Genomic DNA, 71,793 nt, shown 5'->3' with positions numbered 1-71,793 from the left:
TTCGTGGCTGAGGGATATTCCATCGTACGTAAGTTCCACAATGTTTGGAACCATTTTTATATTTCCTGGGATATTTCAGGTGTACCCAGGTTGAGGTTCTTGTAAGCAGTGCAGCCCTCAATTTGGGGGTGGCTCTGTCTTATGCGTTTTCAGTTTTCCCAAGGTATATTCCCTAGACTGGAAGTGCCCTTGGCTCTGTAGCTCTGTTGTTTACTTGTTTTAGGGAACACAATGCACTCCTCCAGTGAGGCAGTTGGCAACTTACATCCCGCCCATCAGCATAACAAGGCTCCCTGTTCTCCAGGGCCTGTCTTGCCTTTCTGGTTTTTACACATTTTGTGGATGTCCCTTTTGACCGGTGGGAAGTGATACTTCTTTGTAGTGCAGTTTTGCATTGCCCGCTCGCTTGCTTGCTTGGCCAAAAAGGGCGTATGCGTTTTCTCCTGAATATATTCAGGAGAAAACGCATACGCCCTTTTTGGCCAAGTGCATCATTGTCGAAGTTGTGCCCCTCTTCCTGTGCTTTACAGGCGATTCTAACGTACCTCTTGAAATCTGTTTCCTGCTATTCTGCCTCGCATTCAAGTCCGCCTCGTTGCCTTCCCTCAACAGATTTTTGGACGATAGTTGGCCTTGATTACTCTGCCAGTTTGTGAATTGCTGTGCCCCTGAGCTCCATTTTTCAACTCGTTTTTTGTGAGCTGAACGCAAGTCCAAACATTTGGTTCAGGACCTATACTGGTTCCCGGTGGGTGGCTGAGACTTTGGTTAATTCTTCTTCCTGCCGGGAAATTAGAGTGACATGTGCCCATCCAAATGCCTAACAGCTACTCTCTCATTGGTTCTCCCTCTTCCCTTTCCTCCTCTGCCAAATGGGCAACCTGTGTGAACCAGGAGCTTAAAGGGGCTGTCTCTCCAAGTTGGGAGATTGATAGTAAAGCTGTTGGAAAGTCAAACCGGAGCACCAGGAGAGGGACTCTTCGTTGAGTTTTAGAAACCTTTCGTATTCACAGTGTGTCCATTCTCTAGGTTTCCCGTACATGTTATAGCTGTAGTAATATTCCCTTCAACCTGGAGAGGTGGGACCCATGGAATGGTTGCCATGCATTATTGCTTTAAAGGGTCTGCATTTGCTCACCCAATCTCACCAATCCTCTCAGTCCCAAGTGTCCAGCCTCATGCCACATCCAGCTGTCATCGTAGATAGGGTCATTCCAGGTTGCATCAGAGACCCTGAAGGAATTGTAAAGAATTTCCCTGTTTCTTTGTTCTGTTTTTGAAATTCCTTTTTAGAGTGGGTTTGAGCTGATTCTCGCTGCCATGTTTATGCCAGTCTAGACACACTTGATTCCCTTACGGAGACATATCAATACATAGGTTTTAAGATTCTTACTAGTCAGATCTATTCCTCTGCGGGAAATATGGGGTTTTGAGTCCCTTTCACTGAGGAAGGTGTAGGTCTTGTCTATTCCATAGTTGGTTTTTGGAACAGTACCTGTGCTTATATCAAACTCTGGTTTGATGCATCACCCCACCTCTCCTTCCCCCTTAAGCAGGCATAAGAGTGTTTTCTAAATGTGAGACTCTGTTCTCTTTCCTAACTCAGTTCATGTGTAGCCATGTTTACAGGATCTTCCTAAGTGATATCTTATGATAAGTTTCTTTTCCTGTGTGACTTCTTTCCCTTAGAATCATCGTACCTGAATCCACTCATTTTGCTGCTACTGGTCTTATGACATTGATTTCGTGGCTGAGGGATATTCCATCGTACGTAAGTTCCACAATGTTTGGAACCATTTTTATATTTCCTGGGATATTTCAGGTGTACCCAGGTTGAGGTTCTTGTAAGCAGTGCAGCCCTCAATTTGGGGGTGGCTCTGTCTTATGCGTTTTCAGTTTTCCCAAGGTATATTCCCTAGACTGGAAGTGCCCTTGGCTCTGTAGCTCTGTTGTTTACTTGTTTTAGGGAACACAATGCACTCCTCCAGTGAGGCAGTTGGCAACTTACATCCCGCCCATCAGCATAACAAGGCTCCCTGTTCTCCAGGGCCTGTCTTGCCTTTCTGGTTTTTACACATTTTGTGGATGTCCCTTTTGACCGGTGGGAAGTGATACTTCTTTGTAGTGCAGTTTTGCATTGCCCGCTCGCTTGCTTGCTTGGCCAAAAAGGGCGTATGCGTTTTCTCCTGAATATATTCAGGAGAAAACGCATACGCCCTTTTTGGCCAAGTGCATCATTGTCGAAGTTGTGCCCCTCTTCCTGTGCTTTACAGGCGATTCTAACGTACCTCTTGAAATCTGTTTCCTGCTATTCTGCCTCGCATTCAAGTCCGCCTCGTTGCCTTCCCTCAACAGATTTTTGGACGATAGTTGGCCTTGATTACTCTGCCAGTTTGTGAATTGCTGTGCCCCTGAGCTCCATTTTTCAACTCGTTTTTTGTGAGCTGAACGCAAGTCCAAACATTTGGTTCAGGACCTATACTGGTTCCCGGTGGGTGGCTGAGACTTTGGTGAATTCTTCTTCCTGCCGGGAAATTAGAGTGACATGTGCCCATCCAAATGCCTAACAGCTACTCTCTCATTGGTTCTCCCTCTTCCCTTTCCTCCTCTGCCAAATGGGCAACCTGTGTGAACCAGGAGCTTAAAGGGGCTGTCTCTCCAAGTTGGGAGATTGATAGTAAAGCTGTTGGAAAGTCAAACCGGAGCACCAGGAGAGGGACTCTTCGTTGAGTTTTAGAAACCTTTCGTATTCACAGTGTGTCCATTCTCTAGGTTTCCCGTGCATGTTATAGCTGTAGTAATATTCCCTTCAACCTGGAGAGGTGGGACCCATGGAATGGTCGCCATGCATTATTGCTTTAAAGGGTCTGCATTTGCTCACCCAATCTCACCAATCCTCTCAGTCCCAAGTGTCCAGCCTCATGCCACATCCAGCTGTCATCATAGATAGGGTCATTCCAGGTTGCATCAGAGACCCTGAAGGAATTGTAAAGAATTTCCCTGTTTCTTTGTTCTGTTTTTGAAATTCCTTTTTAGAGTGGGTTTGAGCTGATTCTCGCTGCCATGTTTATGCCAGTCTAGACACACTTGATTCCCTTACGGAGACATATCAATACATAGGTTTTAAGATTCTTACTAGTCAGATCTATTCCTCTGCGGGAAATATGGGGTTTTGAGTCCCTTTCACTGAGGAAGGTGTAGGTCTTGTCTATTCCATAGTTGGTTTTTGGAACAGTACCTGTGCTTATATCAAACTCTGGTTTGATGCATCACCCCACCTCTCCTTCCCCCTTAAGCAGGCATAAGAGTGTTTTCTAAATGTGAGACTCTGTTCTCTTTCCTAACTCAGTTCATGTGTAGCCATGTTTACAGGATCTTCCTAAGTGATATCTTATGATAAGTTTCTTTTCCTGTGTGACTTCTTTCCCTTAGAATCATCGTACCTGAATCCACTCATTTTGCTGCTACTGGTCTTATGACATTGATTTCGTGGCTGAGGGATATTCCATCGTACGTAAGTTCCACAATGTTTGGAACCATTTTTATATTTCCTGGGATATTTCAGGTGTACCCAGTTTGAGGTTCTTGTAAGCAGTGCAGCCCTCAATTTGGGGGTGGCTCTGTCTTATGGATTTTCAGTTTTCCCAAGGTATATTCCCTAGACTGGAAGTGCCCTTGGCTCTGTAGCTCTGTTGTTTACTTGTTTTAGGGAACACAATGCACTCCTCCAGTGAGGCAGTTGGCAACTTACATCCCGCCCATCAGCATAACAAGGCTCCCTGTTCTCCAGGGCCTGTCTTGCCTTTCTGGTTTTTACACATTTTGTGGATGTCCCTTTTGACCGGTGGGAAGTGATACTTCTTTGTAGTGCAGTTTTGCATTGCCCGCTCGCTTGCTTGCTTGGCCAAAAAGGGCGTATGCGTTTTCTCCTGAATATATTCAGGAGAAAACGCATACGCCCTTTTTGGCCAAGTGCATCATTGTCGAAGTTGTGCCCCTCTTCCTGTGCTTTACAGGCGATTCTAACGTACCTCTTGAAATCTGTTTCCTGCTATTCTGCCTCGCATTCAAGTCCGCCTCGTTGCCTTCCCTCAACAGATTTTTGGACGATAGTTGGCCTTGATTACTCTGCCAGTTTGTGAATTGCTGTGCCCCTGAGCTCCATTTTTCAACTCGTTTTTTGTGAGCTGAACGCAAGTCCAAACATTTGGTTCAGGACCTATACTGGTTCCCGGTGGGTGGCTGAGACTTTGGTGAATTCTTCTTCCTGCCGGGAAATTAGAGTGACATGTGCCCATCCAAATGCCTAACAGCTACTCTCTCATTGGTTCTCCCTCTTCCCTTTCCTCCTCTGCCAAATGGGCAACCTGTGTGAACCAGGAGCTTAAAGGGGCTGTCTCTCCAAGTTGGGAGATTGATAGTAAAGCTGTTGGAAAGTCAAACCGGAGCACCAGGAGAGGGACTCTTCGTTGAGTTTTAGAAACCTTTCGTATTCACAGTGTGTCCATTCTCTAGGTTTCCCGTGCATGTTATAGCTGTAGTAATATTCCCTTCAACCTGGAGAGGTGGGACCCATGGAATGGTCGCCATGCATTATTGCTTTAAAGGGTCTGCATTTGCTCACCCAATCTCACCAATCCTCTCAGTCCCAAGTGTCCAGCCTCATGCCACATCCAGCTGTCATCATAGATAGGGTCATTCCAGGTTGCATCAGAGACCCTGAAGGAATTGTAAAGAATTTCCCTGTTTCTTTGTTCTGTTTTTGAAATTCCTTTTTAGAGTGGGTTTGAGCTGATTCTCGCTGCCATGTTTATGCCAGTCTAGACACACTTGATTCCCTTACGGAGACATATCAATACATAGGTTTTAAGATTCTTACTAGTCAGATCTATTCCTCTGCGGGAAATATGGGGTTTTGAGTCCCTTTCACTGAGGAAGGTGTAGGTCTTGTCTATTCCATAGTTGGTTTTTGGAACAGTACCTGTGCTTATATCAAACTCTGGTTTGATGCATCACCCCACCTCTCCTTCCCCCTTAAGCAGGCATAAGAGTGTTTTCTAAATGTGAGACTCTGTTCTCTTTCCTAACTCAGTTCATGTGTAGCCATGTTTACAGGATCTTCCTAAGTGATATCTTATGATAAGTTTCTTTTCCTGTGTGACTTCTTTCCCTTAGAATCATCGTACCTGAATCCACTCATTTTGCTGCTACTGGTCTTATGACATTGATTTCGTGGCTGAGGGATATTCCATCGTACGTAAGTTCCACAATGTTTGGAACCATTTTTATATTTCCTGGGATATTTCAGGTGTACCCAGTTTGAGGTTCTTGTAAGCAGTGCAGCCCTCAATTTGGGGGTGGCTCTGTCTTATGGATTTTCAGTTTTCCCAAGGTATATTCCCTAGACTGGAAGTGCCCTTGGCTCTGTAGCTCTGTTGTTTACTTGTTTTAGGGAACACAATGCACTCCTCCAGTGAGGCAGTTGGCAACTTACATCCCGCCCATCAGCATAACAAGGCTCCCTGTTCTCCAGGGCCTGTCTTGCCTTTCTGGTTTTTACACATTTTGTGGATGTCCCTTTTGACCGGTGGGAAGTGATACTTCTTTGTAGTGCAGTTTTGCATTGCCCGCTCGCTTGCTTGCTTGGCCAAAAAGGGCGTATGCGTTTTCTCCTGAATATATTCAGGAGAAAACGCATACGCCCTTTTTGGCCAAGTGCATCATTGTCGAAGTTGTGCCCCTCTTCCTGTGCTTTACAGGCGATTCCAACGTACCTCTTGAAATCTGTTTCCTGCTATTCTGCCTCGCATTCAAGTCCGCCTCGTTGCCTTCCCTCAACAGATTTTTGGACGATAGTTGGCCTTGATTACTCTGCCAGTTTGTGAATTGCTGTGCCCCTGAGCTCCATTTTTCAACTCGTTTTTTGTGAGCTGAACGCAAGTCCAAACATTTGGTTCAGGACCTATACTGGTTCCCGGTGGGTGGCTGAGACTTTGGTGAATTCTTCTTCCTGCCGGGAAATTAGAGTGACATGTGCCCATCCAAATGCCTAACAGCTACTCTCTCATTGGTTCTCCCTCTTCCCTTTCCTCCTCTGCCAAATGGGCCACCTGTGTGAACCAGGAGCTTAAAGGGGCTGTCTCTCCAAGTTGGGAGATTGATAGTAAAGCTGTTGGAAAGTCAAACCGGAGCACCAGGAGAGGGACTCTTCGTTGAGTTTTAGAAACCTTTCGTATTCACAGTGTGTCCATTCTCTAGGTTTCCCGTGCATATTATAGCTGTAGTAATATTCCCTTCAACCTGGAGAGGTGGGACCCATGGAATGGTTGCCATGCATTATTGCTTTAAAGGGTCTGCATTTGCTCACCCAATCTCACCAATCCTCTCAGTCCCAAGTGTCCAGCCTCATGCCACATCCAGCTGTCATCGTAGATAGGGTCATTCCAGGTTGCATCAGAGACCCTGAAGGAATTGTAAAGAATTTCCCTGTTTCTTTGTTCTGTTTTTGAAATTCCTTTTTAGAGTGGGTTTGAGCTGATTCTCGCTGCCATGTTTATGCCAGTCTAGACACACTTGATTCCCTTACGGAGACACATCAATACATAGGTTTTAAGATTCTTACTAGTCAGATCTATTCCTCTGCGGGAAATATGGGGTTTTGAGTCCCTTTCACTGAGGAAGGTGTAGGTCTTGTCTATTCCATAGTTGGTTTTTGGAACAGTACCTGTGCTTATATCAAACTCTGGTTTGATGCATCACCCCACCTCTCCTTCCCCCTTAAGCAGGCATAAGAGTGTTTTCTAAATGTGAGACTCTGTTCTCTTTCCTAACTCAGTTCATGTGTTGCCATGTTTACAGGATCTTCCTAAGTGATATCTTATGATAAGTTTCTTTTCCTGTGTGACTTCTTTCCCTTAGAATCATCGTACCTGAATCCACTCATTTTGCTGCTACTGGTCTTATGACATTGATTTCGTGGCTGAGGGATATTCCATCGTACGTAAGTTCCACAATGTTTGGAACCATTTTTATATTTCCTGGGATATTTCAGGTGTACCCAGGTTGAGGTTCTTGTAAGCAGTGCAGCCCTCAATTTGGGGGTGGCTCTGTCTTATGGATTTTCAGTTTTCCCAAGGTATATTCCCTAGACTGGAAGTGCCCTTGGCTCTGTAGCTCTGTTGTTTACTTGTTTTAGGGAACACAATGCACTCCTCCAGTGAGGCAGTTGGCAACTTACATCCCGCCCATCAGCATAACAAGGCTCCCTGTTCTCCAGGGCCTGTCTTGCCTTTCTGGTTTTTACACATTTTGTGGATGTCCCTTTTGACCGGTGGGAAGTGATACTTCTTTGTAGTGCAGATTTGCATTGCCCGCTTGCTTGCTTGGCCAAAAAGGGCGTATGCGTTTTCTCCTGAATATATTCAGGAGAAAACGCATACGCCCTTTTTGGCCAAGTGCATCATTGTCGAAGTTGTGCCCCTCTTCCTGTGCTTTACAGGCGATTCCAACGTACCTCTTGAAATCTGTTTCCTGCTATTCTGCCTCGCATTCAAGTCCGCCTCGTTGCCTTCCCTCAACAGATTTTTGGACGATAGTTGGCCTTGATTACTCTGCCAGTTTGTGAATTGCTGTGCCCCTGAGCTCCATTTTTCAACTCGTTTTTTGTGAGCTGAACGCAAGTCCAAACATTTGGTTCAGGACCTATACTGGTTCCCGGTGGGTGGCTGAGACTTTGGTTAATTCTTCTTCCTGCCGGGAAATTAGAGTGACATGTGCCCATCCAAATGCCTAACAGCTACTCTCTCATTGGTTCTCCCTCTTCCCTTTCCTCCTCTGCCAAATGGGCAACCTGTGTGAACCAGGAGCTTAAAGGGGCTGTCTCTCCAAGTTGGGAGATTGATAGTAAAGCAGTTGGAAAGTCAAACCGGAGCACCAGGAGAGGGACTCTTCGTTGAGTTTTAGAAACCTTTCGTATTCACAGTGTGTCCATTCTCTAGGTTTCCCGTACATGTTATAGCTGTAGTAATATTCCCTTCAACCTGGAGAGGTGGGACCCATGGAATGGTTGCCATGCATTATTGCTTTAAAGGGTCTGCATTTGCTCACCCAATCTCACCAATCCTCTCAGTCCCAAGTGTCCAGCCTCATGCCACATCCAGCTGTCATCGTAGATAGGGTCATTCCAGGTTGCATCAGAGACCCTGAAGGAATTGTAAAGAATTTCCCTGTTTCTTTGTTCTGTTTTTGAAATTCCTTTTTAGAGTGGGTTTGAGCTGATTCTCGCTGCCATGTTTATGCCAGTCTAGACACACTTGATTCCCTTACGGAGACACATCAATACATAGGTTTTAAGATTCTTACTAGTCAGATCTATTCCTCTGCGGGAAATATGGGGTTTTGAGTCCCTTTCACTGAGGAAGGTGTAGGTCTTGTCTATTCCATAGTTGGTTTTTGGAACAGTACCTGTGCTTATATCAAACTCTGGTTTGATGCATCACCCCACCTCTCCTTCCCCCTTAAGCAGGCATAAGAGTGTTTTCTAAATGTGAGACTCTGTTCTCTTTCCTAACTCAGTTCATGTGTTGCCATGTTTACAGGATCTTCCTAAGTGATATCTTATGATAAGTTTCTTTTCCTGTGTGACTTCTTTCCCTTAGAATCATCGTACCTGAATCCACTCATTTTGCTGCTACTGGTCTTATGACATTGATTTCGTGGCTGAGGGATATTCCATCGTACGTAAGTTCCACAATGTTTGGAACCATTTTTATATTTCCTGGGATATTTCAGGTGTACCCAGGTTGAGGTTCTTGTAAGCAGTGCAGCCCTCAATTTGGGGGTGGCTCTGTCTTATGGATTTTCAGTTTTCCCAAGGTATATTCCCTAGACTGGAAGTGCCCTTGGCTCTGTAGCTCTGTTGTTTACTTGTTTTAGGGAACACAATGCACTCCTCCAGTGAGGCAGTTGGCAACTTACATCCCGCCCATCAGCATAACAAGGCTCCCTGTTCTCCAGGGCCTGTCTTGCCTTTCTGGTTTTTACACATTTTGTGGATGTCCCTTTTGACCGGTGGGAAGTGATACTTCTTTGTAGTGCAGATTTGCATTGCCCGCTTGCTTGCTTGGCCAAAAAGGGCGTATGCGTTTTCTCCTGAATATATTCAGGAGAAAACGCATACGCCCTTTTTGGCCAAGTGCATCATTGTCGAAGTTGTGCCCCTCTTCCTGTGCTTTACAGGCGATTCTAACGTACCTCTTGAAATCTGTTTCCTGCTATTCTGCCTCGCATTCAAGTCCGCCTCGTTGCCTTCCCTCAACAGATTTTTGGACGATAGTTGGCCTTGATTACTCTGCCAGTTTGTGAATTGCTGTGCCCCTGAGCTCCATTTTTCAACTCGTTTTTTGTGAGCTGAACGCAAGTCCAAACATTTGGTTCAGGACCTATACTGGTTCCCGGTGGGTGGCTGAGACTTTGGTTAATTCTTCTTCCTGCCGGGAAATTAGAGTGACATGTGCCCATCCAAATGCCTAACAGCTACTCTCTCATTGGTTCTCCCTCTTCCCTTTCCTCCTCTGCCAAATGGGCAACCTGTGTGAACCAGGAGCTTAAAGGGGCTGTCTCTCCAAGTTGGGAGATTGATAGTAAAGCTGTTGGAAAGTCAAACCGGAGCACCAGGAGAGGGACTCTTCGTTGAGTTTTAGAAACCTTTCGTATTCACAGTGTGTCCATTCTCTAGGTTTCCCGTACATGTTATAGCTGTAGTAATATTCCCTTCAACCTGGAGAGGTGGGACCCATGGAATGGTTGCCATGCATTATTGCTTTAAAGGGTCTGCATTTGCTCACCCAATCTCACCAATCCTCTCAGTCCCAAGTGTCCAGCCTCATGCCACATCCAGCTGTCATCGTAGATAGGGTCATTCCAGGTTGCATCAGAGACCCTGAAGGAATTGTAAAGAATTTCCCTGTTTCTTTGTTCTGTTTTTGAAATTCCTTTTTAGAGTGGGTTTGAGCTGATTCTCGCTGCCATGTTTATGCCAGTCTAGACACACTTGATTCCCTTACGGAGACATATCAATACATAGGTTTTAAGATTCTTACTAGTCAGATCTATTCCTCTGCGGGAAATATGGGGTTTTGAGTCCCTTTCACTGAGGAAGGTGTAGGTCTTGTCTATTCCATAGTTGGTTTTTGGAACAGTACCTGTGCTTATATCAAACTCTGGTTTGATGCATCACCCCACCTCTCCTTCCCCCTTAAGCAGGCATAAGAGTGTTTTCTAAATGTGAGACTCTGTTCTCTTTCCTAACTCAGTTCATGTGTAGCCATGTTTACAGGATCTTCCTAAGTGATATCTTATGATAAGTTTATTTTCCTGTGTGACTTCTTTCCCTTAGAATCATCGTACCTGAATCCACTCATTTTGCTGCTACTGGTCTTATGACATTGATTTCGTGGCTGAGGGATATTCCATCGTACGTAAGTTCCACAATGTTTGGAACCATTTTTATATTTCCTGGGATATTTCAGGTGTACCCAGGTTGAGGTTCTTGTAAGCAGTGCAGCCCTCAATTTGGGGGTGGCTCTGTCTTATGCGTTTTCAGTTTTCCCAAGGTATATTCCCTAGACTGGAAGTGCCCTTGGCTCTGTAGCTCTGTTGTTTACTTGTTTTAGGGAACACAATGCACTCCTCCAGTGAGGCAGTTGGCAACTTACATCCCGCCCATCAGCATAACAAGGCTCCCTGTTCTCCAGGGCCTGTCTTGCCTTTCTGGTTTTTACACATTTTGTGGATGTCCCTTTTGACCGGTGGGAAGTGATACTTCTTTGTAGTGCAGTTTTGCATTGCCCGCTCGCTTGCTTGCTTGGCCAAAAAGGGCGTATGCGTTTTCTCCTGAATATATTCAGGAGAAAACGCATACGCCCTTTTTGGCCAAGTGCATCATTGTCGAAGTTGTGCCCCTCTTCCTGTGCTTTACAGGCGATTCTAACGTACCTCTTGAAATCTGTTTCCTGCTATTCTGCCTCGCATTCAAGTCCGCCTCGTTGCCTTCCCTCAACAGATTTTTGGACGATAGTTGGCCTTGATTACTCTGCCAGTTTGTGAATTGCTGTGCCCCTGAGCTCCATTTTTCAACTCGTTTTTTGTGAGCTGAATGCAAGTCCAAACATTTGGTTCAGGACCTATACTGGTTCCCGGTGGGTGGCTGAGACTTTGGTTAATTCTTCTTCCTGCCGGGAAATTAGAGTGACATGTGCCCATCCAAATGCCTAACAGCTACTCTCTCATTGGTTCTCCCTCTTCCCTTTCCTCCTCTGCCAAATGGGCAACCTGTGTGAACCAGGAGCTTAAAGGGGCTGTCTCTCCAAGTTGGGAGATTGATAGTAAAGCTGTTGGAAAGTCAAACCGGAGCACCAGGAGAGGGACTCTTCGTTGAGTTTTAGAAACCTTTCGTATTCACAGTGTGTCCATTCTCTAGGTTTCCCGTACATGTTATAGCTGTAGTAATATTCCCTTCAACCTGGAGAGGTGGGACCCATGGAATGGTTGCCATGCATTATTGCTTTAAAGGGTCTGCATTTGCTCACCCAATCTCACCAATCCTCTCAGTCCCAAGTGTCCAGCCTCATGCCACATCCAGCTGTCATCGTAGATAGGGTCATTCCAGGTTGCATCAGAGACCCTGAAGGAATTGTAAAGAATTTCCCTGTTTCTTTGTTCTGTTTTTGAAATTCCTTTTTAGAGTGGGTTTGAGCTGATTCTCGCTGCCATGTTTATGCCAGTCTAGACACACTTGATTCCCTTACGGAGACATATCAATACATAGGTTTTAAGATTCTTACTAGTCAGATCTATTCCTCTGCGGGAAATATGGGGTTTTGAGTCCCTTTCACTGAGGAAGGTGTAGGTCTTGTCTATTCCATAGTTGGTTTTTGGAACAGTACCTGTGCTTATATCAAACTCTGGTTTGATGCATCACCCCACCTCTCCTTCCCCCTTAAGCAGGCATAAGAGTGTTTTCTAAATGTGAGACTCTGTTCTCTTTCCTAACTCAGTTCATGTGTAGCCATGTTTACAGGATCTTCCTAAGTGATATCTTATGATAAGTTTCTTTTCCTGTGTGACTTCTTTCCCTTAGAATCATCGTACCTGAATCCACTCATTTTGCTGCTACTGGTCTTATGACATTGATTTCGTGGCTGAGGGATATTCCATCGTACGTAAGTTCCACAATGTTTGGAACCATTTTTATATTTCCTGGGATATTTCAGGTGTACCCAGGTTGAGGTTCTTGTAAGCAGTGCAGCCCTCAATTTGGGGGTGGCTCTGTCTTATGCGTTTTCAGTTTTCCCAAGGTATATTCCCTAGACTGGAAGTGCCCTTGGCTCTGTAGCTCTGTTGTTTACTTGTTTTAGGGAACACAATGCACTCCTCCAGTGAGGCAGTTGGCAACTTACATCCCGCCCATCAGCATAACAAGGCTCCCTGTTCTCCAGGGCCTGTCTTGCCTTTCTGGTTTTTACACATTTTGTGGATGTCCCTTTTGACCGGTGGGAAGTGATACTTCTTTGTAGTGCAGTTTTGCATTGCCCGCTCGCTTGCTTGCTTGGCCAAAAAGGGCGTATGCGTTTTCTCCTGAATATATTCAGGAGAAAACGCATACGCCCTTTTTGGCCAAGTGCATCATTGTCGAAGTTGTGCCCCTCTTCCTGTGCTTTACAGGCGATTCTAACGTACCTCTTGAAATCTGTTTCCTGCTATTCTGCCTCGCATTCAAGTCCGCCTCGTTGCCTTCCCTCAACAGATTTTTGGACGATAGTTGGCCTTGATTACTCTGCCAGTTTGTGAATTGCTGTGCCCCTGAGCTCCATTTTTCAACTCGTTTTTTGTGAGCTGAACGCAAGTCCAAACATTTGGTTCAGGACCTATACTGGTTCCCGGTGGGTGGCTGAGACTTTGGTTAATTCTTCTTCCTGCCGGGAAATTAGAGTGACATGTGCCCATCCAAATGCCTAACAGCTACTCTCTCATTGGTTCTCCCTCTTCCCTTTCCTCCTCTGCCAAATGGGCAACCTGTGTGAACCAGGAGCTTAAAGGGGCTGTCTCTCCAAGTTGGGAGATTGATAGTAAAGCTGTTGGAAAGTCAAACCGGAGCACCAGGAGAGGGACTCTTCGTTGAGTTTTAGAAACCTTTCGTATTCACAGTGTGTCCATTCTCTAGGTTTCCCGTACATGTTATAGCTGTAGTAATATTCCCTTCAACCTGGAGAGGTGGGACCCATGGAATGGTTGCCATGCATTATTGCTTTAAAGGGTCTGCATTTGCTCACCCAATCTCACCAATCCTCTCAGTCCCAAGTGTCCAGCCTCATGCCACATCCAGCTGTCATCGTAGATAGGGTCATTCCAGGTTGCATCAGAGACCCTGAAGGAATTGTAAAGAATTTCCCTGTTTCTTTGTTCTGTTTTTGAAATTCCTTTTTAGAGTGGGTTTGAGCTGATTCTCGCTGCCATGTTTATGCCAGTCTAGACACACTTGATTCCCTTACGGAGACATATCAATACATAGGTTTTAAGATTCTTACTAGTCAGATCTATTCCTCTGCGGGAAATATGGGGTTTTGAGTCCCTTTCACTGAGGAAGGTGTAGGTCTTGTCTATTCCATAGTTGGTTTTTGGAACAGTACCTGTGCTTATATCAAACTCTGGTTTGATGCATCACCCCACCTCTCCTTCCCCCTTAAGCAGGCATAAGAGTGTTTTCTAAATGTGAGACTCTGTTCTCTTTCCTAACTCAGTTCATGTGTAGCCATGTTTACAGGATCTTCCTAAGTGATATCTTATGATAAGTTTCTTTTCCTGTGTGACTTCTTTCCCTTAGAATCATCGTACCTGAATCCACTCATTTTGCTGCTACTGGTCTTATGACATTGATTTCGTGGCTGAGGGATATTCCATCGTACGTAAGTTCCACAATGTTTGGAACCATTTTTATATTTCCTGGGATATTTCAGGTGTACCCAGGTTGAGGTTCTTGTAAGCAGTGCAGCCCTCAATTTGGGGGTGGCTCTGTCTTATGCGTTTTCAGTTTTCCCAAGGTATATTCCCTAGACTGGAAGTGCCCTTGGCTCTGTAGCTCTGTTGTTTACTTGTTTTAGGGAACACAATGCACTCCTCCAGTGAGGCAGTTGGCAACTTACATCCCGCCCATCAGCATAACAAGGCTCCCTGTTCTCCAGGGCCTGTCTTGCCTTTCTGGTTTTTACACATTTTGTGGATGTCCCTTTTGACCGGTGGGAAGTGATACTTCTTTGTAGTGCAGTTTTGCATTGCCCGCTCGCTTGCTTGCTTGGCCAAAAAGGGCGTATGCGTTTTCTCCTGAATATATTCAGGAGAAAACGCATACGCCCTTTTTGGCCAAGTGCATCATTGTCGAAGTTGTGCCCCTCTTCCTGTGCTTTACAGGCGATTCTAACGTACCTCTTGAAATCTGTTTCCTGCTATTCTGCCTCGCATTCAAGTCCGCCTCGTTGCCTTCCCTCAACAGATTTTTGGACGATAGTTGGCCTTGATTACTCTGCCAGTTTGTGAATTGCTGTGCCCCTGAGCTCCATTTTTCAACTCGTTTTTTGTGAGCTGAACGCAAGTCCAAACATTTGGTTCAGGACCTATACTGGTTCCCGGTGGGTGGCTGAGACTTTGGTGAATTCTTCTTCCTGCCGGGAAATTAGAGTGACATGTGCCCATCCAAATGCCTAACAGCTACTCTCTCATTGGTTCTCCCTCTTCCCTTTCCTCCTCTGCCAAATGGGCAACCTGTGTGAACCAGGAGCTTAAAGGGGCTGTCTCTCCAAGTTGGGAGATTGATAGTAAAGCTGTTGGAAAGTCAAACCGGAGCACCAGGAGAGGGACTCTTCGTTGAGTTTTAGAAACCTTTCGTATTCACAGTGTGTCCATTCTCTAGGTTTCCCGTACATGTTATAGCTGTAGTAATATTCCCTTCAACCTGGAGAGGTGGGACCCATGGAATGGTTGCCATCCATTATTGCTTTAAAGGGTCTGCATTTGCTCACCCAATCTCACCAATCCTCTCAGTCCCAAGTGTCCAGCCTCATGCCACATCCAGCTGTCATCGTAGATAGGGTCATTCCAGGTTGCATCAGAGACCCTGAAGGAATTGTAAAGAATTTCCCTGTTTCTTTGTTCTGTTTTTGAAATTCCTTTTTAGAGTGGGTTTGAGCTGATTCTCGCTGCCATGTTTATGCCAGTCTAGACACACTTGATTCCCTTACGGAGACATATCAATACATAGGTTTTAAGATTCTTACTAGTCAGATCTATTCCTCTGCGGGAAATATGGGGTTTTGAGTCCCTTTCACTGAGGAAGGTGTAGGTCTTGTCTATTCCATAGTTGGTTTTTGGAACAGTACCTGTGCTTATATCAAACTCTGGTTTGATGCATCACCCCACCTCTCCTTCCCCCTTAAGCAGGCATAAGAGTGTTTTCTAAATGTGAGACTCTGTTCTCTTTCCTAACTCAGTTCATGTGTAGCCATGTTTACAGGATCTTCCTAAGTGATATCTTATGATAAGTTTCTTTTCCTGTGTGACTTCTTTCCCTTAGAATCATCGTACCTGAATCCACTCATTTTGCTGCTACTGGTCTTATGACATTGATTTCGTGGCTGAGGGATATTCCATCGTACGTAAGTTCCACAATGTTTGGAACCATTTTTATATTTCCTGGGATATTTCAGGTGTACCCAGGTTGAGGTTCTTGTAAGCAGTGCAGCCCTCAATTTGGGGGTGGCTCTGTCTTATGCGTTTTCAGTTTTCCCAAGGTATATTCCCTAGACTGGAAGTGCCCTTGGCTCTGTAGCTCTGTTGTTTACTTGTTTTAGGGAACACAATGCACTCCTCCAGTGAGGCAGTTGGCAACTTACATCCCGCCCATCAGCATAACAAGGCTCCCTGTTCTCCAGGGCCTGTCTTGCCTTTCTGGTTTTTACACATTTTGTGGATGTCCCTTTTGACCGGTGGGAAGTGATACTTCTTTGTAGTGCAGTTTTGCATTGCCCGCTCGCTTGCTTGCTTGGCCAAAAAGGGCGTATGCGTTTTCTCCTGAATATATTCAGGAGAAAACGCATACGCCCTTTTTGGCCAAGTGCATCATTGTCGAAGTTGTGCCCCTCTTCCTGTGCTTTACAGGCGATTCTAACGTACCTCTTGAAATCTCTTTCCTGCTACTCTGCCTCGCATTCAAGTCCGCCTCGTTGCCTTCCCTCAACAGATTTTTGGACGATAGTTGGCCTTGATTACTCTGCCAGTTTGTGAATTGCTGTGCCCCTGAGCTCCATTTTTCAACTCGTTTTTTGTGAGCTGAACGCAAGTCCAAACATTTGGTTCAGGACCTATACTGGTTCCCGGTGGGTGGCTGAGACTTTGGTGAATTCTTCTTCCTGCCGGGAAATTAGAGTGACATGTGCCCATCCAAATGCCTAACAGCTACTCTCTCATTGGTTCTCCCTCTTCCCTTTCCTCCTCTGCCAAATGGGCAACGTGTGTGAACCAGGAGCTTAAAGGGGCTGTCTCTCCAAGTTGGGAGATTGATAGTAAAGCTGTTGGAAAGTCAAACCGGAGCACCAGGAGAGGGACTCTTCGTTGAGTTTTAGAAACCTTTCGTATTCACAGTGTGTCCATTCTCTAGGTTTCCCGTACATGTTATAGCTGTAGTAATATTCCCTTCAACCTGGAGAGGTGGGACCCATGGAATGGTTGCCATCCATTATTGCTTTAAAGGGTCTGCATTTGCTCACCCAATCTCACCAATCCTCTCAGTCCCAAGTGTCCAGCCTCATGCCACATCCAGCTGTCATCGTAGATAGGGTCATTCCAGGTTGCATCAGAGACCCTGAAGGAATTGTAAAGAATTTCCCTGTTTCTTTGTTCTGTTTTTGAAATTCCTTTTTAGAGTGGGTTTGAGCTGATTCTCGCTGCCATGTTTATGCCAGTCTAGACACACTTGATTCCCTTACGGAGACATATCAATACATAGGTTTTAAGATTCTTACTAGTCAGATCTATTCCTCTGCGGGAAATATGGGGTTTTGAGTCCCTTTCACTGAGGAAGGTGTAGGTCTTGTCTATTCCATAGTTGGTTTTTGGAACAGTACCTGTGCTTATATCAAACTCTGGTTTGATGCATCACCCCACCTCTCCTTCCCCCTTAAGCAGGCATAAGAGTGTTTTCTAAATGTGAGACTCTGTTCTCTTTCCTAACTCAGTTCATGTGTAGCCATGTTTACAGGATCTTCCTAAGTGATATCTTATGATAAGTTTCTTTTCCTGTGTGACTTCTTTCCCTTAGAATCATCGTACCTGAATCCACTCATTTTGCTGCTACTGGTCTTATGACATTGATTTCGTGGCTGAGGGATATTCCATCGTACGTAAGTTCCACAATGTTTGGAACCATTTTTATATTTCCTGGGATATTTCAGGTGTACCCAGGTTGAGGTTCTTGTAAGCAGTGCAGCCCTCAATTTGGGGGTGGCTCTGTCTTATGCGTTTTCAGTTTTCCCAAGGTATATTCCCTAGACTGGAAGTGCCCTTGGCTCTGTAGCTCTGTTGTTTACTTGTTTTAGGGAACACAATGCACTCCTCCAGTGAGGCAGTTGGCAACTTACATCCCGCCCATCAGCATAACAAGGCTCCCTGTTCTCCAGGGCCTGTCTTGCCTTTCTGGTTTTTACACATTTTGTGGATGTCCCTTTTGACCGGTGGGAAGTGATACTTCTTTGTAGTGCAGATTTGCATTGCCCGCTTGCTTGCTTGGCCAAAAAGGGCGTATGCGTTTTCTCCTGAATATATTCAGGAGAAAACGCATATGCCCTTTTTGGCCAAGTGCATCATTGTCGAAGTTGTGCCCCTCTTCCTGTGCTTTACAGGCGATTCTAACGTACCTCTTGAAATCTGTTTCCTGCTATTCTGCCTCGCATTCAAGTCCGCCTCGTTGCCTTCCCTCAACAGATTTTTGGACGATAGTTGGCCTTGATTACTCTGCCAGTTTGTGAATTGCTGTGCCCCTGAGCTCCATTTTTCAACTCGTTTTTTGTGAGCTGAACGCAAGTCCAAACATTTGGTTCAGGACCTATACTGGTTCCCGGTGGGTGGCTGAGACTTTGGTGAATTCTTCTTCCTGCCGGGAAATTAGAGTGACATGTGCCCATCCAAATGCCTAACAGCTACTCTCTCATTGGTTCTCCCTCTTCCCTTTCCTCCTCTGCCAAATGGGCAACCTGTGTGAACCAGGAGCTTAAAGGGGCTGTCTCTCCAAGTTGGGAGATTGATAGTAAAGCTGTTGGAAAGTCAAACCGGAGCACCAGGAGAGGGACTCTTCGTTGAGTTTTAGAAACCTTTCGTATTCACAGTGTGTCCATTCTCTAGGTTTCCCGTACATGTTATAGCTGTAGTAATATTCCCTTCAACCTGGAGAGGTGGGTCCCATGGAATGGTTGCCATCCATTATTGCTTTAAAGGGTCTGCATTTGCTCACCCAATCTCACCAATCCTCTCAGTCCCAAGTGTCCAGCCTCATGCCACATCCAGCTGTCATCGTAGATAGGGTCATTCCAGGTTGCATCAGAGACCCTGAAGGAATTGTAAAGAATTTCCCTGTTTCTTTGTTCTGTTTTTGAAATTCCTTTTTAGAGTGGGTTTGAGCTGATTCTCGCTGCCATGTTTATGCCAGTCTAGACACACTTGATTCCCTTACGGAGACATATCAATACATAGGTTTTAAGATTCTTACTAGTCAGATCTATTCCTCTGCGGGAAATATGGGGTTTTGAGTCCCTTTCACTGAGGAAGGTGTAGGTCTTGTCTATTCCATAGTTGGTTTTTGGAACAGTACCTGTGCTTATATCAAACTCTGGTTTGATGCATCACCCCACCTCTCCTTCCCCCTTAAGCAGGCATAAGAGTGTTTTCTAAATGTGAGACTCTGTTCTCTTTCCTAACTCAGTTCATGTGTAGCCATGTTTACAGGATCTTCCTAAGTGATATCTTATGATAAGTTTCTTTTCCTGTGTGACTTCTTTCCCTTAGAATCATCGTACCTGAATCCACTCATTTTGCTGCTACTGGTCTTATGACATTGATTTCGTGGCTGAGGGATATTCCATCGTACGTAAGTTCCACAATGTTTGGAACCATTTTTATATTTCCTGGGATATTTCAGGTGTACCCAGGTTGAGGTTCTTGTAAGCAGTGCAGCCCTCAATTTGGGGGTGGCTCTGTCTTATGGATTTTCAGTTTTCCCAAGGTATATTCCCTAGACTGGAAGTGCCCTTGGCTCTGTAGCTCTGTTGTTTACTTGTTTTAGGGAACACAATGCACTCCTCCAGTGAGGCAGTTGGCAACTTACATCCCGCCCATCAGCATAACAAGGCTCCCTGTTCTCCAGGGCCTGTCTTGCCTTTCTGGTTTTTACACATTTTGTGGATGTCCCTTTTGACCGGTGGGAAGTGATACTTCTTTGTAGTGCAGATTTGCATTGCCCGCTTGCTTGCTTGGCCAAAAAGGGCGTATGCGTTTTCTCCTGAATATATTCAGGAGAAAACGCATACGCCCTTTTTGGCCAAGTGCATCATTGTCGAAGTTGTGCCCCTCTTCCTGTGCTTTACAGGCGATTCTAACGTACCTCTTGAAATCTGTTTCCTGCTATTCTGCCTCGCATTCAAGTCCGCCTCGTTGCCTTCCCTCAACAGATTTTTGGACGATAGTTGGCCTTGATTACTCTGCCAGTTTGTGAATTGCTGTGCCCCTGAGCTCCATTTTTCAACTCGTTTTTTGTGAGCTGAACGCAAGTCCAAACATTTGGTTCAGGACCTATACTGGTTCCCGGTGGGTGGCTGAGACTTTGGTTAATTCTTCTTCCTGCCGGGAAATTAGAGTGACATGTGCCCATCCAAATGCCTAACAGCTACTCTCTCATTGGTTCTCCCTCTTCCCTTTCCTCCTCTGCCAAATGGGCAACCTGTGTGAACCAGGAGCTTAAAGGGGCTGTCTCTCCAAGTTGGGAGATTGATAGTAAAGCTGTTGGAAAGTCAAACCGGAGCACCAGGAGAGGGACTCTTCGTTGAGTTTTAGAAACCTTTCGTATTCACAGTGTGTCCATTCTCTAGGTTTCCCGTACATGTTATAGCTGTAGTAATATCCCCTTCAACCTGGGGAGGTGGGACCCATGGAATGGTTGCCATGCATTATTGCTTTAAAGGGTCTGCATTTGCTCACCCAATCTCACCAATCCTCTCAGTCCCAAGTGTCCAGCCTCATGCCACATCCAGCTGTCATCGTAGATAGGGTCATTCCAGGTTGCATCAGAGACCCTGAAGGAATTGTAAAGAATTTCCCTGTTTCTTTGTTCTGTTTTTGAAATTCCTTTTTAGAGTGGGTTTGAGCTGATTCTCGCTGCCATGTTTATGCCAGTCTAGACACACTTGATTCCCTTACGGAGACATATCAATACATAGGTTTTAAGATTCTTACTAGTCAGATCTATTCCTCTGCGGGAAATATGGGGTTTTGAGTCCCTTTCACTGAGGAAGGTGTAGGTCTTGTCTATTCCATAGTTGGTTTTTGGAACAGTACCTGTGCTTATATCAAACTCTGGTTTGATGCATCACCCCACCTCTCCTTCCCCCTTAAGCAGGCATAAGAGTGTTTTCTAAATGTGAGACTCTGTTCTCTTTCCTAACTCAGTTCATGTGTAGCCATGTTTACAGGATCTTCCTAAGTGATATCTTATGATAAGTTTCTTTTCCTGTGTGACTTCTTTCCCTTAGAATCATCGTACCTGAATCCACTCATTTTGCTGCTACTGGTCTTATGACATTGATTTCGTGGCTGAGGGATATTCCATCGTACGTAAGTTCCACAATGTTTGGAACCATTTTTATATTTCCTGGGATATTTCAGGTGTACCCAGGTTGAGGTTCTTGTAAGCAGTGCAGCCCTCAATTTGGGGGTGGCTCTGTCTTATGGATTTTCAGTTTTCCCAAGGTATATTCCCTAGACTGGAAGTGCCCTTGGCTCTGTAGCTCTGTTGTTTACTTGTTTTAGGGAACACAATGCACTCCTCCAGTGAGGCAGTTGGCAACTTACATCCCGCCCATCAGCATAACAAGGCTCCCTGTTCTCCAGGGCCTGTCTTGCCTTTCTGGTTTTTACACATTTTGTGGATGTCCCTTTTGACCGGTGGGAAGTGATACTTCTTTGTAGTGCAGATTTGCATTGCCCGCTTGCTTGCTTGGCCAAAAAGGGCGTATGCGTTTTCTCCTGAATATATTCAGGAGAAAACGCATACGCCCTTTTTGGCCAAGTGCATCATTGTCGAAGTTGTGCCCCTCTTCCTGTGCTTTACAGGCGATTCTAACGTACCTCTTGAAATCTGTTTCCTGCTATTCTGCCTCGCATTCAAGTCCGCCTCGTTGCCTTCCCTCAACAGATTTTTGGACGATAGTTGGCCTTGATTACTCTGCCAGTTTGTGAATTGCTGTGCCCCTGAGCTCCATTTTTCAACTCGTTTTTTGTGAGCTGAACGCAAGTCCAAACATTTGGTTCAGGACCTATACTGGTTCCCGGTGGGTGGCTGAGACTTTGGTTAATTCTTCTTCCTGCCGGGAAATTAGAGTGACATGTGCCCATCCAAATGCCTAACAGCTACTCTCTCATTGGTTCTCCCTCTTCCCTTTCCTCCTCTGCCAAATGGGCAACCTGTGTGAACCAGGAGCTTAAAGGGGCTGTCTCTCCAAGTTGGGAGATTGATAGTAAAGCTGTTGGAAAGTCAAACCGGAGCACCAGGAGAGGGACTCTTCGTTGAGTTTTAGAAACCTTTCGTATTCACAGTGTGTCCTTTCTCTAGGTTTCCCGTACATGTTATAGCTGTAGTAATATCCCCTTCAACCTGGAGAGGTGGGACCCATGGAATGGTTGCCATGCATTATTGCTTTAAAGGGTCTGCATTTGCTCACCCAATCTCACCAATCCTCTCAGTCCCAAGTGTCCAGCCTCATGCCACATCCAGCTGTCATCGTAGATAGGGTCATTCCAGGTTGCATCAGAGACCCTGAAGGAATTGTAAAGAATTTCCCTGTTTCTTTGTTCTGTTTTTGAAATTCCTTTTTAGAGTGGGTTTGAGCTGATTCTCGCTGCCATGTTTATGCCAGTCTAGACACACTTGATTCCCTTACGGAGACATATCAATACATAGGTTTTAAGATTCTTACTAGTCAGATCTATTCCTCTGCGGGAAATATGGGGTTTTGAGTCCCTTTCACTGAGGAAGGTGTAGGTCTTGTCTATTCCATAGTTGGTTTTTGGAACAGTACCTGTGCTTATATCAAACTCTGGTTTGATGCATCACCCCACCTCTCCTTCCCCCTTAAGCAGGCATAAGAGTGTTTTCTAAATGTGAGACTCTGTTCTCTTTCCTAACTCAGTTCATGTGTAGCCATGTTTACAGGATCTTCCTAAGTGATATCTTATGATAAGTTTCTTTTCCTGTGTGACTTCTTTCCCTTAGAATCATCGTACCTGAATCCACTCATTTTGCTGCTACTGGTCTTATGACATTGATTTCGTGGCTGAGGGATATTCCATCGTACGTAAGTTCCACAATGTTTGGAACCATTTTTATATTTCCTGGGATATTTCAGGTGTACCCAGGTTGAGGTTCTTGTAAGCAGTGCAGCCCTCAATTTGGGGGTGGCTCTGTCTTATGGATTTTCAGTTTTCCCAAGGTATATTCCCTAGACTGGAAGTGCCCTTGGCTCTGTAGCTCTGTTGTTTACTTGTTTTAGGGAACACAATGCACTCCTCCAGTGAGGCAGTTGGCAACTTACATCCCGCCCATCAGCATAACAAGGCTCCCTGTTCTCCAGGGCCTGTCTTGCCTTTCTGGTTTTTACACATTTTGTGGATGTCCCTTTTGACCGGTGGGAAGTGATACTTCTTTGTAGTGCAGATTTGCATTGCCCGCTTGCTTGCTTGGCCAAAAAGGGCGTATGCGTTTTCTCCTGAATATATTCAGGAGAAAACGCATACGCCCTTTTTGGCCAAGTGCATCATTGTCGAAGTTGTGCCCCTCTTCCTGTGCTTTACAGGCGATTCTAACGTACCTCTTGAAATCTCTTTCCTGCTACTCTGCCTCGCATTCAAGTCCGCCTCGTTGCCTTCCCTCAACAGATTTTTGGACGATAGTTGGCCTTGATTACTCTGCCAGTTTGTGAATTGCTGTGCCCCTGAGCTCCATTTTTCAACTCGTTTTTTGTGAGCTGAACGCAAGTCCAAACATTTGGTTCAGGACCTATACTGGTTCCCGGTGGGTGGCTGAGACTTTGGTTAATTCTTCTTCCTGCCGGGAAATTAGAGTGACATGTGCCCATCCAAATGCCTAACAGCTACTCTCTCATTGGTTCTCCCTCTTCCCTTTCCTCCTCTGCCAAATGGGCAACCTGTGTGAACCAGGAGCTTAAAGGGGCTGTCTCTCCAAGTTGGGAGATTGATAGTAAAGCTGTTGGAAAGTCAAACCGGAGCACCAGGAGAGGGACTCTTCGTTGAGTTTTAGAAACCTTTCGTATTCACAGTGTGTCCTTTCTCTAGGTTTCCCGTACATGTTATAGCTGTAGTAATATCCCCTTCAACCTGGAGAGGTGGGACCCATGGAATGGTTGCCATGCATTATTGCTTTAAAGGGTCTGCATTTGCTCACCCAATCTCACCAATCCTCTCAGTCCCAAGTGTCCAGCCTCATGCCACATCCAGCTGTCATCGTAGATAGGGTCATTCCAGGTTGCATCAGAGACCCTGAAGGAATTGTAAAGAATTTCCCTGTTTCTTTGTTCTGTTTTTGAAATTCCTTTTTAGAGTGGGTTTGAGCTGATTCTCGCTGCCATGTTTATGCCAGTCTAGACACACTTGATTCCCTTACGGAGACATATCAATACATAGGTTTTAAGATTCTTACTAGTCAGATCGATTCCTCTGCGGGAAATATGGGGTTTTGAGTCCCTTTCACTGAGGAAGGTGGAGGTCTTGTCTATTCCATAGTTGGTTTTTGGAACAGTACCTGTGCTTATATCAAACTCTGGTTTGATGCATCACCCCACCTCTCCTTCCCCCTTAAGCAGGCATAAGAGTGTTTTCTAAATGTGAGACTCTGTTCTCTTTCCTAACTCAGTTCATGTGTAGCCATGTTTACAGGATCTTCCTAAGTGATATCTTATGATAAGTTTCTTTTCCTGTGTGACTTCTTTCCCTTAGAATCATCGTACCTGAATCCACTCATTTTGCTGCTACTGGTCTTATGACATTGATTTCGTGGCTGAGGGATATTCCATCGTACGTAAGTTCCACAATGTTTGGAACCATTTTTATATTTCCTGGGATATTTCAGGTGTACCCAGGTTGAGGTTCTTGTAAGCAGTGCAGCCCTCAATTTGGGGGTGGCTCTGTCTTATGGATTTTCAGTTTTCCCAAGGTATATTCCCTAGACTGGAAGTGCCCTTGGCTCTGTAGCTCTGTTGTTTACTTGTTTTAGGGAACACAATGCACTCCTCCAGTGAGGCAGTTGGCAACTTACATCCCGCCCATCAGCATAACAAGGCTCCCTGTTCTCCAGGGCCTGTCTTGCCTTTCTGGTTTTTACACATTTTGTGGATGTCCCTTTTGACCGGTGGGAAGTGATACTTCTTTGTAGTGCAGATTTGCATTGCCCGCTTGCTTGCTTGGCCAAAAAGGGCGTATGCGTTTTCTCCTGAATATATTCAGGAGAAAACGCATACGCCCTTTTTGGCCAAGTGCATCATTGTCGAAGTTGTGCCCCTCTTCCTGTGCTTTACAGGCGATTCTAACGTACCTCTTGAAATCTCTTTCCTGCTACTCTGCCTCGCATTCAAGTCCGCCTCGTTGCCTTCCCTCAACAGATTTTTGGACGATAGTTGGCCTTGATTACTCTGCCAGTTTGTGAATTGCTGTGCCCCTGAGCTCCATTTTTCAACTCGTTTTTTGTGAGCTGAACGCAAGTCCAAACATTTGGTTCAGGACCTATACTGGTTCCCGGTGGGTGGCTGAGACTTTGGTTAATTCTTCTTCCTGCCGGGAAATTAGAGTGACATGTGCCCATCCAAATGCCTAACAGCTACTCTCTCATTGGTTCTCCCTCTTCCCTTTCCTCCTCTGCCAAATGGGCAACCTGTGTGAACCAGGAGCTTAAAGGGGCTGTCTCTCCAAGTTGGGAGATTGATAGTAAAGCTGTTGGAAAGTCAAACCGGAGCACCAGGAGAGGGACTCTTCGTTGAGTTTTAGAAACCTTTCGTATTCACAGTGTGTCCTTTCTCTAGGTTTCCCGTACATGTTATAGCTGTAGTAATATCCCCTTCAACCTGGAGAGGTGGGACCCATGGAATGGTTGCCATGCATTATTGCTTTAAAGGGTCTGCATTTGCTCACCCAATCTCACCAATCCTCTCAGTCCCAAGTGTCCAGCCTCATGCCACATCCAGCTGTCATCGTAGATAGGGTCATTCCAGGTTGCATCAGAGACCCTGAAGGAATTGTAAAGAATTTCCCTGTTTCTTTGTTCTGTTTTTGAAATTCCTTTTTAGAGTGGGTTTGAGCTGATTCTCGCTGCCATGTTTATGCCAGTCTAGACACACTTGATTCCCTTACGGAGACATATCAATACATAGGTTTTAAGATTCTTACTAGTCAGATCTATTCCTCTGCGGGAAATATGGGGTTTTGAGTCCCTTTCACTGAGGAAGGTGTAGGTCTTGTCTATTCCATAGTTGGTTTTTGGAACAGTACCTGTGCTTATATCAAACTCTGGTTTGATGCATCACCCCACCTCTCCTTCCCCCTTAAGCAGGCATAAGAGTGTTTTCTAAATGTGAGACTCTGTTCTCTTTCCTAACTCAGTTCATGTGTAGCCATGTTTACAGGATCTTCCTAAGTGATATCTTATGATAAGTTTCTTTTCCTGTGTGACTTCTTTCCCTTAGAATCATCGTACCTGAATCCACTCATTTTGCTGCTACTGGTCTTATGACATTGATTTCGTGGCTGAGGGATATTCCATCGTACGTAAGTTCCACAATGTTTGGAACCATTTTTATATTTCCTGGGATATTTCAGGTGTACCCAGGTTGAGGTTCTTGTAAGCAGTGCAGCCCTCAATTTGGGGGTGGCTCTGTCTTATGGATTTTCAGTTTTCCCAAGGTATATTCCCTAGACTGGAAGTGCCCTTGGCTCTGTAGCTCTGTTGTTTACTTGTTTTAGGGAACACAATGCACTCCTCCAGTGAGGCAGTTGGCAACTTACATCCCGCCCATCAGCATAACAAGGCTCCCTGTTCTCCAGGGCCTGTCTTGCCTTTCTGGTTTTTACACATTTTGTGGATGTCCCTTTTGACCGGTGGGAAGTGATACTTCTTTGTAGTGCAGATTTGCATTGCCCGCTTGCTTGCTTGGCCAAAAAGGGCGTATGCGTTTTCTCCTGAATATATTCAGGAGAAAACGCATACGCCCTTTTTGGCCAAGTGCATCATTGTCGAAGTTGTGCCCCTCTTCCTGTGCTTTACAGGCGATTCTAACGTACCTCTTGAAATCTCTTTCCTGCTACTCTGCCTCGCATTCAAGTCCGCCTCGTTGCCTTCCCTCAACAGATTTTTGGACGATAGTTGGCCTTGATTACTCTGCCAGTTTGTGAATTGCTGTGCCCCTGAGCTCCATTTTTCAACTCGTTTTTTGTGAGCTGAACGCAAGTCCAAACATTTGGTTCAGGACCTATACTGGTTCCCGGTGGGTGGCTGAGACTTTGGTTAATTCTTCTTCCTGCCGGGAAATTAGAGTGACATGTGCCCATCCAAATGCCTAACAGCTACTCTCTCATTGGTTCTCCCTCTTCCCTTTCCTCCTCTGCCAAATGGGCAACCTGTGTGAACCAGGAGCTTAAAGGGGCTGTCTCTCCAAGTTGGGAGATTGATAGTAAAGCTGTTGGAAAGTCAAACCGGAGCACCAGGAGAGGGACTCTCCGTTGAGTTTTAGAAACCTTTCGTATTCACAGTGTGTCCATTCTCTAGGTTTCCCGTACATGTTATAGGTGTAGTAATATCCCCTTCAACCTGGAGAGGTGGGACCCATGGAATGGTTGCCATGCATTATTGCTTTAAAGGGTCTGCATTTGCTCACCCAATCTCACCAATCCTCTCAGTCCCAAGTGTCCAGCCTCATGCCACATCCAGCTGTCATCGTAGATAGGGTCATTCCAGGTTGCATCAGAGACCCTGAAGGAATTGTAAAGAATTTCCCTGTTTCTTTGTTCTGTTTTTGAAATTCCTTTTTAGAGTGGGTTTGAGCTGATTCTCGCTGCCATGTTTATGCCAGTCTAGACACACTTGATTCCCTTACGGAGACATATCAATACATAGGTTTTAAGATTCTTACTAGTCAGATCTATTCCTCTGCGGGAAATATGGGGTTTTGAGTCCCTTTCACTGAGGAAGGTGTAGGTCTTGTCTATTCCATAGTTGGATTTTGGAACAGTACCTGTGCTTATATCAAACTCTGGTTTGATGCATCACCCCACCTCTCCTTCCCCCTTAAGCAGGCATAAGAGTGTTTTCTAAATGTGAGACTCTGTTCTCTTTCCTAACTCAGTTCATGTGTAGCCATGTTTACAGGATCTTCCTAAGTGATATCTTATGATAAGTTTCTTTTCCTGTGTGACTTCTTTCCCTTAGAATCATCGTACCTCAATCCACTCATTTTGCTGCTACTGGTCTTATGACATTGATTTCGTGGCTGAGGGATATTCCATCGTACGTAAGTTCCACAATGTTTGGAACCATTTTTATATTTCCTGGGATATTTCAGGTGTACCCAGGTTGAGGTTCTTGTAAGCAGTGCAGCCCTCAATTTGGGGGTGGCTCTGTCTTATGGATTTTCAGTTTTCCCAAGGTATATTCCCTAGACTGGAAGTGCCCTTGGCTCTGTAGCTCTGTTGTTTACTTGTTTTAGGGAACACAATGCACTCCTCCAGTGAGGCAGTTGGCAACTTACATCCCGCCCATCAGCATAACAAGGCTCCCTGTTCTCCAGGGCCTGTCTTGCCTTTCTGGTTTTTACACATTTTGTGGATGTCCCTTTTGACCGGTGGGAAGTGATACTTCTTTGTAGTGCAGATTTGCATTGCCCGCTTGCTTGCTTGGCCAAAAAGGGCGTATGCGTTTTCTCCTGAATATATTCAGGAGAAAACGCATACGCCCTTTTTGGCCAAGTGCATCATTGTCGAAGTTGTGCCCCTCTTCCTGTGCTTTACAGGCGATTCTAACGTACCTCTTGAAATCTCTTTCCTGCTACTCTGCCTCGCATTCAAGTCCGCCTCGTTGCCTTCCCTCAACAGATTTTTGGACGATAGTTGGCCTTGATTACTCTGCCAGTTTGTGAATTGCTGTGCCCCTGAGCTCCATTTTTCAACTCGTTTTTTGTGAGCTGAACGCAAGTCCAAACATTTGGTTCAGGACCTATACTGGTTCCCGGTGGGTGGCTGAGACTTTGGTTAATTCTTCTTCCTGCCGGGAAATTAGAGTGACATGTGCCCATCCAAATGCCTAACAGCTACTCTCTCATTGGTTCTCCCTCTTCCCTTTCCTCCTCTGCCAAATGGGCAACCTGTGTGAACCAGGAGCTTAAAGGGGCTGTCTCTCCAAGTTGGGAGATTGATAGTAAAGCTGTTGGAAAGTCAAACCGGAGCACCAGGAGAGGGACTCTCCGTTGAGTTTTAGAAACCTTTCGTATTCACAGTGTGTCCATTCTCTAGGTTTCCCGTACATGTTATAGGTGTAGTAATATCCCCTTCAACCTGGAGAGGTGGGACCCATGGAATGGTTGCCATGCATTATTGCTTTAAAGGGTCTGCATTTGCTCACCCAATCTCACCAATCCTCTCAGTCCCAAGTGTCCAGCCTCATGCCACATCCAGCTGTCATCGTAGATAGGGTCATTCCAGGTTGCATCAGAGACCCTGAAGGAATTGTAAAGAATTTCCCTGTTTCTTTGTTCTGTTTTTGAAATTCCTTTTTAGAGTGGGTTTGAGCTGATTCTCGCTGCCATGTTTATGCCAGTCTAGACACACTTGATTCCCTTACGGAGACATATCAATACATAGGTTTTAAGATTCTTACTAGTCAGATCTATTCCTCTGCGGGAAATATGGGGTTTTGAGTCCCTTTCACTGAGGAAGGTGTAGGTCTTGTCTATTCCATAGTTGGATTTTGGAACAGTACCTGTGCTTATATCAAACTCTGGTTTGATGCATCACCCCACCTCTCCTTCCCCCTTAAGCAGGCATAAGAGTGTTTTCTAAATGTGAGACTCTGTTCTCTTTCCTAACTCAGTTCATGTGTAGCCATGTTTACAGGATCTTCCTAAGTGATATCTTATGATAAGTTTCTTTTCCTGTGTGACTTCTTTCCCTTAGAATCATCGTACCTCAATCCACTCATTTTGCTGCTACTGGTCTTATGACATTGATTTCGTGGCTGAGGGATATTCCATCGTACGTAAGTTCCACAATGTTTGGAACCATTTTTATATTTCCTGGGATATTTCAGGTGTACCCAGGTTGAGGTTCTTGTAAGCAGTGCAGCCCTCAATTTGGGGGTGGCTCTGTCTTATGGATTTTCAGTTTTCCCAAGGTATATTCCCTAGACTGGAAGTGCCCTTGGCTCTGTAGCTCTGTTGTTTACTTGTTTTAGGGAACACAATGCACTCCTCCAGTGAGGCAGTTGGCAACTTACATCCCGCCCATCAGCATAACAAGGCTCCCTGTTCTCCAGGGCCTGTCTTGCCTTTCTGGTTTTTACACATTTTGTGGATGTCCCTTTTGACCGGTGGGAAGTGATACTTCTTTGTAGTGCAGATTTGCATTGCCCGCTTGCTTGCTTGGCCAAAAAGGGCGTATGCGTTTTCTCCTGAATATATTCAGGAGAAAACGCATACGCCCTTTTTGGCCAAGTGCATCATTGTCGAAGTTGTGCCCCTCTTCCTGTGCTTTACAGGCGATTCTAACGTACCTCTTGAAATCTCTTTCCTGCTACTCTGCCTCGCATTCAAGTCCGCCTCGTTGCCTTCCCTCAACAGATTTTTGGACGATAGTTGGCCTTGATTACTCTGCCAGTTTGTGAATTGCTGTGCCCCTGAGCTCCATTTTTCAACTCGTTTTTTGTGAGCTGAACGCAAGTCCAAACATTTGGTTCAGGACCTATACTGGTTCCCGGTGGGTGGCTGAGACTTTGGTTAATTCTTCTTCCTGCCGGGAAATTAGAGTGACATGTGCCCATCCAAATGCCTAACAGCTACTCTCTCATTGGTTCTCCCTCTTCCCTTTCCTCCTCTGCCAAATGGGCAACCTGTGTGAACCAGGAGCTTAAAGGGGCTGTCTCTCCAAGTTGGGAGATTGATAGTAAAGCTGTTGGAAAGTCAAACCGGAGCACCAGGAGAGGGACTCTTCGTTGAGTTTTAGAAACCTTTCGTATTCACAGTGTGTCCATTCTCTAGGTTTCCCGTACATGTTATAGCTGTAGTAATATCCCCTTCAACCTGGAGAGGTGGGACCCATGGAATGGTTGCCATGCATTATTGCTTTAAAGGGTCTGCATTTGCTCACCCAATCTCACCAATCCTCTCAGTCCCAAGTGTCCAGCCTCATGCCACATCCAGCTGTCATCGTAGATAGGGTCATTCCAGGTTGCATCAGAGACCCTGAAGGAATTGTAAAGAATTTCCCTGTTTCTTTGTTCTGTTTTTGAAATTCCTTTTTAGAGTGGGTTTGAGCTGATTCTCGCTGCCATGTTTATGCCAGTCTAGACACACTTGATTCCCTTACGGAGACACATCAATACATAGGTTTTAAGATTCTTACTAGTCAGATCTATTCCTCTGCGGGAAATATGGGGTTTTGAGTCCCTTTCACTGAGGAAGGTGTAGGTCTTGTCTATTCCATAGTTGGTTTTTGGAACAGTACCTGTGCTTATATCAAACTCTGGTTTGATGCATCACCCCACCTCTCCTTCCCCCTTAAGCAGGCATAAGAGTGTTTTCTAAATGTGAGACTCTGTTCTCTTTCCTAACTCAGTTCATGTGTTGCCATGTTTACAGGATCTTCCTAAGTGATATCTTATGATAAGTTTCTTTTCCTGTGTGACTTCTTTCACTTAGAATCATCGTACCTGAATCCACTCATTTTGCTGCTACTGGTCTTATGACATTGATTTCGTGGCTGAGGGATATTCCATCGTACGTAAGTTCCACAATGTTTGGAACCATTTTTATATTTCCTGGGATATTTCAGGTGTACCCAGGTTGAGGTTCTTGTAAGCAGTGCAGCCCTCAATTTGGGGGTGGCTCTGTCTTATGGATTTTCAGTTTTCCCAAGGTATATTCCCTAGACTGGAAGTGCCCTTGGCTCTGTAGCTCTGTTGTTTACTTGTTTTAGGGAACACAATGCACTCCTCCAGTGAGGCAGTTGGCAACTTACATCCCGCCCATCAGCATAACAAGGCTCCCTGTTCTCCAGGGCCTGTCTTGCCTTTCTGGTTTTTACACATTTTGTGGATGTCCCTTTTGACCGGTGGGAAGTGATACTTCTTTGTAGTGCAGATTTGCATTGCCCGCTTGCTTGCTTGGCCAAAAAGGGCGTATGCGTTTTCTCCTGAATATATTCAGGAGAAAACGCATACGCCCTTTTTGGCCAAGTGCATCATTGTCGAAGTTGTGCCCCTCTTCCTGTGCTTTACAGGCGATTCTAACGTACCTCTTGAAATCTGTTTCCTGCTATTCTGCCTCGCATTCAAGTCCGCCTCGTTGCCTTCCCTCAACAGATTTTTGGACGATAGTTGGCCTTGATTACTCTGCCAGTTTGTGAATTGCTGTGCCCCTGAGCTCCATTTTTCAACTCGTTTTTTGTGAGCTGAACGCAAGTCCAAACATTTGGTTCAGGACCTATACTGGTTCCCGGTGGGTGGCTGAGACTTTGGTTAATTCTTCTTCCTGCCGGGAAATTAGAGTGACATGTGCCCATCCAAATGCCTAACAGCTACTCTCTCATTGGTTCTCCCTCTTCCCTTTCCTCCTCTGCCAAATGGGCAACCTGTGTGAACCAGGAGCTTAAAGGGGCTGTCTCTCCAAGTTGGGAGATTGATAGTAAAGCTGTTGGAAAGTCAAACCGGAGCACCAGGAGAGGGACTCTTCGTTGAGTTTTAGAAACCTTTCGTATTCACAGTGTGTCCATTCTCTAGGTTTCCCGTACATGTTATAGCTGTAGTAATATCCCCTTCAACCTGGAGAGGTGGGACCCATGGAATGGTTGCCATGCATTATTGCTTTAAAGGGTCTGCATTTGCTCACCCAATCTCACCAATCCTCTCAGTCCCAAGTGTCCAGCCTCATGCCACATCCAGCTGTCATCGTAGATAGGGTCATTCCAGGTTGCATCAGAGACCCTGAAGGAATTGTAAAGAATTTCCCTGTTTCTTTGTTCTGTTTTTGAAATTCCTTTTTAGAGTGGGTTTGAGCTGATTCTCGCTGCCATGTTTATGCCAGTCTAGACACACTTGATTCCCTTACGGAGACACATCAATACATAGGTTTTAAGATTCTTACTAGTCAGATCTATTCCTCTGCGGGAAATATGGGGTTTTGAGTCCCTTTCACTGAGGAAGGTGTAGGTCTTGTCTATTCCATAGTTGGTTTTTGGAACAGTACCTGTGCTTATATCAAACTCTGGTTTGATGCATCACCCCACCTCTCCTTCCCCCTTAAGCAGGCATAAGAGTGTTTTCTAAATGTGAGACTCTGTTCTCTTTCCTAACTCAGTTCATGTGTTGCCATGTTTACAGGATCTTCCTAAGTGATATCTTATGATAAGTTTCTTTTCCTGTGTGACTTCTTTCACTTAGAATCATCGTACCTGAATCCACTCATTTTGCTGCTACTGGTCTTATGACATTGATTTCGTGGCTGAGGGATATTCCATCGTACGTAAGTTCCACAATGTTTGGAACCATTTTTATATTTCCTGGGATATTTCAGGTGTACCCAGGTTGAGGTTCTTGTAAGCAGTGCAGCCCTCAATTTGGGGGTGGCTCTGTCTTATGGATTTTCAGTTTTCCCAAGGTATATTCCCTAGACTGGAAGTGCCCTTGGCTCTGTAGCTCTGTTGTTTACTTGTTTTAGGGAACACAATGCACTCCTCCAGTGAGGCAGTTGGCAACTTACATCCCGCCCATCAGCATAACAAGGCTCCCTGTTCTCCAGGGCCTGTCTTGCCTTTCTGGTTTTTACACATTTTGTGGATGTCCCTTTTGACCGGTGGGAAGTGATACTTCTTTGTAGTGCAGATTTGCATTGCCCGCTTGCTTGCTTGGCCAAAAAGGGCGTATGCGTTTTCTCCTGAATATATTCAGGAGAAAACGCATACGCCCTTTTTGGCCAAGTGCATCATTGTCGAAGTTGTGCCCCTCTTCCTGTGCTTTACAGGCGATTCTAACGTACCTCTTGAAATCTGTTTCCTGCTATTCTGCCTCGCATTCAAGTCCGCCTCGTTGCCTTCCCTCAACAGATTTTTGGACGATAGTTGGCCTTGATTACTCTGCCAGTTTGTGAATTGCTGTGCCCCTGAGCTCCATTTTTCAACTCGTTTTTTGTGAGCTGAACGCAAGTCCAAACATTTGGTTCAGGACCTATACTGGTTCCCGGTGGGTGGCTGAGACTTTGGTTAATTCTTCTTCCTGCCGGGAAATTAGAGTGACATGTGCCCATCCAAATGCCTAACAGCTACTCTCTCATTGGTTCTCCCTCTTCCCTTTCCTCCTCTGCCAAATGGGCAACCTGTGTGAACCAGGAGCTTAAAGGGGCTGTCTCTCCAAGTTGGGAGATTGATAGTAAAGCTGTTGGAAAGTCAAACCGGAGCACCAGGAGAGGGACTCTTCGTTGAGTTTTAGAAACCTTTCGTATTCACAGTGTGTCCATTCTCTAGGTTTCCCGTACATGTTATAGCTGTAGTAATATCCCCTTCAACCTGGAGAGGTGGGACCCATGGAATGGTTGCCATGCATTATTGCTTTAAAGGGTCTGCATTTGCTCACCCAATCTCACCAATCCTCTCAGTCCCAAGTGTCCAGCCTCATGCCACATCCAGCTGTCATCGTAGATAGGGTCATTCCAGGTTGCATCAGAGACCCTGAAGGAATTGTAAAGAATTTCCCTGTTTCTTTGTTCTGTTTTTGAAATTCCTTTTTAGAGTGGGTTTGAGCTGATTCTCGCTGCCATGTTTATGCCAGTCTAGACACACTTGATTCCCTTACGGAGACACATCAATACATAGGTTTTAAGATTCTTACTAGTCAGATCTATTCCTCTGCGGGAAATATGGGGTTTTGAGTCCCTTTCACTGAGGAAGGTGTAGGTCTTGTCTATTCCATAGTTGGTTTTTGGAACAGTACCTGTGCTTATATCAAACTCTGGTTTGATGCATCACCCCACCTCTCCTTCCCCCTTAAGCAGGCATAAGAGTGTTTTCTAAATGTGAGACTCTGTTCTCTTTCCTAACTCAGTTCATGTGTAGCCATGTTTACAGGATCTTCCTAAGTGATATCTTATGATAAGTTTCTTTTCCTGTGTGACTTCTTTCACTTAGAATCATCGTACCTGAATCCACTCATTTTGCTGCTACTGGTCTTATGACATTGATTTCATGGCTGAGGGATATTCCATCGTACGTAAGTTCCACAATGTTTTGAACCATTTTTATATTTCCTGGGATATTTCAGGTGTACCCAGGTTGAGGTTCTTGTAAGCAGTGCAGCCCTCAATTTGGGGGTGGCTCTGTCTTATGGATTTTCAGTTTTCCCAAGGTATATTCCCTAGACTGGAAGTGCCCTTGGCTCTGTAGCTCTGTTGTTTACTTGTTTTAGGGAACACAATGCACTCCTCCAGTGAGGCAGTTGGCAACTTACATCCCGCCCATCAGCATAACAAGGCTCCCTGTTCTCCAGGGCCTGTCTTGCCTTTCTGGTTTTTACACATTTTGTGGATGTCCCTTTTGACCGGTGGGAAGTGATACTTCTTTGTAGTGCAGATTTGCATTGCCCGCTTGCTTGCTTGGCCAAAAAGGGCGTATGCGTTTTCTCCTGAATATATTCAGGAGAAAACGCATACGCCCTTTTTGGCCAAGTGCATCATTGTCGAAGTTGTGCCCCTCTTCCTGTGCTTTACAGGCGATTCTAATGTACCTCTTGAAATCTGTTTCCTGCTATTCTGCCTCGCATTCAAGTCCGCCTCGTTGCCTTCCCTCAACAGATTTTTGGACGATAGTTGGCCTTGATTACTCTGCCAGTTTGTGAATTGCTGTGCCCCTGAGCTCCATTTTTCAACTCGTTTTTTGTGAGCTGAACGCAAGTCCAAACATTTGGTTCAGGACCTATACTGGTTCCCGGTGGGTGGCTGAGACTTTGGTTAATTCTTCTTCCTGCCGGGAAATTAGAGTGACATGTGCCCATCCAAATGCCTAACAGCTACTCTCTCATTGGTTCTCCCTCTTCCCTTTCCTCCTCTGCCAAATGGGCAACCTGTGTGAACCAGGAGCTTAAAGGGGCTGTCTCTCCAAGTTGGGAGATTGATAGTAAAGCTGTTGGAAAGTCAAACCGGAGCACCAGGAGAGGGACTCTTCGTTGAGTTTTAGAAACCTTTCGTATTCACAGTGTGTCCTTTCTCTAGGTTTCCCGTACATGTTATAGCTGTAGTAATATCCCCTTCAACCTGGAGAGGTGGGACCCATGGAATGGTCGCCATGCATTATTGCTTTAAAGGGTCTGCATTTGCTCACCCAATCTCACCAATCCTCTCAGTCCCAAGTGTCCAGCCTCATGCCACATCCAGCTGTCATCGTAGATAGGGTCATTCCAGGTTGCATCAGAGACCCTGAAGGAATTGTAAAGAATTTCCCTGTTTCTTTGTTCTGTTTTTGAAATTCCTTTTTAGAGTGGGTTTGAGCTGATTCTCGCTGCCATGTTTATGCCAGTCTAGACACACTTGATTCCCTTACGGAGACACATCAATACATAGGTTTTAAGATTCTTACTAGTCAGATCTATTCCTCTGCGGGAAATATGGGGTTTTGAGTCCCTTTCACTGAGGAAGGTGTAGGTCTTGTCTATTCCATAGTTGGTTTTTGGAACAGTACCTGTGCTTATATCAAACTCTGGTTTGATGCATCACCCCACCTCTCCTTCCCCCTTAAGCAGGCATAAGAGTGTTTTCTAAATGTGAGACTCTGTTCTCTTTCCTAACTCAGTTCATGTGTTGCCATGTTTACAGGATCTTCCTAAGTGATATCTTATGATAAGTTTCTTTTTCTGTGTGACTTCTTTCACTTAGAATCATCGTACCTGAATCCACTCATTTTGCTGCTACTGGTCTTATGACATTGATTTCGTGGCTGAGGGATATTCCATCGTACGTAAGTTCCACAATGTTTGGAACCATTTTTATATTTCCTGGGATATTTCAGGTGTACCCAGGTTGAGGTTCTTGTAAGCAGTGCAGCCCTCAATTTGGGGGTGGCTCTGTCTTATGGATTTTCAGTTTTCCCAAGGTATATTCCCTAGACTGGAAGTGCCCTTGGCTCTGTAGCTCTGTTGTTTACTTGTTTTAGGGAACACAATGCACTCCTCCAGTGAGGCAGTTGGCAACTTACATCCCGCCCATCAGCATAACAAGGCTCCCTGTTCTCCAGGGCCTGTCTTGCCCTTCTGGTTTTTACACATTTTGTGGATGTCCCTTTTGACCGGTGGGAAGTGATACTTCTTTGTAGTGCAGATTTGCATTGCCCGCTTGCTTGCTTGGCCAAAAAGGGCGTATGCGTTTTCTCCTGAATATATTCAGGAGAAAACGCATACGCCCTTTTTGGCCAAGTGCATCATTGTCGAAGTTGTGCCCCTCTTCCTGTGCTTTACAGGCGATTCTAACGTACCTCTTGAAATCTGTTTCCTGCTATTCTGCCTCGCATTCAAGTCCGCCTCGTTGCCTTCCCTCAACAGATTTTTGGACGATAGTTGGCCTTGATTACTCTGCCAGTTTGTGAATTGCTGTGCCCCTGAGCTCCATTTTTCAACTCGTTTTTTGTGAGCTGAACGCAAGTCCAAACATTTGGTTCAGGACCTATACTGGTTCCCGGTGGGTGGCTGAGACTTTGGTTAATTCTTCTTCCTGCCGGGAAATTAGAGTGACATGTGCCCATCCAAATGCCTAACAGCTACTCTCTCATTGGTTCTCCCTCTTCCCTTTCCTCCTCTGCCAAATGGGCAACCTGTGTGAACCAGGAGCTTAAAGGGGCTGTCTCTCCAAGTTGGGAGATTGATAGTAAAGCTGTTGGAAAGTCAAACCGGAGCACCAGGAGAGGGACTCTTCGTTGAGTTTTAGAAACCTTTCGTATTCACAGTGTGTCCATTCTCTAGGTTTCCCGTACATGTTATAGCTGTAGTAATATTCCCTTCAACCTGGAGAGGTGGGACCCATGGAATGGTTGCCATGCATTATTGCTTTAAAGGGTCTGCATTTGCTCACCCAATCTCACCAATCCTCTCAGTCCCAAGTGTCCAGCCTCATGCCACATCCAGCTGTCATCGTAGATAGGGTCATTCCAGGTTGCATCAGAGACCCTGAAGGAATTGTAAAGAATTTCCCTGTTTCTTTGTTCTGTTTTTGAAATTCCTTTTTAGAGTGGGTTTGAGCTGATTCTCGCTGCCATGTTTATGCCAGTCTAGACACACTTGATTCCCTTACGGAGACACATCAATACATAGGTTTTAAGATTCTTACTAGTCAGATCTATTCCTCTGCGGGAAATATGGGGTTTTGAGTCCCTTTCACTGAGGAAGGTGTAGGTCTTGTCTATTCCATAGTTGGTTTTTGGAACAGTACCTGTGCTTATATCAAACTCTGGTTTGATGCATCACCCCACCTCTCCTTCCCCCTTAAGCAGGCATAAGAGTGTTTTCTAAATGTGAGACTCTGTTCTCTTTCCTAACTCAGTTCATGTGTTGCCATGTTTACAGGATCTTCCTAAGTGATATCTTATGATAAGTTTCTTTTCCTGTGTGACTTCTTTCCCTTAGAATCATCGTACCTGAATCCACTCATTTTGCTGCTACTGGTCTTATGACATTGATTTCGTGGCTGAGGGATATTCCATCGTACGTAAGTTCCACAATGTTTGGAACCATTTTTATATTTCCTGGGATATTTCAGGTGTACCCAGGTTGAGGTTCTTGTAAGCAGTGCAGCCCTCAATTTGGGGGTGGCTCTGTCTTATGGATTTTCAGTTTTCCCAAGGTATATTCCCTAGACTGGAAGTGCCCTTGGCTCTGTAGCTCTGTTGTTTACTTGTTTTAGGGAACACAATGCACTCCTCCAGTGAGGCAGTTGGCAACTTACATCCCGCCCATCAGCATAACAAGGCTCCCTGTTCTCCAGGGCCTGTCTTGCCCTTCTGGTTTTTACACATTTTGTGGATGTCCCTTTTGACCGGTGGGAAGTGATACTTCTTTGTAGTGCAGATTTGCATTGCCCGCTTGCTTGCTTGGCCAAAAAGGGCGTATGCGTTTTCTCCTGAATATATTCAGGAGAAAACGCATACGCCCTTTTTGGCCAAGTGCATCATTGTCGAAGTTGTGCCCCTCTTCCTGTGCTTTACAGGCGATTCTAACGTACCTCTTGAAATCTGTTTCCTGCTATTCTGCCTCGCATTCAAGTCCGCCTCGTTGCCTTCCCTCAACAGATTTTTGGACGATAGTTGGCCTTGATTACTCTGCCAGTTTGTGAATTGCTGTGCCCCTGAGCTCCATTTTTCAACTCGTTTTTTGTGAGCTGAACGCAAGTCCAAACATTTGGTTCAGGACCTATACTGGTTCCCGGTGGGTGGCTGAGACTTTGGTTAATTCTTCTTCCTGCCGGGAAATTAGAGTGACATGTGCCCATCCAAATGCCTAACAGCTACTCTCTCATTGGTTCTCCCTCTTCCCTTTCCTCCTCTGCCAAATGGGCAACCTGTGTGAACCAGGAGCTTAAAGGGGCTGTCTCTCCAAGTTGGGAGATTGATAGTAAAGCTGTTGGAAAGTCAAACCGGAGCACCAGGAGAGGGACTCTTCGTTGAGTTTTAGAAACCTTTCGTATTCACAGTGTGTCCATTCTCTAGGTTTCCCGTACATGTTATAGCTGTAGTAATATTCCCTTCAACCTGGAGAGGTGGGACCCATGGAATGGTTGCCATGCATTATTGCTTTAAAGGGTCTGCATTTGCTCACCCAATCTCACCAATCCTCTCAGTCCCAAGTGTCCAGCCTCATGCCACATCCAGCTGTCATCGTAGATAGGGTCATTCCAGGTTGCATCAGAGACCCTGAAGGAATTGTAAAGAATTTCCCTGTTTCTTTGTTCTGTTTTTGAAATTCCTTTTTAGAGTGGGTTTGAGCTGATTCTCGCTGCCATGTTTATGCCAGTCTAGACACACTTGATTCCCTTACGGAGACACATCAATACATAGGTTTTAAGATTCTTACTAGTCAGATCTATTCCTCTGCGGGAAATATGGGGTTTTGAGTCCCTTTCACTGAGGAAGGTGTAGGTCTTGTCTATTCCATAGTTGGTTTTTGGAACAGTACCTGTGCTTATATCAAACTCTGGTTTGATGCATCACCCCACCTCTCCTTCCCCCTTAAGCAGGCATAAGAGTGTTTTCTAAATGTGAGACTCTGTTCTCTTTCCTAACTCAGTTCATGTGTTGCCATGTTTACAGGATCTTCCTAAGTGATATCTTATGATAAGTTTCTTTTCCTGTGTGACTTCTTTCACTTAGAATCATCGTACCTGAATCCACTCATTTTGCTGCTACTGGTCTTATGACATTGATTTCGTGGCTGAGGGATATTCCATCGTACGTAAGTTCCACAATGTTTGGAACCATTTTTATATTTCCTGGGATATTTCAGGTGTACCCAGGTTGAGGTTCTTGTAAGCAGTGCAGCCCTCAATTTGGGGGTGGCTCTGTCTTATGGATTTTCAGTTTTCCCAAGGTATATTCCCTAGACTGGAAGTGCCCTTGGCTCTGTAGCTCTGTTGTTTACTTGTTTTAGGGAACACAATGCACTCCTCCAGTGAGGCAGTTGGCAACTTACATCCCGCCCATCAGCATAACAAGGCTCCCTGTTCTCCAGGGCCTGTCTTGCCTTTCTGGTTTTTACACATTTTGTGGATGTCCCTTTTGACCGGTGGGAAGTGATACTTCTTTGTAGTGCAGATTTGCATTGCCCGCTTGCTTGCTTGGCCAAAAAGGGCGTATGCGTTTTCTCCTGAATATATTCAGGAGAAAACGCATACGCCCTTTTTGGCCAAGTGCATCATTGTCGAAGTTGTGCCCCTCTTCCTGTGCTTTACAGGCGATTCTAACGTACCTCTTGAAATCTGTTTCCTGCTATTCTGCCTCGCATTCAAGTCCGCCTCGTTGCCTTCCCTCAACAGATTTTTGGACGATAGTTGGCCTTGATTACTCTGCCAGTTTGTGAATTGCTGTGCCCCTGAGCTCCATTTTTCAACTCGTTTTTTGTGAGCTGAACGCAAGTCCAAACATTTGGTTCAGGACCTATACTGGTTCCCGGTGGGTGGCTGAGACTTTGGTTAATTCTTCTTCCTGCCGGGAAATTAGAGTGACATGTGCCCATCCAAATGCCTAACAGCTACTCTCTCATTGGTTCTCCCTCTTCCCTTTCCTCCTCTGCCAAATGGGCAACCTGTGTGAACCAGGAGCTTAAAGGGGCTGTCTCTCCAAGTTGGGAGATTGATAGTAAAGCTGTTGGAAAGTCAAACCGGAGCACCAGGAGAGGGACTCTTCGTTGAGTTTTAGAAACCTTTCGTATTCACAGTGTGTCCATTCTCTAGGTTTCCCGTACATGTTATAGCTGTAGTAATATCCCCTTCAACCTGGAGAGGTGGGACCCATGGAATGGTCGCCATGCATTATTGCTTTAAAGGGTCTGCATTTGCTCACCCAATCTCACCAATCCTCTCAGTCCCAAGTGTCCAGCCTCATGCCACATCCAGCTGTCATCGTAGATAGGGTCATTCCAGGTTGCATCAGAGACCCTGAAGGAATTGTAAAGAATTTCCCTGTTTCTTTGTTCTGTTTTTGAAATTCCTTTTTAGAGTGGTTTTGAGCTGATTCTCGCTGCCATGTTTATGCCAGTCTAGACACACTTGATTCCCTTACGGAGACACATCAATACATAGGTTTTAAGATTCTTACTAGTCAGATCTATTCCTCTGCGGGAAATATGGGGTTTTGAGTCCCTTTCACTGAGGAAGGTGTAGGTCTTGTCTATTCCATAGTTGGTTTTTGGAACAGTACCTGTGCTTATATCAAACTCTGGTTTGATGCATCACCCCACCTCTCCTTCCCCCTTAAGCAGGCATAAGAGTGTTTTCTAAATGTGAGACTCTGTTCTCTTTCCTAACTCAGTTCATGTGTTGCCATGTTTACAGGATCTTCCTAAGTGATATCTTATGATAAGTTTCTTTTCCTGTGTGACTTCTTTCACTTAGAATCATCGTACCTGAATCCACTCATTTTGCTGCTACTGGTCTTATGACATTGATTTCGTGGCTGAGGGATATTCCATCGTACGTAAGTTCCACAATGTTTGGAACCATTTTTATATTTCCTGGGATATTTCAGGTGTACCCAGGTTGAGGTTCTTGTAAGCAGTGCAGCCCTCAATTTGGGGGTGGCTCTGTCTTATGGATTTTCAGTTTTCCCAAGGTATATTCCCTAGACTGGAAGTGCCCTTGGCTCTGTAGCTCTGTTGTTTACTTGTTTTAGGGAACACAATGCACTCCTCCAGTGAGGCAGTTGGCAACTTACATCCCGCCCATCAGCATAACAAGGCTCCCTGTTCTCCAGGGCCTGTCTTGCCTTTCTGGTTTTTACACATTTTGTGGATGTCCCTTTTGACCGGTGGGAAGTGATACTTCTTTGTAGTGCAGATTTGCATTGCCCGCTTGCTTGCTTGGCCAAAAAGGGCGTATGCGTTTTCTCCTGAATATATTCAGGAGAAAACGCATACGCCCTTTTTGGCCAAGTGCATCATTGTCGAAGTTGTGCCCCTCTTCCTGTGCTTTACAGGCGATTCTAACGTACCTCTTGAAATCTGTTTCCTGCTATTCTGCCTCGCATTCAAGTCCGCCTCGTTGCCTTCCCTCAACAGATTTTTGGACGATAGTTGGCCTTGATTACTCTGCCAGTTTGTGAATTGCTGTGCCCCTGAGCTCCATTTTTCAACTCGTTTTTTGTGAGCTGAACGCAAGTCCAAACATTTGGTTCAGGACCTATACTGGTTCCCGGTGGGTGGCTGAGACTTTGGTGAATTCTTCTTCCTGCCGGGAAATTAGAGTGACATGTGCCCATCCAAATGCCTAACAGCTACTCTCTCATTGGTTCTCCCTCTTCCCTTTCCTCCTCTGCCAAATGGGCAACCTGTGTGAACCAGGAGCTTAAAGGGGCTGTCTCTCCAAGTTGGGAGATTGATAGTAAAGCTGTTGGAAAGTCAAACCGGAGCACCAGGAGAGGGACTCTTCGTTGAGTTTTAGAAACCTTTCGTATTCACAGTGTGTCCATTCTCTAGGTTTCCCGTACATGTTATAGCTGTAGTAATATCCCCTTCAACCTGGAGAGGTGGGACCCATGGAATGGTCGCCATGCATTATTGCTTTAAAGGGTCTGCATTTGCTCACCCAATCTCACCAATCCTCTCAGTCCCAAGTGTCCAGCCTCATGCCACATCCAGCTGTCATCGTAGATAGGGTCATTCCAGGTTGCATCAGAGACCCTGAAGGAATTGTAAAGAATTTCCCTGTTTCTTTGTTCTGTTTTTGAAATTCCTTTTTAGAGTGGGTTTGAGCTGATTCTCGCTGCCATGTTTATGCCAGTCTAGACACACCTGATTCCCTTACGGAGACATATCAATACATAGGTTTTAAGATTCTTACTAGTCAGATCTATTCCTCTGCGGGAAATATGGGGTTTTGAGTCCCTTTCACTGAGGAAGGTGTAGGTCTTGTCTATTCCATAGTTGGTTTTTGGAACAGTACCTGTGCTTATATCAAACTCTGGTTTGATGCATCACCCCACCTCTCCTTCCCCCTTAAGCAGGCATAAGAGTGTTTTCTAAATGTGAGACTCTGTTCTCTTTCCTAACTCAGTTCATGTGTTGCCATGTTTACAGGATCTTCCTAAGTGATATCTTATGATAAGTTTCTTTTCCTGTGTGACTTCTTTCACTTAGAATCATCGTACCTGAATCCACTCATTTTGCTGCTACTGGTCTTATGACATTGATTTCGTGGCTGAGGGATATTCCATCGTACGTAAGTTCCACAATGTTTGGAACCATTTTTATATTTCCTGGGATATTTCAGGTGTACCCAGGTTGAGGTTCTTGTAAGCAGTGCAGCCCTCAATTTGGGGGTGGCTCTGTCTTATGGATTTTCAGTTTTCCCAAGGTATATTCCCTAGACTGGAAGTGCCCTTGGCTCTGTAGCTCTGTTGTTTACTTGTTTTAGGGAACACAATGCACTCCTCCAGTGAGGCAGTTGGCAACTTACATCCCGCCCATCAGCATAACAAGGCTCCCTGTTCTCCAGGGCCTGTCTTGCCTTTCTGGTTTTTACACATTTTGTGGATGTCCCTTTTGACCGGTGGGAAGTGATACTTCTTTGTAGTGCAGATTTGCATTGCCCGCTTGCTTGCTTGGCCAAAAAGGGCGTATGCGTTTTCTCCTGAATATATTCAGGAGAAAACGCATACGCCCTTTTTGGCCAAGTGCATCATTGTCGAAGTTGTGCCCCTCTTCCTGTGCTTTACAGGCGATTCTAACGTACCTCTTGAAATCTGTTTCCTGCTATTCTGCCTCGCATTCAAGTCCGCCTCGTTGCCTTCCCTCAACAGATTTTTGGACGATAGTTGGCCTTGATTACTCTGCCAGTTTGTGAATTGCTGTGCCCCTGAGCTCCATTTTTCAACTCGTTTTTTGTGAGCTGAACGCAAGTCCAAACATTTGGTTCAGGACCTATACTGGTTCCCGGTGGGTGGCTGAGACTTTGGTTAATTCTTCTTCCTGCCGGGAAATTAGAGTGACATGTGCCCATCCAAATGCCTAACAGCTACTCTCTCATTGGTTCTCCCTCTTCCCTTTCCTCCTCTGCCAAATGGGCAACCTGTGTGAACCAGGAGCTTAAAGGGGCTGTCTCTCCAAGTTGGGAGATTGATAGTAAAGCTGTTGGAAAGTCAAACCGGAGCACCAGGAGAGGGACTCTTCGTTGAGTTTTAGAAACCTTTCGTATTCACAGTGTGTCCATTCTCTAGGTTTCCCGTACATGTTATAGCTGTAGTAATATCCCCTTCAACCTGGAGAGGTGGGACCCATGGAATGGTCGCCATGCATTATTGCTTTAAAGGGTCTGCATTTGCTCACCCAATCTCACCAATCCTCTCAGTCCCAAGTGTCCAGCCTCATGCCACATCCAGCTGTCATCGTAGATAGGGTCATTCCAGGTTGCATCAGAGACCCTGAAGGAATTGTAAAGAATTTCCCTGTTTCTTTGTTCTGTTTTTGAAATTCCTTTTTAGAGTGGGTTTGAGCTGATTCTCGCTGCCATGTTTATGCCAGTCTAGACACACCTGATTCCCTTACGGAGACATATCAATACATAGGTTTTAAGATTCTTACTAGTCAGATCTATTCCTCTGCGGGAAATATGGGGTTTTGAGTCCTTTTCACTGAGGAAGGTGTAGGTCTTGTCTATTCCATAGTTGGTTTTTGGAACAGTACCTGTGCTTATATCAAACTCTGGTTTGATGCATCACCCCACCTCTCCTTCCCCCTTAAGCAGGCATAAGAGTGTTTTCTAAATGTGAGACTCTGTTCTCTTTCCTAACTCAGTTCATGTGTTGCCATGTTTACAGGATCTTCCTAAGTGATATCTTATGATAAGTTTCTTTTCCTGTGTGACTTCTTTCCCTTAGAATCATCGTACCTGAATCCACTCATTTTGCTGCTACTGGTCTTATGACATTGATTTCGTGGCTGAGGGATATTCCATCGTACGTAAGTTCCACAATGTTTTGAACCATTTTTATATTTCCTGGGATATTTCAGGTGTACCCAGGTTGAGGTTCTTGTAAGCAGTGCAGCCCTCAATTTGGGGGTGGCTCTGTCTTATGGATTTTCAGTTTTCCCAAGGTATATTGCCTAGACTGGAAGTGCCCTTGGCTCTGTAGCTCTGTTGTTTACTTGTTTTAGGGAACACAATGCACTCCTCCAGTGAGGCAGTTGGCAACTTACATCCCGCCCATCAGCATAACAAGGCTCCCTGTTCTCCAGGGCCTGTCTTGCCTTTCTGGTTTTTACACATTTTGTGGATGTCCCTTTTGACCGGTGGGAAGTGATACTTCTTTGTAGTGCAGATTTGCATTGCCCGCTTGCTTGCTTGGCCAAAAAGGGCGTATGCGTTTTCTCCTGAATATATTCAGGAGAAAACGCATACGCCCTTTTTGGCCAAGTGCATCATTGTCGAAGTTGTGCCCCTCTTCCTGTGCTTTACAGGCGATTCTAACGTACCTCTTGAAATCTGTTTCCTGCTATTCTGCCTCGCATTCAAGTCCGCCTCGTTGCCTTCCCTCAACAGATTTTTGGACGATAGTTGGCCTTGATTACTCTGCCAGTTTGTGAATTGCTGTGCCCCTGAGCTCCATTTTTCAACTCGTTTTTTGTGAGCTGAACGCAAGTCCAAACATTTGGTTCAGGACCTATACTGGTTCCCGGTGGGTGGCTGAGACTTTGGTTAATTCTTCTTCCTGCCGGGAAATTAGAGTGACATGTGCCCATCCAAATGCCTAACAGCTACTCTCTCATTGGTTCTCCCTCTTCCCTTTCCTCCTCTGCCAAATGGGCAACCTGTGTGAACCAGGAGCTTAAAGGGGCTGTCTCTCCAAGTTGGGAGATTGATAGTAAAGCTGTTGGAAAGTCAAACCGGAGCACCAGGAGAGGGACTCTTCGTTGAGTTTTAGAAACCTTTCGTATTCACAGTGTGTCCATTCTCTAGGTTTCCCGTACATGTTATAGCTGTAGTAATATCCCCTTCAACCTGGAGAGGTGGGACCCATGGAATGGTCGCCATGCATTATTGCTTTAAAGGGTCTGCATTTGCTCACCCAATCTCACCAATCCTCTCAGTCCCAAGTGTCCAGCCTCATGCCACATCCAGCTGTCATCGTAGATAGGGTCATTGCAGGTTGCATCAGAGACCCTGAAGGAATTGTAAAGAATTTCCCTGTTTCTTTGTTCTGTTTTTGAAATTCCTTTTTAGAGTGGGTTTGAGCTGATTCTCGCTGCCATGTTTATGCCAGTCTAGACACACTTGATTCCCTTACGGAGACATATCAATACATAGGTTTTAAGATTCTTACTAGTCAGATCTATTCCTCTGCGGGAAATATGGGGTTTTGAGTCCCTTTCACTGAGGAAGGTGTAGGTCTTGTCTATTCCATAGTTGGTTTTTGGAACAGTACCTGTGCTTATATCAAACTCTGGTTTGATGCATCACCCCACCTCTCCTTCCCCCTTAAGCAGGCATAAGAGTGTTTTCTAAATGTGAGACTCTGTTCTCTTTCCTAACTCAGTTCATGTGTTGCCATGTTTACAGGATCTTCCTAAGTGATATCTTATGATAAGTTTCTTTTCCTGTGTGACTTCTTTCCCTTAGAATCATCGTACCTGAATCCACTCATTTTGCTGCTACTGGTCTTATGACATTGATTTCGTGGCTGAGGGATATTCCATCGTACGTAAGTTCCACAATGTTTGGAACCATTTTTATATTTCCTGGGATATTTCAGGTGTACCCAGGTTGAGGTTCTTGTAAGCAGTGCAGCCCTCAATTTGGGGGTGGCTCTGTCTTATGGATTTTCAGTTTTCCCAAGGTATATTCCCTAGACTGGAAGTGCCCTTGGCTCTGTAGCTCTGTTGTTTACTTGTTTTAGGGAACACAATGCACTCCTCCAGTGAGGCAGTTGGCAACTTACATCCCGCCCATCAGCATAACAAGGCTCCCTGTTCTCCAGGGCCTGTCTTGCCTTTCTGGTTTTTACACATTTTGTGGATGTCCCTTTTGACCGGTGGGAAGTGATACTTCTTTGTAGTGCAGATTTGCATTGCCCGCTTGCTTGCTTGGCCAAAAAGGGCGTATGCGTTTTCTCCTGAATATATTCAGGAGAAAACGCATACGCCCTTTTTGGCCAAGTGCATCATTGTCGAAGTTGTGCCCCTCTTCCTGTGCTTTACAGGCGATTCTAACGTACCTCTTGAAATCTGTTTCCTGCTATTCTGCCTCGCATTCAAGTCCGCCTCGTTGCCTTCCCTCAACAGATTTTTGGACGATAGTTGGCCTTGATTACTCTGCCAGTTTGTGAATTGCTGTGCCCCTGAGCTCCATTTTTCAACTCGTTTTTTGTGAGCTGAACGCAAGTCCAAACATTTGGTTCAGGACCTATACTGGTTCCCGGTGGGTGGCTGAGACTTTGGTTAATTCTTCTTCCTGCCGGGAAATTAGAGTGACATGTGCCCATCCAAATGCCTAACAGCTACTCTCTCATTGGTTCTCCCTCTTCCCTTTCCTCCTCTGCCAAATGGGCAACCTGTGTGAACCAGGAGCTTAAAGGGGCTGTCTCTCCAAGTTGGGAGATTGATAGTAAAGCTGTTGGAAAGTCAAACCGGAGCACCAGGAGAGGGACTCTTCGTTGAGTTTTAGAAACCTTTCGTATTCACAGTGTGTCCATTCTCTAGGTTTCCCGTACATGTTATAGCTGTAGTAATATCCCCTTCAACCTGGAGAGGTGGGACCCATGGAATGGTCGCCATGCATTATTGCTTTAAAGGGTCTGCATTTGCTCACCCAATCTCACCAATCCTCTCAGTCCCAAGTGTCCAGCCTCATGCCACATCCAGCTGTCATCGTAGATAGGGTCATTCCAGGTTGCATCAGAGACCCTGAAGGAATTGTAAAGAATTTCCCTGTTTCTTTGTTCTGTTTTTGAAATTCCTTTTTAGAGTGGGTTTGAGCTGATTCTCGCTGCCATGTTTATGCCAGTCTAGACACACTTGATTCCCTTACGGAGACATATCAATACATAGGTTTTAAGATTCTTACTAGTCAGATCTATTCCTCTGCGGGAAATATGGGGTTTTGAGTCCCTTTCACTGAGGAAGGTGTAGGTCTTGTCTATTCCATAGTTGGTTTTTGGAACAGTACCTGTGCTTATATCAAACTCTGGTTTGATGCATCACCCCACCTCTCCTTCCCCCTTAAGCAGGCATAAGAGTGTTTTCTAAATGTGAGACTCTGTTCTCTTTCCTAACTCAGTTCATGTGTTGCCATGTTTACAGGATCTTCCTAAGTGATATCTTATGATAAGTTTCTTTTCCTGTGTGACTTCTTTCCCTTAGAATCATCGTACCTGAATCCACTCATTTTGCTGCTACTGGTCTTATGACATTGATTTCGTGGCTGAGGGATATTCCATCGTACGTAAGTTCCACAATGTTTTGAACCATTTTTATATTTCCTGGGATATTTCAGGTGTACCCAGGTTGAGGTTCTTGTAAGCAGTGCAGCCCTCAATTTGGGGGTGGCTCTGTCTTATGGATTTTCAGTTTTCCCAAGGTATATTGCCTAGACTGGAAGTGCCCTTGGCTCTGTAGCTCTGTTGTTTACTTGTTTTAGGGAACACAATGCACTCCTCCAGTGAGGCAGTTGGCAACTTACATCCCGCCCATCAGCATAACAAGGCTCCCTGTTCTCCAGGGCCTGTCTTGCCTTTCTGGTTTTTACACATTTTGTGGATGTCCCTTTTGACCGGTGGGAAGTGATACTTCTTTGTAGTGCAGATTTGCATTGCCCGCTTGCTTGCTTGGCCAAAAAGGGCGTATGCGTTTTCTCCTGAATATATTCAGGAGAAAACGCATACGCCCTTTTTGGCCAAGTGCATCATTGTCGAAGTTGTGCCCCTCTTCCTGTGCTTTACAGGCGATTCTAACGTACCTCTTGAAATCTGTTTCCTGCTATTCTGCCTCGCATTCAAGTCCGCCTCGTTGCCTTCCCTCAACAGATTTTTGGACGATAGTTGGCCTTGATTACTCTGCCAGTTTGTGAATTGCTGTGCCCCTGAGCTCCATTTTTCAACTCGTTTTTTGTGAGCTGAACGCAAGTCCAAACATTTGGTTCAGGACCTATACTGGTTCCCGGTGGGTGGCTGAGACTTTGGTTAATTCTTCTTCCTGCCGGGAAATTAGAGTGACATGTGCCCATCCAAATGCCTAACAGCTACTCTCTCATTGGTTCTCCCTCTTCCCTTTCCTCCTCTGCCAAATGGGCAACCTGTGTGAACCAGGAGCTTAAAGGGGCTGTCTCTCCAAGTTGGGAGATTGATAGTAAAGCTGTTGGAAAGTCAAACCGGAGCACCAGGAGAGGGACTCTTCGTTGAGTTTTAGAAACCTTTCGTATTCACAGTGTGTCCATTCTCTAGGTTTCCCGTACATGTTATAGCTGTAGTAATATCCCCTTCAACCTGGAGAGGTGGGACCCATGGAATGGTCGCCATGCATTATTGCTTTAAAGGGTCTGCATTTGCTCACCCAATCTCACCAATCCTCTCAGTCCCAAGTGTCCAGCCTCATGCCACATCCAGCTGTCATCGTAGATAGGGTCATTGCAGGTTGCATCAGAGACCCTGAAGGAATTGTAAAGAATTTCCCTGTTTCTTTGTTCTGTTTTTGAAATTCCTTTTTAGAGTGGGTTTGAGCTGATTCTCGCTGCCATGTTTATGCCAGTCTAGACACACTTGATTCCCTTACGGAGACATATCAATACATAGGTTTTAAGATTCTTACTAGTCAGATCTATTCCTCTGCGGGAAATATGGGGTTTTGAGTCCCTTTCACTGAGGAAGGTGTAGGTCTTGTCTATTCCATAGTTGGTTTTTGGAACAGTACCTGTGCTTATATCAAACTCTGGTTTGATGCATCACCCCACCTCTCCTTCCCCCTTAAGCAGGCATAAGAGTGTTTTCTAAATGTGAGACTCTGTTCTCTTTCCTAACTCAGTTCATGTGTTGCCATGTTTACAGGATCTTCCTAAGTGATATCTTATGATAAGTTTCTTTTCCTGTGTGACTTCTTTCCCTTAGAATCATCGTACCTGAATCCACTCATTTTGCTGCTACTGGTCTTATGACATTGATTTCGTGGCTGAGGGATATTCCATCGTACGTAAGTTCCACAATGTTTTGAACCATTTTTATATTTCCTGGGATATTTCAGGTGTACCCAGGTTGAGGTTCTTGTAAGCAGTGCAGCCCTCAATTTGGGGGTGGCTCTGTCTTATGGATTTTCAGTTTTCCCAAGGTATATTGCCTAGACTGGAAGTGCCCTTGGCTCTGTAGCTCTGTTGTTTACTTGTTTTAGGGAACACAATGCACTCCTCCAGTGAGGCAGTTGGCAACTTACATCCCGCCCATCAGCATAACAAGGCTCCCTGTTCTCCAGGGCCTGTCTTGCCTTTCTGGTTTTTACACATTTTGTGGATGTCCCTTTTGACCGGTGGGAAGTGATACTTCTTTGTAGTGCAGATTTGCATTGCCCGCTTGCTTGCTTGGCCAAAAAGGGCGTATGCGTTTTCTCCTGAATATATTCAGGAGAAAACGCATACGCCCTTTTTGGCCAAGTGCATCATTGTCGAAGTTGTGCCCCTCTTCCTGTGCTTTACAGGCGATTCTAACGTACCTCTTGAAATCTGTTTCCTGCTATTCTGCCTCGCATTCAAGTCCGCCTCGTTGCCTTCCCTCAACAGATTTTTGGACGATAGTTGGCCTTGATTACTCTGCCAGTTTGTGAATTGCTGTGCCCCTGAGCTCCATTTTTCAACTCGTTTTTTGTGAGCTGAACGGAAGTCCAAACATTTGGTTCAGGACCTATACTGGTTCCCGGTGGGTGGCTGAGACTTTGGTTAATTCTTCTTCCTGCCGGGAAATTAGAGTGACATGTGCCCATCCAAATGCCTAACAGCTACTCTCTCATTGGTTCTCCCTCTTCCCTTTCCTCCTCTGCCAAATGGGCAACCTGTGTGAACCAGGAGCTTAAAGGGGCTGTCTCTCCAAGTTGGGAGATTGATAGTAAAGCTGTTGGAAAGTCAAACCGGAGCACCAGGAGAGGGACTCTTCTTTGAGTTTTAGAAACCTTTCGTATTCACAGTGTGTCCATTCTCTAGGTTTCCCGTACATGTTATAGCTGTAGTAATATCCCCTTCAACCTGGAGAGGTGGGACCCATGGAATGGTCGCCATGCATTATTGCTTTAAAGGGTCTGCATTTGCTCACCCAATCTCACCAATCCTCTCAGTCCCAAGTGTCCAGCCTCATGCCACATCCAGCTGTCATCGTAGATAGGGTCATTCCAGGTTGCATCAGAGACCCTGAAGGAATTGTAAAGAATTTCCCTGTTTCTTTGTTCTGTTTTTGAAATTCCTTTTTAGAGTGGGTTTGAGCTGATTCTCGCTGCCATGTTTATGCCAGTCTAGACACACTTGATTCCCTTACGGAGACATATCAATACATAGGTTTTAAGATTCTTACTAGTCAGATCTATTCCTCTGCGGGAAATATGGGGTTTTGAGTCCCTTTCACTGAGGAAGGTGTAGGTCTTGTCTATTCCATAGTTGGTTTTTGGAACAGTACCTGTGCTTATATCAAACTCTGGTTTGATGCATCACCCCACCTCTCCTTCCCCCTTAAGCAGGCATAAGAGTGTTTTCTAAATGTGAGACTCTGTTCTCTTTCCTAACTCAGTTCATGTGTTGCCATGTTTACAGGATCTTCCTAAGTGATATCTTATGATAAGTTTCTTTTCCTGTGTGACTTCTTTCCCTTAGAATCATCGTACCTGAATCCACTCATTTTGCTGCTACTGGTCTTATGACATTGATTTCGTGGCTGAGGGATATTCCATCGTACGTAAGTTCCACAATGTTTGGAACCATTTTTATATTTCCTGGGATATTTCAGGTGTACCCAGGTTGAGGTTCTTGTAAGCAGTGCAGCCCTCAATTTGGGGGTGGCTCTGTCTTATGGATTTTCAGTTTTCCCAAGGTATATTCCCTAGACTGGAAGTGCCCTTGGCTCTGTAGCTCTGTTGTTTACTTGTTTTAGGGAACACAATGCACTCCTCCAGTGAGGCAGTTGGCAACTTACATCCCGCCCATCAGCATAACAAGGCTCCCTGTTCTCCAGGGCCTGTCTTGCCTTTCTGGTTTTTACACATTTTGTGGATGTCCCTTTTGACCGGTGGGAAGTGATACTTCTTTGTAGTGCAGATTTGCATTGCCCGCTTGCTTGCTTGGCCAAAAAGGGCGTATGCGTTTTCTCCTGAATATATTCAGGAGAAAACGCATACGCCCTTTTTGGCCAAGTGCATCATTGTCGAAGTTGTGCCCCTCTTCCTGTGCTTTACAGGCGATTCTAACGTACCTCTTGAAATCTGTTTCCTGCTATTCTGCCTCGCATTCAAGTCCGCCTCGTTGCCTTCCCTCAACAGATTTTTGGACGATAGTTGGCCTTGATTACTCTGCCAGTTTGTGAATTGCTGTGCCCCTGAGCTCCATTTTTCAACTCGTTTTTTGTGAGCTGAACGCAAGTCCAAACATTTGGTTCAGGACCTATACTGGTTCCCGGTGGGTGGCTGAGACTTTGGTTAATTCTTCTTCCTGCCGGGAAATTAGAGTGACATGTGCCCATCCAAATGCCTAACAGCTACTCTCTCATTGGTTCTCCCTCTTCCCTTTCCTCCTCTGCCAAATGGGCAACCTGTGTGAACCAGGAGCTTAAAGGGGCTGTCTCTCCAAGTTGGGAGATTGATAGTAAAGCTGTTGGAAAGTCAAACCGGAGCACCAGGAGAGGGACTCTTCGTTGAGTTTTAGAAACCTTTCGTATTCACAGTGTGTCCATTCTCTAGGTTTCCCGTACATGTTATAGCTGTAGTAATATTCCCTTCAACCTGGAGAGGTGGGACCCATGGAATGGTCGCCATGCATTATTGCTTTAAAGGGTCTGCATTTGCTCACCCAATCTCACCAATCCTCTCAGTCCCAAGTGTCCAGCCTCATGCCACATCCAGCTGTCATCGTAGATAGGGTCATTCCAGGTTGCATCAGAGACCCTGAAGGAATTGTAAAGAATTTCCCTGTTTCTTTGTTCTGTTTTTGAAATTCCTTTTTAGAGTGGGTTTGAGCTGATTCTCGCTGCCATGTTTATGCCAGTCTAGACACACTTGATTCCCTTACGGAGACATATCAATACATAGGTTTTAAGATTCTTACTAGTCAGATCTATTCCTCTGTGGGAAATATGGGGTTTTGAGTCCCTTTCACTGAGGAAGGTGTAGGTCTTGTCTATTCCATAGTTGGTTTTCGGAACAGTACCTGTGCTTATATCAAACTCTGGTTTGATGCATCACCCCACCTCTCCTTCCCCCTTAAGCAGGCATAAGAGTGTTTTCTAAATGTGAGACTCTGTTCTCTTTCCTAACTCAGTTCATGTGTTGCCATGTTTACAGGATCTTCCTAAGTGATATCTTATGATAAGTTTCTTTTCCTGTGTGACTTCTTTCCCTTAGAATCATCGTACCTGAATCCACTCATTTTGCTGCTACTGGTCTTATGACATTGATTTCGTGGCTGAGGGATATTCCATCGTACGTAAGTTCCACAATGTTTTGAACCATTTTTATATTTCCTGGGATATTTCAGGTGTACCCAGGTTGAGGTTCTTGTAAGCAGTGCAGCCCTCAATTTGGGGGTGGCTCTGTCTTATGGATTTTCAGTTTTCCCAAGGTATATTGCCTAGACTGGAAGTGCCCTTGGCTCTGTAGCTCTGTTGTTTACTTGTTTTAGGGAACACAATGCACTCCTCCAGTGAGGCAGTTGGCAACTTACATCCCGCCCATCAGCATAACAAGGCTCCCTGTTCTCCAGGGCCTGTCTTGCCTTTCTGGTTTTTACACATTTTGTGGATGTCCCTTTTGACCGGTGGGAAGTGATACTTCTTTGTAGTGCAGATTTGCATTGCCCGCTTGCTTGCTTGGCCAAAAAGGGCGTATGCGTTTTCTCCTGAATATATTCAGGAGAAAACGCATACGCCCTTTTTGGCCAAGTGCATCATTGTCGAAGTTGTGCCCCTCTTCCTGTGCTTTACAGGCGATTCTAACATACCTCTTGAAATCTGTTTCCTGCTATTCTGCCTCGCATTCAAGTCCGCCTCGTTGCCTTCCCTCAACAGATTTTTGGACGATAGTTGGCCTTGATTACTCTGCCAGTTTGTGAATTGCTGTGCCCCTGAGCTCCATTTTTCAACTCGTTTTTTGTGAGCTGAACGCAAGTCCAAACATTTGGTTCAGGACCTATACTGGTTCCCGGTGGGTGGCTGAGACTTTGGTTAATTCTTCTTCCTGCCGGGAAATTAGAGTGACATGTGCCCATCCAAATGCCTAACAGCTACTCTCTCATTGGTTCTCCCTCTTCCCTTTCCTCCTCTGCCAAATGGGCAACCTGTGTGAACCAGGAGCTTAAAGGGGCTGTCTCTCCAAGTTGGGAGATTGATAGTAAAGCTGTTGGAAAGTCAAACCGGAGCACCAGGAGAGGGACTCTTCGTTGAGTTTTAGAAACCTTTCGTATTCACAGTGTGTCCATTCTCTAGGTTTCCCGTACATGTTATAGCTGTAGTAATATTCCCTTCAACCTGGAGAGGTGGGACCCATGGAATGGTCGCCATGCATTATTGCTTTAAAGGGTCTGCATTTGCTCACCCAATCTCACCAATCCTCTCAGTCCCAAGTGTCCAGCCTCATGCCACATCCAGCTGTCATCGTAGATAGGGTCATTCCAGGTTGCATCAGAGACCCTGAAGGAATTGTAAAGAATTTCCCTGTTTCTTTGTTCTGTTTTTGAAATTCCTTTTTAGAGTGGGTTTGAGCTGATTCTCGCTGCCATGTTTATGCCAGTCTAGACACACTTGATTCCCTTACGGAGACATATCAATACATAGGTTTTAAGATTCTTACTAGTCAGATCTATTCCTCTGCGGGAAATATGGGGTTTTGAGTCCCTTTCACTGAGGAAGGTGTAGGTCTTGTCTATTCCATAGTTGGTTTTTGGAACAGTACCTGTGCTTATATCAAACTCTGGTTTGATGCATCACCCCACCTCTCCTTCCCCCTTAAGCAGGCATAAGAGTGTTTTCTAAATGTGAGACTCTGTTCTCTTTCCTAACTCAGTTCATGTGTTGCCATGTTTACAGGATCTTCCTAAGTGATATCTTATGATAAGTTTCTTTTCCTGTGTGACTTCTTTCCCTTAGAATCATCGTACCTGAATCCACTCATTTTGCTGCTACTGGTCTTATGACATTGATTTCGTGGCTGAGGGATATTCCATCGTACGTAAGTTCCACAATGTTTTGAACCATTTTTATATTTCCTGGGATATTTCAGGTGTACCCAGGTTGAGGTTCTTGTAAGCAGTGCAGCCCTCAATTTGGGGGTGGCTCTGTCTTATGGATTTTCAGTTTTCCCAAGGTATATTCCCTAGACTGGAAGTGCCCTTGGCTCTGTAGCTCTGTTGTTTACTTGTTTTAGGGAACACAATGCACTCCTCCAGTGAGGCAGTTGGCAACTTACATCCCGCCCATCAGCATAACAAGGCTCCCTGTTCTCCAGGGCCTGTCTTGCCTTTCTGGTTTTTACACATTTTGTGGATGTCCCTTTTGACCGGTGGGAAGTGATACTTCTTTGTAGTGCAGATTTGCATTGCCCGCTTGCTTGCTTGGCCAAAAAGGGCGTATGCGTTTTCTCCTGAATATATTCAGGAGAAAACGCATACGCCCTTTTTGGCCAAGTGCATCATTGTCGAAGTTGTGCCCCTCTTCCTGTGCTTTACAGGCGATTCTAACGTACCTCTTGAAATCTGTTTCCTGCTATTCTGCCTCGCATTCAAGTCCGCCTCGTTGCCTTCCCTCAACAGATTTTTGGACGATAGTTGGCCTTGATTACTCTGCCAGTTTGTGAATTGCTGTGCCCCTGAGCTCCATTTTTCAACTCGTTTTTTGTGAGCTGAACGCAAGTCCAAACATTTGGTTCAGGACCTATACTGGTTCCCGGTGGGTGGCTGAGACTTTAATTCTTCTTCCTGCCGGGAAATTAGAGTGACATGTGCCCATCCAAATGCCTAACAGCTACTCTCTCATTGGTTCTCCCTCTTCCCTTTCCTCCTCTGCCAAATGGGCAACCTGTGTGAACCAGGAGCTTAAAGGGGCTGTCTCTCCAAGTTGGGAGATTGATAGTAAAGCTGTTGGAAAGTCAAACCGGAGCACCAGGAGAGGGACTCTTCGTTGAGTTTTAGAAACCTTTCGTATTCACAGTGTGTCCATTCTCTAGGTTTCCCGTACATGTTATAGCTGTAGTAATATTCCCTTCAACCTGGAGAGGTGGGACCCATGGAATGGTCGCCATGCATTATTGCTTTAAAGGGTCTGCATTTGCTCACCCAATCTCACCAATCCTCTCAGTCCCAAGTGTCCAGCCTCATGCCACATCCAGCTGTCATCGTAGATAGGGTCATTCCAGGTTGCATCAGAGACCCTGAAGGAATTGTAAAGAATTTCCCTGTTTCTTTGTTCTGTTTTTGAAATTCCTTTTTAGAGTGGGTTTGAGCTGATTCTCGCTGCCATGTTTATGCCAGTCTAGACACACTTGATTCCCTTACGGAGACATATCAATACATAGGTTTTAAGATTCTTACTAGTCAGATCTATTCCTCTGCGGGAAATATGGGGTTTTGAGTCCCTTTCACTGAGGAAGGTGTAGGTCTTGTCTATTCCATAGTTGGTTTTTGGAACAGTACCTGTGCTTATATCAAACTCTGGTTTGATGCATCACCCCACCTCTCCTTCCCCCTTAAGCAGGCATAAGAGTGTTTTCTAAATGTGAGACTCTGTTCTCTTTCCTAACTCAGTTCATGTGTTGCCATGTTTACAGGATCTTCCTAAGTGATATCTTATGATAAGTTTCTTTTCCTGTGTGACTTCTTTCCCTTAGAATCATCGTACCTGAATCCACTCATTTTGCTGCTACTGGTCTTATGACATTGATTTCGTGGCTGAGGGATATTCCATCGTACGTAAGTTCCACAATGTTTTGAACCATTTTTATATTTCCTGGGATATTTCAGGTGTACCCAGGTTGAGGTTCTTGTAAGCAGTGCAGCCCTCAATTTGGGGGTGGCTCTGTCTTATGGATTTTCAGTTTTCCCAAGGTATATTCCCTAGACTGGAAGTGCCCTTGGCTCTGTAGCTCTGTTGTTTACTTGTTTTAGGGAACACAATGCACTCCTCCAGTGAGGCAGTTGGCAACTTACATCCCGCCCATCAGCATAACAAGGCTCCCTGTTCTCCAGGGCCTGTCTTGCCTTTCTGGTTTTTACACATTTTGTGGATGTCCCTTTTGACCGGTGGGAAGTGATACTTCTTTGTAGTGCAGATTTGCATTGCCCGCTTGCTTGCTTGGCCAAAAAGGGCGTATGCGTTTTCTCCTGAATATATTCAGGAGAAAACGCATACGCCCTTTTTGGCCAAGTGCATCATTGTCGAAGTTGTGCCCCTCTTCCTGTGCTTTACAGGCGATTCTAACGTACCTCTTGAAATCTGTTTCCTGCTATTCTGCCTCGCATTCAAGTCCGCCTCGTTGCCTTCCCTCAACAGATTTTTGGACGATAGTTGGCCTTGATTACTCTGCCAGTTTGTGAATTGCTGTGCCCCTGAGCTCCATTTTTCAACTCGTTTTTTGTGAGCTGAACGCAAGTCCAAACATTTGGTTCAGGACCTATACTGGTTCCCGGTGGGTGGCTGAGACTTTGGTTAATTCTTCTTCCTGCCGGGAAATTAGAGTGACATGTGCCCATCCAAATGCCTAACAGCTACTCTCTCATTGGTTCTCCCTCTTCCCTTTCCTCCTCTGCCAAATGGGCAACCTGTGTGAACCAGGAGCTTAAAGGGGCTGTCTCTCCAAGTTGGGAGATTGATAGTAAAGCTGTTGGAAAGTCAAACCGGAGCACCAGGAGAGGGACTCTTCGTTGAGTTTTAGAAACCTTTCGTATTCACAGTGTGTCCATTCTCTAGGTTTCCCGTACATGTTATAGCTGTAGTAATATTCCCTTCAACCTGGAGAGGTGGGACCCATGGAATGGTCGCCATGCATTATTGCTTTAAAGGGTCTGCATTTGCTCACCCAATCTCACCAATCCTCTCAGTCCCAAGTGTCCAGCCTCATGCCACATCCAGCTGTCATCGTAGATAGGGTCATTCCAGGTTGCATCAGAGACCCTGAAGGAATTGTAAAGAATTTCCCTGTTTCTTTGTTCTGTTTTTGAAATTCCTTTTTAGAGTGGGTTTGAGCTGATTCTCGCTGCCATGTTTATGCCAGTCTAGACACACTTGATTCCCTTACGGAGACATATCAATACATAGGTTTTAAGATTCTTACTAGTCAGATCTATTCCTCTGCGGGAAATATGGGGTTTTGAGTCCCTTTCACTGAGGAAGGTGTAGGTCTTGTCTATTCCATAGTTGGTTTTTGGAACAGTACCTGTGCTTATATCAAACTCTGGTTTGATGCATCACCCCACCTCTCCTTCCCCCTTAAGCAGGCATAAGAGTGTTTTCTAAATGTGAGACTCTGTTCTCTTTCCTAACTCAGTTCATGTGTTGCCATGTTTACAGGATCTTCCTAAGTGATATCTTATGATAAGTTTCTTTTCCTGTGTGACTTCTTTCCCTTAGAATCATCGTACCTGAATCCACTCATTTTGCTGCTACTGGTCTTATGACATTGATTTCGTGGCTGAGGGATATTCCATCGTACGTAAGTTCCACAATGTTTTGAACCATTTTTATATTTCCTGGGATATTTCAGGTGTACCCAGGTTGAGGTTCTTGTAAGCAGTGCAGCCCTCAATTTGGGGGTGGCTCTGTCTTATGGATTTTCAGTTTTCCCAAGGTATATTCCCTAGACTGGAAGTGCCCTTGGCTCTGTAGCTCTGTTGTTTACTTGTTTTAGGGAACACAATGCACTCCTCCAGTGAGGCAGTTGGCAACTTACATCCCGCCCATCAGCATAACAAGGCTCCCTGTTCTCCAGGGCCTGTCTTGCCTTTCTGGTTTTTACACATTTTGTGGATGTCCCTTTTGACCGGTGGGAAGTGATACTTCTTTGTAGTGCAGATTTGCATTGCCCGCTTGCTTGCTTGGCCAAAAAGGGCGTATGCGTTTTCTCCTGAATATATTCAGGAGAAAACGCATACGCCCTTTTTGGCCAAGTGCATCATTGTCGAAGTTGTGCCCCTCTTCCTGTGCTTTACAGGCGATTCTAACGTACCTCTTGAAATCTGTTTCCTGCTATTCTGCCTCGCATTCAAGTCCGCCTCGTTGCCTTCCCTCAACAGATTTTTGGACGATAGTTGGCCTTGATTACTCTGCCAGTTTGTGAATTGCTGTGCCCCTGAGCTCCATTTTTCAACTCGTTTTTTGTGAGCTGAACGCAAGTCCAAACATTTGGTTCAGGACCTATACTGGTTCCCGGTGGGTGGCTGAGACTTTGGTTAATTCTTCTTCCTGCCGGGAAATTAGAGTGACATGTGCCCATCCAAATGCCTAACAGCTACTCTCTCATTGGTTCTCCCTCTTCCCTTTCCTCCTCTGCCAAATGGGCAACCTGTGTGAACCAGGAGCTTAAAGGGGCTGTCTCTCCAAGTTGGGAGATTGATAGTAAAGCTGTTGGAAAGTCAAACCGGAGCACCAGGAGAGGGACTCTTCGTTGAGTTTTAGAAACCTTTCGTATTCACAGTGTGTCCATTCTCTAGGTTTCCCGTACATGTTATAGCTGTAGTAATATTCCCTTCAACCTGGAGAGGTGGGACCCATGGAATGGTCGCCATGCATTATTGCTTTAAAGGGTCTGCATTTGCTCACCCAATCTCACCAATCCTCTCAGTCCCAAGTGTCCAGCCTCATGCCACATCCAGCTGTCATCGTAGATAGGGTCATTCCAGGTTGCATCAGAGACCCTGAAGGAATTGTAAAGAATTTCCCTGTTTCTTTGTTCTGTTTTTGAAATTCCTTTTTAGAGTGGGTTTGAGCTGATTCTCGCTGCCATGTTTATGCCAGTCTAGACACACTTGATTCCCTTACGGAGACATATCAATACATAGGTTTTAAGATTCTTACTAGTCAGATCTATTCCTCTGCGGGAAATATGGGGTTTTGAGTCCCTTTCACTGAGGAAGGTGTAGGTCTTGTCTATTCCATAGTTGGTTTTTGGAACAGTACCTGTGCTTATATCAAACTCTGGTTTGATGCATCACCCCACCTCTCCTTCCCCCTTAAGCAGGCATAAGAGTGTTTTCTAAATGTGAGACTCTGTTCTCTTTCCTAACTCAGTTCATGTGTTGCCATGTTTACAGGATCTTCCTAAGTGATATCTTATGATAAGTTTCTTTTCCTGTGTGACTTCTTTCCCTTAGAATCATCGTACCTGAATCCACTCATTTTGCTGCTACTGGTCTTATGACATTGATTTCGTGGCTGAGGGATATTCCATCGTACGTAAGTTCCACAATGTTTTGAACCATTTTTATATTTCCTGGGATATTTCAGGTGTACCCAGGTTGAGGTTCTTGTAAGCAGTGCAGCCCTCAATTTGGGGGTGGCTCTGTCTTATGGATTTTCAGTTTTCCCAAGGTATATTCCCTAGACTGGAAGTGCCCTTGGCTCTGTAGCTCTGTTGTTTACTTGTTTTAGGGAACACAATGCACTCCTCCAGTGAGGCAGTTGGCAACTTACATCCCGCCCATCAGCATAACAAGGCTCCCTGTTCTCCAGGGCCTGTCTTGCCTTTCTGGTTTTTACACATTTTGTGGATGTCCCTTTTGACCGGTGGGAAGTGATACTTCTTTGTAGTGCAGATTTGCATTGCCCGCTTGCTTGCTTGGCCAAAAAGGGCGTATGCGTTTTCTCCTGAATATATTCAGGAGAAAACGCATACGCCCTTTTTGGCCAAGTGCATCATTGTCGAAGTTGTGCCCCTCTTCCTGTGCTTTACAGGCGATTCTAACGTACCTCTTGAAATCTGTTTCCTGCTATTCTGCCTCGCATTCAAGTCCGCCTCGTTGCCTTCCCTCAACAGATTTTTGGACGATAGTTGGCCTTGATTACTCTGCCAGTTTGTGAATTGCTGTGCCCCTGAGCTCCATTTTTCAACTCGTTTTTTGTGAGCTGAACGCAAGTCCAAACATTTGGTTCAGGACCTATACTGGTTCCCGGTGGGTGGCTGAGACTTTGGTTAATTCTTCTTCCTGCCGGGAAATTAGAGTGACATGTGCCCATCCAAATGCCTAACAGCTACTCTCTCATTGGTTCTCCCTCTTCCCTTTCCTCCTCTGCCAAATGGGCAACCTGTGTGAACCAGGAGCTTAAAGGGGCTGTCTCTCCAAGTTGGGAGATTGATAGTAAAGCTGTTGGAAAGTCAAACCGGAGCACCAGGAGAGGGACTCTTCGTTGAGTTTTAGAAACCTTTCGTATTCACAGTGTGTCCATTCTCTAGGTTTCCCGTACATGTTATAGCTATAGTAATATTCCCTTCAACCTGGAGAGGTGGGACCCATGGAATGGTCGCCATGCATTATTGCTTTAAAGGGTCTGCATTTGCTCACCCAATCTCACCAATCCTCTCAGTCCCAAGTGTCCAGCCTCATGCCACATCCAGCTGTCATCGTAGATAGGGTCATTCCAGGTTGCATCAGAGACCCTGAAGGAATTGTAAAGAATTTCCCTGTTTCTTTGTTCTGTTTTTGAAATTCCTTTTTAGAGTGGGTTTGAGCTGATTCTCGCTGCCATGTTTATGCCAGTCTAGACACACTTGATTCCCTTACGGAGACATATCAATACATAGGTTTTAAGATTCTTACTAGTCAGATCTATTCCTCTGCGGGAAATATGGGGTTTTGAGTCCCTTTCACTGAGGAAGGTGTAGGTCTTGTCTATTCCATAGTTGGTTTTTGGAACAGTACCTGTGCTTATATCAAACTCTGGTTTGATGCATCACCCCACCTCTCCTTCCCCCTTAAGCAGGCATAAGAGTGTTTTCTAAATGTGAGACTCTGTTCTCTTTCCTAACTCAGTTCATGTGTTGCCATGTTTACAGGATCTTCCTAAGTGATATCTTATGATAAGTTTCTTTTTCTGTGTGACTTCTTTCCCTTAGAATCATCGTACCTGAATCCACTCATTTTGCTGCTACTGGTCTTATGACATTGATTTCGTGGCTGAGGGATATTCCATCGTACGTAAGTTCCACAATGTTTGGAACCATTTTTATATTTCCTGGGATATTTCAGGTGTACCCAGGTTGAGGTTCTTGTAAGCAGTGCAGCCCTCAATTTGGGGGTGGCTCTGTCTTATGGATTTTCAGTTTTCCCAAGGTATATTCCCTAGACTGGAAGTGCCCTTGGCTCTGTAGCTCTGTTGTTTACTTGTTTTAGGGAACACAATGCACTCCTCCAGTGAGGCAGTTGGCAACTTACATCCCGCCCATCAGCATAACAAGGCTCCCTGTTCTCCAGGGCCTGTCTTGCCTTTCTGGTTTTTACACATTTTGTGGATGTCCCTTTTGACCGGTGGGAAGTGATACTTCTTTGTAGTGCAGATTTGCATTGCCCGCTTGCTTGCTTGGCCAAAAAGGGCGTATGCGTTTTCTCCTGAATATATTCAGGAGAAAACGCATACGCCCTTTTTGGCCAAGTGCATCATTGTCGAAGTTGTGCCCCTCTTCCTGTGCTTTACAGGCGATTCTAACGTACCTCTTGAAATCTGTTTCCTGCTATTCTGCCTCGCATTCAAGTCCGCCTCGTTGCCTTCCCTCAACAGATTTTTGGACGATAGTTGGCCTTGATTACTCTGCCAGTTTGTGAATTGCTGTGCCCCTGAGCTCCATTTTTCAACTCGTTTTTTGTGAGCTGAACGCAAGTCCAAACATTTGGTTCAGGACCTATACTGGTTCCCGGTGGGTGGCTGAGACTTTGGTTAATTCTTCTTCCTGCCGGGAAATTAGAGTGACATGTGCCCATCCAAATGCCTAACAGCTACTCTCTCATTGGTTCTCCCTCTTCCCTTTCCTCCTCTGCCAAATGGGCAACCTGTGTGAACCAGGAGCTTAAAGGGGCTGTCTCTCCAAGTTGGGAGATTGATAGTAAAGCTGTTGGAAAGTCAAACCGGAGCACCAGGAGAGGGACTCTTCGTTGAGTTTTAGAAACCTTTCGTATTCACAGTGTGTCCATTCTCTAGGTTTCCCGTACATGTTATAGCTGTAGTAATATCCCCTTCAACCTGGAGAGGTGGGACCCATGGAATGGTCGCCATGCATTATTGCTTTAAAGGGTCTGCATTTGCTCACCCAATCTCACCAATCCTCTCAGTCCCAAGTGTCCAGCCTCATGCCACATCCAGCTGTCATCGTAGATAGGGTCATTCCAGGTTGCATCAGAGACCCTGAAGGAATTGTAAAGAATTTCCCTGTTTCTTTGTTCTGTTTTTGAAATTCCTTTTTAGAGTGGGTTTGAGCTGATTCTCGCTGCCATGTTTATGCCAGTCTAGACACACTTGATTCCCTTACGGAGACATATCAATACATAGGTTTTAAGATTCTTACTAGTCAGATCTATTCCTCTGCGGGAAATATGGGGTTTTGAGTCCCTTTCACTGAGGAAGGTGTAGGTCTTGTCTATTCCATAGTTGGTTTTTGGAACAGTACCTGTGCTTATATCAAACTCTGGTTTGATGCATCACCCCACCTCTCCTTCCCCCTTAAGCAGGCATAAGAGTGTTTTCTAAATGTGAGACTCTGTTCTCTTTCCTAACTCAGTTCATGTGTTGCCATGTTTACAGGATCTTCCTAAGTGATATCTTATGATAAGTTTCTTTTCCTGTGTGACTTCTTTCCCTTAGAATCATCGTACCTGAATCCACTCTTTTTGCTGCTACTGGTCTTATGACATTGATTTCGTGGCTGAGGGATATTCCATCGTACGTAAGTTCCACAATGTTTTGAACCATTTTTATATTTCCTGGGATATTTCAGGTGTACCCAGGTTGAGGTTCTTGTAAGCAGTGCAGCCCTCAATTTGGGGGTGGCTCTGTCTTATGGATTTTCAGTTTTCCCAAGGTATATTCCCTAGACTGGAAGTGCCCTTGGCTCTGTAGCTCTGTTGTTTACTTGTTTTAGGGAACACAATGCACTCCTCCAGTGAGGCAGTTGGCAACTTACATCCCGCCCATCAGCATAACAAGGCTCCCTGTTCTCCAGGGCCTGTCTTGCCTTTCTGGTTTTTACACATTTTGTGGATGTCCCTTTTGACCGGTGGGAAGTGATACTTCTTTGTAGTGCAGATTTGCATTGCCCGCTTGCTTGCTTGGCCAAAAAGGGCGTATGCGTTTTCTCCTGAATATATTCAGGAGAAAACGCATACGCCCTTTTTGGCCAAGTGCATCATTGTCGAAGTTGTGCCCCTCTTCCTGTGCTTTACAGGCGATTCTAACGTACCTCTTGAAATCTGTTTCCTGCTATTCTGCCTCGCATTCAAGTCCGCCTCGTTGCCTTCCCTCAACAGATTTTTGGACGATAGTTGGCCTTGATTACTCTGCCAGTTTGTGAATTGCTGTGCCCCTGAGCTCCATTTTTCAACTCGTTTTTTGTGAGCTGAACGCAAGTCCAAACATTTGGTTCAGGACCTATACTGGTTCCCGGTGGGTGGCTGAGACTTTGGTTAATTCTTCTTCCTGCCGGGAAATTAGAGTGACATGTGCCCATCCAAATGCCTAACAGCTACTCTCTCATTGGTTCTCCCTCTTCCCTTTCCTCCTCTGCCAAATGGGCAACCTGTGTGAACCAGGAGCTTAAAGGGGCTGTCTCTCCAAGTTGGGAGATTGATAGTAAAGCTGTTGGAAAGTCAAACCGGAGCACCAGGAGAGGGACTCTTCGTTGAGTTTTAGAAACCTTTCGTATTCACAGTGTGTCCATTCTCTAGGTTTCCCATACATGTTATAGCTGTAGTAATATCCCCTTCAACCTGGAGAGGTGGGACCCATGGAATGGTCGCCATGCATTATTGCTTTAAAGGGTCTGCATTTGCTCACCCAATCTCACCAATCCTCTCAGTCCCAAGTGTCCAGCCTCATGCCACATCCAGCTGTCATCGTAGATAGGGTCATTCCAGGTTGCATCAGAGACCCTGAAGGAATTGTAAAGAATTTCCCTGTTTCTTTGTTCTGTTTTTGAAATTCCTTTTTAGAGTGGGTTTGAGCTGATTCTCGCTGCCATGTTTATGCCAGTCTAGACACACTTGATTCCCTTACGGAGACATATCAATACATAGGTTTTAAGATTCTTACTAGTCAGATCTATTCCTCTGCGGGAAATATGGGGTTTTGAGTCCCTTTCACTGAGGAAGGTGTAGGTCTTGTCTATTCCATAGTTGGTTTTTGGAACAGTACCTGTGCTTATATCAAACTCTGGTTTGATGCATCACCCCACCTCTCCTTCCCCCTTAAGCAGGCATAAGAGTGTTTTCTAAATGTGAGACTCTGTTCTCTTTCCTAACTCAGTTCATGTGTTGCCATGTTTACAGGATCTTCCTAAGTGATATCTTATGATAAGTTTCTTTTCCTGTGTGACTTCTTTCCCTTAGAATCATCGTACCTGAATCCACTCATTTTGCTGCTACTGGTCTTATGACATTGATTTCGTGGCTGAGGGATATTCCATCGTACGTAAGTTCCACAATGTTTTGAACCATTTTTATATTTCCTGGGATATTTCAGGTGTACCCAGGTTGAGGTTCTTGTAAGCAGTGCAGCCCTCAATTTGGGGGTGGCTCTGTCTTATGGATTTTCAGTTTTCCCAAGGTATATTCCCTAGACTGGAAGTGCCCTTGGCTCTGTAGCTCTGTTGTTTACTTGTTTTAGGGAACACAATGCACTCCTCCAGTGAGGCAGTTGGCAACTTACATCCCGCCCATCAGCATAACAAGGCTCCCTGTTCTCCAGGGCCTGTCTTGCCTTTCTGGTTTTTACACATTTTGTGGATGTCCCTTTTGACCGGTGGGAAGTGACACTTCTTTGTAGTGCAGATTTGCATTGCCCGCTTGCTTGCTTGGCCAAAAAGGGCGTATGCGTTTTCTCCTGAATATATTCAGGAGAAAACGCATACGCCCTTTTTGGCCAAGTGCATCATTGTCGAAGTTGTGCCCCTCTTCCTGTGCTTTACAGGCGATTCTAACGTACCTCTTGAAATCTGTTTCCTGCTATTCTGCCTCGCATTCAAGTCCGCCTCGTTGCCTTCCCTCAACAGATTTTTGGACGATAGTTGGCCTTGATTACTCTGCCAGTTTGTGAATTGCTGTGCCCCTGAGCTCCATTTTTCAACTCGTTTTTTGTGAGCTGAACGCAAGTCCAAACATTTGGTTCAGGACCTATACTGGTTCCCGGTGGGTGGCTGAGACTTTGGTTAATTCTTCTTCCTGCCGGGAAATTAGAGTGACATGTGCCCATCCAAATGCCTAACAGCTACTCTCTCATTGGTTCTCCCTCTTCCCTTTCCTCCTCTGCCAAATGGGCAACCTGTGTGAACCAGGAGCTTAAAGGGGCTGTCTCTCCAAGTTGGGAGATTGATAGTAAAGCTGTTGGAAAGTCAAACCAGAGCACCAGGAGAGGGACTCTTCGTTGAGTTTTAGAAACCTTTCGTATTCACAGTGTGTCCATTCTCTAGGTTTCCCGTACATGTTATAGCTGTAGTAATATCCCCTTCAACCTGGAGAGGTGGGACCCATGGAATGGTTGCCATGCATTATTGCTTTAAAGGGTCTGCATTTGCTCACCCAATCTCACCAATCCTCTCAGTCCCAAGTGTCCAGCCTCATGCCACATCCAGCTGTCATCGTAGATAGGGTCATTCCAGGTTGCATCAGAGACCCTGAAGGAATTGTAAAGAATTTCCCTGTTTCTTTGTTCTGTTTTTGAAATTCCTTTTTAGAGTGGGTTTGAGCTGATTCTCGCTGCCATGTTTATGCCAGTCTAGACACACTTGATTCCCTTACGGAGACATATCAATACATAGGTTTTAAGATTCTTACTAGTCAGATCTATTCCTCTGCGGGAAATATGGGGTTTTGAGTCCCTTTCACTGAGGAAGGTGTAGGTCTTGTCTATTCCATAGTTGGTTTTTGGAACAGTACCTGTGCTTATATCAAACTCTGGTTTGATGCATCACCCCACCTCTCCTTCCCCCTTAAGCAGGCATAAGAGTGTTTTCTAAATGTGAGACTCTGTTCTCTTTCCTAACTCAGTTCATGTGTTGCCATGTTTACAGGATCTTCCTAAGTGATATCTTATGATAAGTTTCTTTTTCTGTGTGACTTCTTTCACTTAGAATCATCGTACCTGAATCCACTCATTTTGCTGCTACTGGTCTTATGACATTGATTTCGTGGCTGAGGGATATTCCATCGTACGTAAGTTCCACAATGTTTGGAACCATTTTTATATTTCCTGGGATATTTCAGGTGTACCCAGGTTGAGGTTCTTGTAAGCAGTGCAGCCCTCAATTTGGGGGTGGCTCTGTCTTATGGATTTTCAGTTTTCCCAAGGTATATTGCCTAGACTGGAAGTGCCCTTGGCTCTGTAGCTCTGTTGTTTACTTGTTTTAGGGAACACAATGCACTCCTCCAGTGAGGCAGTTGGCAACTTACATCCCGCCCATCAGCATAACAAGGCTCCCTGTTCTCCAGGGCCTGTCTTGCCTTTCTGGTTTTTACACATTTTGTGGATGTCCCTTTTGACCGGTGGGAAGTGATACTTCTTTGTAGTGCAGATTTGCATTGCCCGCTTGCTTGCTTGGCCAAAAAGGGCGTATGCGTTTTCTCCTGAATATATTCAGGAGAAAACGCATACGCCCTTTTTGGCCAAGTGCATCATTGTCGAAGTTGTGCCCCTCTTCCTGTGCTTTACAGGCGATTCTAACGTACCTCTTGAAATCTGTTTCCTGCTATTCTGCCTCGCATTCAAGTCCGCCTCGTTGCCTTCCCTCAACAGATTTTTGGACGATAGTTGGCCTTGATTACTCTGCCAGTTTGTGAATTGCTGTGCCCCTGAGCTCCATTTTTCAACTCGTTTTTTGTGAGCTGAACGCAAGTCCAAACATTTGGTTCAGGACCTATACTGGTTCCCGGTGGGTGGCTGAGACTTTGGTTAATTCTTCTTCCTGCCGGGAAATTAGAGTGACATGTGCCCATCCAAATGCCTAACAGCTACTCTCTCATTGGTTCTCCCTCTTCCCTTTCCTCCTCTGCCAAATGGGCAACCTGTGTGAACCAGGAGCTTAAAGGGGCTGTCTCTCCAAGTTGGGAGATTGATAGTAAAGCTGTTGGAAAGTCAAACCGGAGCACCAGGAGAGGGACTCTTCGTTGAGTTTTAGAAACCTTTCGTATTCACAGTGTGTCCATTCTCTAGGTTTCCCGTACATGTTATAGCTGTAGTAATATCCCCTTCAACCTGGAGAGGTGGGACCCATGGAATGGTCGCCATGCATTATTGCTTTAAAGGGTCTGCATTTGCTCACCCAATCTCACCAATCCTCTCAGTCCCAAGTGTCCAGCCTCATGCCACATCCAGCTGTCATCGTAGAGAGGGTCATTCCAGGTTGCATCAGAGACCCTGAAGGAATTGTAAAGAATTTCCCTGTTTCTTTGTTCTGTTTTTGAAATTCCTTTTTAGAGTGGGTTTGAGCTGATTCTCGCTGCCATGTTTATGCCAGTCTAGACACACTTGATTCCCTTACGGAGACATATCAATACATAGGTTTTAAGATTCTTACTAGTCAGATCTATTCCTCTGCGGGAAATATGGGGTTTTGAGTCCCTTTCACTGAGGAAGGTGTAGGTCTTGTCTATTCCATAGTTGGTTTTTGGAACAGTACCTGTGCTTATATCAAACTCTGGTTTGATGCATCACCCCACCTCTCCTTCCCCCTTAAGCAGGCATAAGAGTGTTTTCTAAATGTGAGACTCTGTTCTCTTTCCTAACTCAGTTCATGTGTTGCCATGTTTACAGGATCTTCCTAAGTGATATCTTATGATAAGTTTCTTTTCCTGTGTGACTTCTTTCCCTTAGAATCATCGTACCTGAACCCACTCAGTTTGCTGCTACTGGTCTTATGACATTGATTTCGTGGCTGAGGGATATTCCATCGTACGTAAGTTCCACAATGTTTTGAACCATTTTTATATTTCCTGGGATATTTCAGGTGTACCCAGGTTGAGGTTCTTGTAAGCAGTGCAGCCCTCAATTTGGGGGTGGCTCTGTCTTATGGATTTTCAGTTTTCCCAAGGTATATTCCCTAGACTGGAAGTGCCCTTGGCTCTGTAGCTCTGTTGTTTACTTGTTTTAGGGAACACAACGCACTCCTCCAGTGAGGCAGTTGGCAACTTACATCCCGCCCATCAGCATAACAAGGCTCCCTGTTCTCCAGGGCCTGTCTTGCCTTTCTGGTTTTTACACATTTTGTGGATGTCCCTTTTGACCGGTGGGAAGTGATACTTCTTTGTAGTGCAGATTTGCATTCCCCGCTTGCTTGCTTGGCCAAAAAGGGCGTATGCGTTTTCTCCTGAATATATTCAGGAGAAAACGCATACGCCCTTTTTGGCCAAGTGCATCATTGTCGAAGTTGTGCCCCTCTTCCTGTGCTTTACAGGCGATTCTAACGTACCTCTTGAAATCTGTTTCCTGCTATTCTGCCTCGCATTCAAGTCCGCCTCGTTGCCTTCCCTCAACAGATTTTTGGACGATAGTTGGCCTTGATTACTCTGCCAGTTTGTGAATTGCTGTGCCCCTGAGCTCCATTTTTCAACTCGTTTTTTGTGAGCTGAACGCAAGTCCAAACATTTGGTTCAGGACCTATACTGGTTCCCGGTGGGTGGCTGAGACTTTGGTTAATTCTTCTTCCTGCCGGGAAATTAGAGTGACATGTGCCCATCCAAATGCCTAACAGCTACTCTCTCATTGGTTCTCCCTCTTCCCTTTCCTCCTCTGCCAAATGGGCAACCTGTGTGAACCAGGAGCTTAAAGGGGCTGTCTCTCCAAGTTGGGAGATTGATAGTAAAGCTGTTGGAAAGTCAAACCGGAGCACCAGGAGAGGGACTCTTCGTTGAGTTTTAGAAACCTTTCGTATTCACAGTGTGTCCATTCTCTAGGTTTCCCGTACATGTTATAGCTGTAGTAATATTCCCTTCAACCTGGAGAGGTGGGACCCATGGAATGGTCGCCATGCATTATTGCTTTAAAGGGTCTGCATTTGCTCACCCAATCTCACCAATCCTCTCAGTCCCAAGTGTCCAGCCTCATGCCACATCCAGCTGTCATCGTAGATAGGGTCATTCCAGGTTGCATCAGAGACCCTGAAGGAATTGTAAAGAATTTCCCTGTTTCTTTGTTCTGTTTTTGAAATTCCTTTTTAGAGTGGGTTTGAGCTGATTCTCGCTGCCATGTTTATGCCAGTCTAGACACACTTGATTCCCTTACGGAGACATATCAATACATAGGTTTTAAGATTCTTACTAGTCAGATCTATTCCTCTGCGGGAAATATGGGGTTTTGAGTCCCTTTCACTGAGGAAGGTGTAGGTCTTGTCTATTCCATAGTTGGTTTTTGGAACAGTACCTGTGCTTATATCAAACTCTGGTTTGATGCATCACCCCACCTCTCCTTCCCCCTTAAGCAGGCATAAGAGTGTTTTCTAAATGTGAGACTCTGTTCTCTTTCCTAACTCAGTTCATGTGTTGCCATGTTTACAGGATCTTCCTAAGTGATATCTTATGATAAGTTTCTTTTCCTGTGTGACTTCTTTCCCTTAGAATCATCGTACCTGAATCCACTCATTTTGCTGCTACTGGTCTTATGACATTGATTTCGTGGCTGAGGGATATTCCATCGTACGTAAGTTCCACAATGTTTTGAACCATTTTTATATTTCCTGGGATATTTCAGGTGTACCCAGGTTGAGGTTCTTGTAAGCAGTGCAGCCCTCAATTTGGGGGTGGCTCTGTCTTATGGATTTTCAGTTTTCCCAAGGTATATTCCCTAGACTGGAAGTGCCCTTGGCTCTGTAGCTCTGTTGTTTACTTGTTTTAGGGAACACAATGCACTCCTCCAGTGAGGCAGTTGGCAACTTACATCCCGCCCATCAGCATAACAAGGCTCCCTGTTCTCCAGGGCCTGTCTTGCCTTTCTGGTTTTTACACATTTTGTGGATGTCCCTTTTGACCGGTGGGAAGTGATACTTCTTTGTAGTGCAGATTTGCATTGCCCGCTTGCTTGCTTGGCCAAAAAGGGCGTATGCGTTTTCTCCTGAATATATTCAGGAGAAAACGCATA

This window comes from Mesoplodon mirus (assembly GCF_964341445.2).
Source record: "Mesoplodon mirus genome assembly, contig: SUPER_7_unloc_1, whole genome shotgun sequence".
Classification (NCBI taxonomy): domain Eukaryota; kingdom Metazoa; phylum Chordata; class Mammalia; order Artiodactyla; family Ziphiidae; genus Mesoplodon; species Mesoplodon mirus.
Note: the sequence above shows the minus strand (reverse complement) of the source record.